The sequence below is a fragment of the Argentina silus genome (genome assembly GCF_951799395.1).
Source record: "Argentina silus genome assembly, chromosome: X".
NCBI classification, from domain to species: domain Eukaryota; kingdom Metazoa; phylum Chordata; class Actinopteri; order Argentiniformes; family Argentinidae; genus Argentina; species Argentina silus.
In genome coordinates this window covers 37,201,984-37,274,072 of record NC_139653.1, presented here as the reverse complement: position 1 = coordinate 37,274,072, position 72,089 = coordinate 37,201,984, and the positions used below count along the sequence as shown (strand labels likewise).

General features: G+C 41.8%; 2 protein-coding genes across 2 annotated transcripts in view; one reads left to right on the top strand and one right to left on the bottom strand.

Annotated features, from left to right (window-relative positions):
• Positions 1 to 16,156: 16,156 nt before the first annotated feature.
• LOC310823471 (E3 ubiquitin-protein ligase NEURL1-like) lies at positions 16,157 to 47,935 on the top strand (the record flags this gene model as incomplete). The annotated part of the gene is made up of 6 exons (XM_083696335.1): positions 16,157 to 16,214; positions 25,941 to 26,188; positions 26,840 to 27,161; positions 40,671 to 41,387; positions 47,287 to 47,490; positions 47,697 to 47,935. The coding sequence occupies exons 1-6, from the start codon at positions 16,181 to 16,183 to the stop codon at positions 47,933 to 47,935; spliced, it is 1,764 nt and encodes a 587-aa protein (XP_083552461.1). The 5' UTR covers positions 16,157 to 16,180.
• Positions 47,936 to 55,707: 7,772 nt separating this feature from the next.
• Positions 55,708 to 72,089, bottom strand: part of LOC310822367 (SH3 and PX domain-containing protein 2A-like) — a gene marked incomplete at its 5' end in the record, with an annotated part of 28,871 nt that continues 12,489 nt past the window's right edge. Inside the window, 7 exons of the mRNA XM_083694706.1 lie at positions 55,708 to 59,349; positions 60,153 to 60,272; positions 60,400 to 60,449; positions 60,647 to 61,002; positions 61,264 to 61,381; positions 63,399 to 63,482; positions 66,202 to 66,315. Of these exons, the coding sequence (XP_083550832.1) occupies positions 57,349 to 59,349; positions 60,153 to 60,272; positions 60,400 to 60,449; positions 60,647 to 61,002; positions 61,264 to 61,381; positions 63,399 to 63,482; positions 66,202 to 66,315 (2,843 nt within the window). The 3' untranslated portion in view covers positions 55,708 to 57,348. The remainder of the gene's footprint in view (positions 59,350 to 60,152; positions 60,273 to 60,399; positions 60,450 to 60,646; positions 61,003 to 61,263; positions 61,382 to 63,398; positions 63,483 to 66,201; positions 66,316 to 72,089) is intronic.

The following is a 72,089-nucleotide window of genomic DNA, read 5'->3' as shown; positions in this document are numbered from 1 at the left end:
CCTTTGTATGTCTTCATAAGAAATATTGCGAGCAAAGAGGCGCGTCTCTCACTCAAAGTACACAATTGCCAAATGTATTATTCTTTTATGTAAAAACATGACGTTTCAGCCATGAAAGTCTGTCAGTTTATGAAATCTTATCATCTAATTAAGCAATAAGACACGAGATGCATTGCTTTATCGTGAATAAAGTCACAGCTGAGGGGTGTTGTTAGGCCCAACACGAAGCGGAGAGCTGGCAACCCATCAGCTGTGACTTTATATTCCCATACCCATAGCTGTGACTAAAGACACAGACCCAAGTGCCTTATTGCCTTTATACAATAACAGTTAGAAAACAAAACAGAATTGTGACAAGAAAAATACTGCCTTAAGTATGTATTTTGTGAAACTGTGGTAGTTTCTACTCTGTGCTCAAAAATATAGTTCTCCAAATTACCACTGTTGTCAAGGTCGCTGTTCTACGACACTTCATCAGCATGGTGGTATGGTGTCATACCGTATCCTATCTAACAGTCCCACCTGCCTTCAATACGGCCAGGGGTCACTCTGTGTGTGTGTGTGTGTGCGTGTGTGTGTGTGTGTGTGTGTGTGTGTGTGTGTGTGTGTGTGTGTGTGTGTGTGCGCGCGTGCGTGCGTGCGTGCGTCTAGCTTGCATACGCATGTGCGTGCATACGTGTGTGCATGTGTGTGCAAACTAATTTGTATTTAGCACTGCACAGTTGCCAAACAGCCTTCACCTTGTTGTCAGGTTTATTTGATTGTGTGTCCCTGCCAATGACGGAACATCCGTTGCTGTCAGGAAAATCAATTGTTTGGAGTAAATTGTCCTTTATCTTCTTATATACTGACTTTGAAAACAGCACTGATTTAGCAACAGGAACTGTATATACAAACTACAATACTGCAAGCTCAATTATATAGTTTGACCTTAAACATTACCTGATCCACTTGTGGATTAAACTCTAGGCCTATGGATCAGTTTCACGGACACAGATAAAGCCTAATCCTGAACTAATTAGTATTTTCAGAAAGAACATATCCATTAAAGATGTTAGATTTAATATGTGTCCAGGAAACCAGATACCTTTCAAAGACACTGCTCACAAGTTGGATGCACTCCATATCAGTTCATCCATATCAGGTCAAACCCAGAAACAAACCCACAACAGCAAGGTTTTAATGAACCACGCATAAAGCACAATCATCTTTGAACCATGCAATAGAGTTTCTCCTGGCCCATACTGTAAACTACTTTCCATCTGACTAAAAAATTGTTAACTATGTCTTTAATCTAATCATGACATCAGCCCCTTCAATGCTATGAGGTCTTGCTACTGTAAATTGCACCATGACCACTGAACTGGTCTATTGCACCATGACCACTGAACTGGTCTATTGCACCATGACCACTGAACTGGTCTATTGCACCATGACCACTGAACTGGTCTATTGCACCATGACCACTGAACTGGTCTATTGCACCATGACCACTGAACTGGTCTATTGCACCATGACCACTGAACTGGTCTATTGCACCATGACCACTGAACTGGTCTATTGCTGTTTTGTTTTCTTCCCAATAGTTCAATGTAAAGATTGGAGAAAACAACACCATGAGCATTTTTCATTGTGTCACAGTTGTGCAACAGCCAAAAACTAAGTGACAGTGTACAATGGTTGTTAGATTATTGTTTTCAAAAAGGCAAACGTTGGATCTCTATAGCAGTTGCGATGTTGGATTGACATTGTTATTTCATGGTTGTTGTTCAGTCAAGTCTCGATTGGAATTAACAGTTTATTAAACCTTGTAATGTGATGGTTATTTTTCAATGTTGACTTAAGATTGTCATTTGATGCTGATCATCTAATGTTGCTACACGTTTGTCCATGGGTTGAAAATGAAAGTTTTCTTAACATTGTTGCTTATTTACGTAAATACAACAATAAATGTCTAGTATTGATGTAACGTAACTTTCCTAACCAAATGGATACTTAGGCAAAATCAGTTTGACCTGTTTTAGGTTTCCCCTCTGTATTTCATTTATCTGAGGAATGGTGTCATTGATATGATGACATGATATTTTTTACATTCAGGATTACATTTTGCATTTCTATTAACCTTCCTCAATTGTTGTGTCCTCACCTGGGATTCAAACTCTTAACCTCTTGCAAGACACTGCATTGCCTTACTTGCTGCACAACTATCTAATGTTGATGGGGTATTTTCTGTTCTATTACATACTCAGGATTTCTTGATGACAAATATGTTACCTTGATAATGTCATTTTACTAATTACTAATGTCACAATGTGTTAATAAACACACACTACTGTACAATACGTCCCAATTGAGTTAAGTACATTTATGATATATGAATGAGGCACCATGTTTGAAATTTCTCCTTAACATTGAAATAATGTTCTGAAATGAGTGATGTTGTTGAAGGTTTTATTTATTAGATGCAGTGCAGCCAATTTTTCCCATGCCTATTTCTCCCTTTGACACCCTTGTTTAGGTACAGATAATCACTTCTGTGTGAGTAACCTTATATGAGTTGAGTTGTTGTAAGTCGCTTTGGATAAAGGCATCTGCTAAATGCCATAAATGTAAATATGAGAGGTGATTACTTAAGTTGATTCTCACAGGATCAGTTGCTCCTATAGCTCAGTGGGCATACGTGATAGAAGTGATAGATAGCATTTACTGTAGGGTTCAACTACTGCTTATGTCCAAATGTGGCCTGTTCAAATGTATTCCAATGGGTGTCTTTCTCCCAGAAAAAACCCCAGAAAGGAACAAGAGAATTACCAATTCTCCCATGCAATGAGTGCTAACCTCAGTGACTAGTAACGTTGTTGAGTATGTGGGAGACTGAGGTTAAAATCCAGTAAAACGTGCATGAATCAAAAAGTGAGTGTAACCCTAACCCTAACCCTTATTATACTTCAATGAATGTAAGGTTGGGCCTCCCCGAGCCCCAACCTCCATGCCTCCCACCTGGACCACCTCAGGCCACAGATCAGCCGTCCCCAGCGCTGAAGAGGAGCCGATGCAGGTGGGCAGGTCCCGTCTGTCCGCAGCAGAGTGCGAGCAATGGTTCCGGGACCAGTGTTGTCTCTACTGCAGGCAGACCGGCCATTACATCCGGGCCTGTCCAACCCGTCCTCGACCTCTGGAGGTAAAAGACATGGCTTACCAGAGAGAGGGGTCCTCTAAGCCATACCACCGTCACCCACTCTGGCACCTCTCCAACCCGGCTCCTACCCACCACCCTCCGATGGAACCAGGAGTCATACAGCCTGGGCGCCCTCCTGGATTCCGGGGCCGATGACAGCCTCATAGATGCCACCCTGGCTAAAGAGGCGGGATTCCCCTGCTCCTCCTGGACATCCCAATTCAGGCTCAGGCTCTGAACAGCCGATCTCTGGGCACCATCACCCACAGCACCATCTCCCTCACTCTCACCCTATCGGGGAACCACAGTGAATCCCTCCGACTCCTCGTCATCCCCGCATCCACGACACCCCTTGTGTTGGGTAGACCCTGGCTGGAGAGACACAACCCCCACATATGCTGGGCCACTGGGAGAATCCTGGGATGGAGCGTGGGGTGTCATGCCAACTGCCTCCACTCCGCCTCCGCTCCACCCGGTCCCCCCAGACCAGTCGCCCCTTCCCCAGACTTGTCCAGTGTGCCCCCCATATACCACCACCTGGCCGAGGTTTTTAGCATCGGCCATCATCCAGGCCTTGGTGAACGACATGCTGCGTGACATGTTGAACGTCTTTGTGGTCGTCTACTTGGACGATATCCTGGTGTTCTCCAGGACAGAGGGGGAGCACCAGCAGCACGTCCAGCTGGTCCTCCAACGACTCTTGGAGAACAGACTCTTTGTGAAGGCCGAGAAGTGCCAGTTCCACGCCGCCTCTGTGGAGTATTTGGGCCACATCGTGGAGAGGGGTCACCTACGGGCAGATGGGAGGAAGATCCAGGTGGTGGTGGAGTGGCCTAAACCCCTGAACCGCTTTCTGGGCTTCGCAGGATTTTACCGGCGGTTCATCCGGGGTTTCAGCCAGGTGGCCGCCCCACTGACCGTCCTCACTTCCACGCTCCGCCCGTACTCCTGGACCACGGAGGTGGAGGCCTCCTTCTCGACCCTGAAGAGTCTGTTCACGGCGGCCCCGGTGCTCATCCACCCCGACCCTACCCGTCAGTTCTTTGTGGAGGTGGATGCTTCTGACACCGGCCTCAGGGCCGTCCTGTCCCAGGTGTCCGCAGAGGACCAGAGACTCCACCCCTGTGCGTACTTCTCCCAGCGGCTGACTCAGGCAGAGAGGAACTATGACGTGGGCAACCGGGAGCTGCTGGCAGTGTATGCGGCCTTGGTGGAGTGGAGACACTGGCTCGAGGGGGCCCAGCAGCCTTTTGTGGTCGACCATAAGAACCTGACCTACATCTGGTCGGCCAAGAGGCTCAACTCCCGCCAGACGCACTGGACCCTCTTCTTCACACGCTTCGAGTTCTCCATCACCTACAAGCCGGGCTCCATGAACACCAAGGCCGACACACTCTACCGCCTGGCCCCGGAGGAGGTGGCTCCGTCAACCCCTGGCACCATCCTTCCCCCCTCCCGAGTGGTTGGCGTTGTCACCTGGGCCATCGACTCCGTGGTCCGGGCGGTCCAGCATACTCACCCTAGCCCTGGAGGCGGACCCCCCGGACGTGTCTTCGTTCCCGCGTCAGCCCGATCCCGAGTCCTGGATTGGGGGCATGGGATCAAGTTCACGTGTCACCCGCGTGTCACCCGGGGAGCCGCACGCTAGCATTCATCCGGAGGCGATTCTGGTGGCCCGCCATGGAGACGGACACCCGGGAGTACGTGGCTGCATGCACCATCTGCGCCCGGAGTAAGGCGTCCCATCAACCCCCGGCCGGACTACTACAACCCCTCCCTATCCCCAGCCGCCCTTGGTCTCACATAGCCCTGGACTTTGTAACCGGTCTTCCTGCCTCCCAGGGTAACACCGTGGTCCTCACCATCGTTGACCGGTTTTCAAAGTCCACCCACTTCATCGCCGTTCCCAAACTCCCCTCCGCTGCTGAGACCGCCGACCCCCTGGTGCTCCACGTTGTCTGTCTCCATGGCATTCCCCAGGACATCGTGTCTGACCGTGGTCCCCAATTCACTTCCCGGGTGTGGCAGGCCTTCTGCAAGGGCATTGGGGCCACGGTCAGCCTCTCCTCCGGGTACCATCCCCAGACCACGGCCAGGCGGAGCAAGCCAACCAGTGCCTGGAGACGGCCCTCTGTTGTGTCTCCTCCCGTCATCCTTCCACCTGGACCCGACATCTGCCCTGGGTGGAGTACGCACACAATACTATGACCAGCAACGCCACCGGAATGTCCCCCTTCAAGTGTTCCCTGGGTTACCAACCCCCCATGTTTCCCAGCCAGGAGGTAGAGGTTGGGGTCCCGTCCACCAGGGCCCACCTCCGCCAGTGTCGGCGGGTCTGGAGGACCGCTCGGTCCGCTTTGGAGAGGGCCACCGAGTGGTCCAGACGCACCGCCAACCGCAGACGCAGACCTGCCCCCACCTACCGTCCTGGTCAACGGGTTTGGCTATGGGCCAAGGACCTCAACCTCCCCTCCACCTTCCGGAAGTTCTCCCCACACTACGTGGGGCCCTTCACTATCGACCAGATCATCAACCCCTCCGCCGTACGTCTCACCCTCCCAAACTCCATGTCCATTCACCCGGTATTCCATGTGTCCCAGCTCAAGCCTCCAGTCTCCAGCCCCCTGTCTCCCACTGTTGAAGCCCCCCCTCCGCCCAGAGTGCTGGATGACGGCAACCCCGTGTGGACCGTGAGGGGTCGCGGGTTCCAGTACCTTGTCGACTGGGAGGGCTACGGACCCGAGGCCCGGAGCTGGGTTCCGGCCTCCCACTTTGCCGACCCCACCCTGCTGTCCGACTTCTACCGGTCCCACCCCGACGCTCCAGGACGGTCGCCCGGTGTCTCCCATAGGGAGGGGGGTACTGTTACGGTTCCCCCTCCCAACCAACCCTCTGGCACCACCTCGAGGCCGCAGCGGTCATCACTGGAGCTACTTCCCAGTCGACAGCACACCTGGACCCGATCCCCAATCAACACACCTGCGACACATCCCCAATCAGCACCCTACATAAACCCTGCCTGATCTTCACTCCAGTGCCAGTACTGTGTCCCACGATACCCCGTCCTCCCTGGTGTTTCCCCTCGTCAACCCTTCCACGGACCTAGCCCCCTCCCCGACTACTGGACCTCCCGGCTTCCCGACCATCTGCTCGTCTGACTACCCGCCTGCCTGCCGAACCCCTGCTCGTCTGACTAACCAACTGCCTGCCGAACCCCCTGCTCGTCCGACTACCCGCCTGCCTGCCGAACCCTGGACCGACCCACAACTACTCTTTTGGATTATCCTTCTCCCCCCTACCCCTTTTTCCCCCTCTATTATTAAATACGCCTTCGGGCTAAACCCCACCATCTCTGAGCGCCATCATTTGGTTCCGCTGATGTTCTAGTGTAACAACAATGTGTCTAAGAATACGCCAGAACAACATTTAAGTGTAAAAGTGGGTACTAATAAAAATGACATTTTTGGGATGTTAACATTATAATGTATTGCACACTTCATGTTTAGACGTCTGGATGACATTTGTTATGAGATCTTGCCTCAATGACACTTTCTGACTGCCTTACTATGATCCTAAAATAACTTGTATGAGAGGGTGTTACCATATCCTACTTCACGTCTGTGCAATGTTTTGGTTTAATGTTGTCACAGTTACCTTCCATCGTCTCTTTATGGTTGGAATAAGAAAGTGAATCAACATACCTTTATACAATGTTTTAATTTATACGTTGCTGCACCATACCATTTTCTGTCATGATATACAAAAAAAGTGTGTTCATGTGCGTCTTTCTTTCTTTCTCTCTCCCTCTGTCTCTCCCTCCCTCCCTCTCTCCCACTCTCTTCCCCAGTGATTTATGATGGAATGGAAAGATCGTAATGTCGTAATTGTGTCCTCTGTGGATGTCACCCGAGCACTCACATACTTCCACGTTGGCAGTAAGAGTAGACACTAATGCCTAGTGCTTCAAAAAGCAGAGATACTTGTGTTTACAGTAAGTAGGCTGTCAGCACATATCTCCTGACATACACACAATTAATCTTTGAAGTCCCCTAAATGGACTTTGAGTGTCATATATACATTCATACAGTGCATAGCCTATACAGTGTATTAGTGGTACTGTATGCTTTGGGGTATATACAGTGTGAAGCACTTCTGCACCTGACCAAGTGACCAGCAGATATCATTATCATAACAAACACCTCACACACAACAATCACCACACCAAACACAAAAACAAATTGTTAGAATTTATATCAATGACCTGTCAAATATCAAGACACCAATTTGAACTATGATTTTGTAATACAAACACCTGGGCAATGCTGATGATTTAAAAGGAGACACATACAGTGCAGTACATCTACTCTAAAGATGAATACATCTTACATTACATTGAAAAATACATGGTGAAGTGTAGCTGTGGTACTAAATTGATGAGAATGTCAAAATATCACATTGTAATGACTTTGGACTTGGCACATGTTGATATTACATAACAGTTATTATATTACCTTGAGTGCAGCTGTTGACACTACTAACACTTCATTCCGGGTGATGCATAAACCAAGCTGTGTTAAGACTCAAATAGCAGCCCTATACTCAACTGTGGTTACTCTTTTCCTATTCCTCAATGGCCCCAAGCAGGCGGTGAATGATGTTCTTTCACACTGAATTACAAATGTGTGTTAATTAACTTTGAATAGGACCATATTACTTTGGATCACAGTGCAAATAAGCCTGCGGCTTGAATTTCATCCTCAATGGTTTTAAATGAATGTAATATCTGTCTTCAAATCAAGCAGCTTTATATGTATCTTTAAATGTCAAACATCTAATCTAACTGCTTATTACTGAGTATCAGCCTCAATCAAACAGTTGTCATTTATGTGGGAGAAGTTACCAATGATTTGTCCATTGCCTCCATTGAATCAGTCACAGACAGTAACTAGTTTGATCCCACCCATCATGAGTTTAATGTGCTCCCTTTCCTCTATAACACTCACATGTGCATTATGAGTTTACCTAAAAGGGCATTATGTACAGTATTAAGCCAGGGCAGATGGGACCACCTTAAGTATTTATTGATTGTAAATGTCACATGTGATTACAAATGTGAAACAACGGTTTGATTCTTTGCTAACATTCGGACGCGTTTGAAGACATTTTGTTTGGAAGTGCTTTACATGCTCTCCACCTGCTGTTGGCATGGTGTTAAAAACAGTTTATAATATTGCTGTAACAAGGGCAGAGGGATTGTAAACAGACTGCTACACTTTACCATGGATTCCCTTACAGTGGTACTCACATATTTGTGGGTTTTCAGGTTAAAGGAGGTTGAGGAGATACTTCACAGTATTACTGTAAGCCTACAGTGTACAGTACAGTATTTGGACCACTTCCCATGGGCATTTGAGAAAAAAACAACGTTGTATTAACATTGGTTTTTGGCTGTATTGTTTTCTCTTGGTTACCGTCAGACCCAGAACAACAGACTGCTCAACTGACACCACCCCAGTATTGCACTGTCTACGGCTGGATTCTGTGTAGATGACAAATAAACTTTTATTTTATTTTATTTTATTTTATTTTATTTTACATCAGTTTAGTTAGTTTTGGACTGTTGCACAACTGTGACACATTATAAAATGCCCATGGAGCTGTCTCCATTCTTGCTGCTAGAAGACTGGTTTTCATTCAAACCTGTCTTTCTCTATCTAGAAAGGTGATACAGTATATACAATGCAATGAATTAATTACTATTATATTATTCATGTATGGTTTATATGAATCTGAATAGATACATTCACATTGATGCATTGAATAAAGGATCATCATGACTGTTGTCACATCATGACGACAGTGGTTATATTGCATTGTATTATAAACATGGAACAAAATGTGCAATCAAATTAAAGTTTGATTAGATTTGACTTCATTTCCCTATTCTATTTAATTCACTTCCTCCTCAGCTGAATAGTTGTAGCTGCTGTATGCAGGAGGGTGTGCTGGTACCATCTGGCTTGTTGTGTTGCGTTAGATGGATGGACTACAGTACTGTAGGTTGAGTGGAAGGGAACATCTGTAGAGAGCAGAACCGCACTGAACGATATTATCTCTGAGGACGTTTCTGACAGTCACATGCTTGGACAGGTTCTCTCAAGAAAAATGACCCAATGTCTCAATTTAAATCTAAACTAAAACTGTTCCTCCTCCTATTTTTTATCCAAATTTTGACCACTTGAAACCTGTACAATGTCAATTACGGTAGCAGAATGAACATGCACTGCATGCAAAAACTGAATTCTCTGAAGAAGATGTGGAAAAAGCCAAAGTGTATACACACCTTTGTGACAAATAGAGTTTGATGTGATCTATGGGAATATATACATTTGAGGGGAAACAGACACAAATATCACTCATATCTGAAATTAATTGTATTAGACTCTCAAATAATATTGGAGCAGGGAATCTTTGAAATGGGCAATCAATCAAAACATTTGTTTAAGATATAATTCAGAGAGAGACTTCTTCTTTGAGGTAGAATTTTTATATTTATGTTGCTCTTAATATGACACCTTGTTCCATTTAAATCACAGACAAAAGTTCAAGGACTATGGGAATATGGGAATTATGGGAACATTCAAAGGAATATGGATTTCATACAAGACATATGGTACACAGACTGCTATGTAAGTACAGGCAAAGTAGCCAATGAACATGAACTGTAATATGTAGCCCTTGAATTGCTTTGACATACATAAAATGAACCCAAATTAATATGACGTCTCAGGGCAGACTGTTAACTATGTGCTTCCTTGTTATCACTTTGACACTGCCTAATCTCACTGCCTAAACACTAGACGCTAGACCAAGAGGTTAAATCTATGGGCTATACGGCGTGGCGTAAAAACCAGTCTTAGCACAAACACGGGCACTCTCTGGGGTCCTGGAGTTGGCATTTAGGGGGTGTGTCTGAAATATTAATGCTACTTTCAAGGCTAGATTTTTCAGCGTACATGATGGCACTTGACCTGCTAATTGTTATAAACACACCTCTATTTACAGCGACTCCACCCACGTGAGCACAGACGAGACAGCACTACAGTGCAGTGGTATTTTCAGCTGTTACCACCGACACAAATTGCCAATATGACTGCATTTAGACTTGCTTCTGTTGTGTGCCGGCTGAAAAGTATTTTATCTGTACGTGATTTGAGCGTGTTAATAATAATAGTCAAATACATTAAAACAAAAATCGACTTTTTATGGCCACAGTTCTATCGTTATTTCCTGCCTCTGAATATATCTGTGAATCTCACTAGCTGCTCAGATAGTACACACACTTGATTCACAGGTTTAAATCCAGCACACTTCGGTCTCCAGGGCTAGAATTGTACACTTCTGCTGTGGTATAGTTCCAATTTGACGGAAGTTTTAACTGAAAAGTCTTTCTGTTGAGTTGGGCCTCGATCTTAATTTTATTGTCTCTCTCTGCTATTTCAATTTTCAAACTCATCCATCCAAGTGACAGGCAAATTTGTGTTTTTGTTGTGATGACCTGATATACTGTATGTTGTTAAAGTGTACAGCACACCCAAATCAATCAAGTGCATAGCCTCCCAGGTGCTGACAGACCCTTTGTGAAACCTCATGGCTGGACATACCGTAAGTGCCCTAACAAATTAACCCCATAGTCCTCACATAGTCCTCACTCTTTCACAGTCCCATTACTGACTCAAGTCTTCAGAGCAAAACATGCTCAATCTAAAAATCAAAACCATATGCTGCTCATGTGCAGTGTACAGTGTACAGTGCAGAACCCCCAAGCGTATAATGAGAGCCATGTTGGAAAAAAATGTTTTATGACAGAGACATTATAAGTCACAGAACATGAGGGCAGTCTACAGAGCCTATACTGTAGCAAGTTATGAAAACAGTGTACACCCATGCAAGGTAGTCACCAGAGGTGTGTTCCAAGTGTTACTGCTCCAGTTGAAAGGGATGTGTTGATATGATGACACAATTTGCCCCAGCCATTCTGAGGAGGAACATGTCAAACGATATCTAGAACCAAAAGGGCTCTCCTGCTTGTCTCTGAACCACTTTTTAGTGCCATGTAGACAATAGTAAATGCACATGAACTGTCATTGACTATATGCCTAGTATTGCTGTGATTACTGTGTATTGACATTTAATTGCAATGTTACTACACAGTTATAGTGCAATATGCTCAAATGTGTTTCTGCGCATGCCTTTGTTAGTGCGTACATTATTTTCTATTCCGTCTGCTAAATGACTGAAATGAAGCTGTAAAATGTAACTGTTTTGAAGAGGTAGGCCCCAGCCTAAGTATGGATTTCAATTCTGAGAGTGTTGTACTTACCCTGTTGTATTTACCCTGTTGTATTTACCCTATTGTATTTACCCTGTTGTATTTCCCCTGTTATATTTCCCCTGTTGTATTTCCCCTGTTGTTTTTACCCTGTTGTATTTACCCTGTTGTATTTACCCTGTTGTATTTACCCTATTGTATTTACCCTGTTGTATTTACCCTGTTGTATTTACCCTGTTGTATTTACCCTGTTGTATTTACCCTATTGTATTTACCCTGTTGTATTTACCCTGTTGTATTTACCCTATTGTATTTACCCTGTTGTATTTCCCCTATTGTATTTCCCCTGTTGTATTTCCCCTGTTGTATTTACCCTGCTGTATTTGTGCTGTACTGTGCATACAAACCCAGTTACTACAGTATCTTGCAGTGTTGACTATCAAATACCCCGATGCTTGTCTTCACTCTAAATGTTTTGACATCGCAACCTAGATATGCCCCCTAGATAGGTCCCAGTTACCTTACAAGGAATGTCTCTATATCCTTGCCCAAAAGACAGAGTAAGGGAGCAATTGTAAGGCACACCCTGGTTACATGTCAACTAGAACTAATTTGGAGGCATTTGCTTGTATTCAAGCAGACAAGATGTTTTTGTAAACTTCAAAATACATTCTGCTGCTGCTGTCAGCAGTAACATAATTAATTAAGACAAGTTAGGCAGTTCTTGAGGCAGCTATACTTGCCCAAACCATAGCACCCTCTCCACCATGTTTCATAGATGAGCTGGTATGCTGTAAATCTTGGGCAGATCCTTTTTTCTCCAAACTTTCCTCTTGCAATCACTCTGGTACATGATAATATTCTATCCACAATTTTTCAGACCTCTGCAGGCTTTTTAGGGCCTTTTTAGCAAACTGTAACCTGACCATCCTTTTTGAGGATAACTAGTGGTTTGCACCTTGCAGTGATGCCTCTGTAGTTTGCTTGTGACGTATTCTGCAGATGGTAGTGTCTGACACATTCACGCCTACCTCCTAAAGAGTGTTCCTGATTTGTGGGACAGTTGTTTTGGGTTTTTTCTTAATAATGATGAGCATTCTTAAGTCATCCATTGTAGAATGGCCTTCCTTGCCCGTTTGCAATCGCTGAGCTCACCAGTGCTTTCTTTCTTTCTTAATGATGTTACATACTGTTGGTTTTGGTAAGTCTAAGGTTTTGGCTATATTTCTATTGACCTTTCTGATATTTCAGCCTCATAATGGCTTCCTTGACTTTCATTGACATCTCTTTGGTCGTCATGTTGACAGACACCAATAGCAGACTCCAAAGACAAATGCAAAGCCTATAATCAATGCTAGACATTGACTTCTTATGCCTGTGCAAATGATGATGACAGAACACACCTGACTAACCAAAAGCACCTGTCAAGCCAATTTGCCAATACTTTTGGTGTCCTGGACTATGTATAAAAAGGGTTGTAATTTCTAAATGGTAAAAACAATCTGAAAAAAGAAAACATTGAATTAAAGCTGGGAATCTGTACTTCAACCTCATAGCAATTGTTTGATTTAAAATCCAAACCATTGGAGTATAGAGCTAAAAGAAGATAAAATGCTTCCTCTTTCCAGTACTTATGGAGGGCACTATAGCTGATATCGGATAGGATGGAGAGAGATGGGTGCCTTAGTCATGAGTCATGTTACAGTCCCTCAGTTCATTAACCTAATCTCTGTTCCAGTGATGATCCACCTCTGTTCTGCATGCTCTGTCTGAACCATGGCACTGCACACCATTGGAGGCCTGCTTAGATGAAGTCTACACTGAGCTAATGAAGCTATTACTGTAGGATCCTTGGTAAGAGAGACAATCCATAGTGCCAAAAAGGTTTAATGTGATTCGACAACTGTAAATTAAATGAGATGTGTGAAAGCTCAAAGAGTGAAGTGATGTACTGTAGTTCAGAAATAATAATAAAAGAAACCATGAAACAAACTTGACTTGAGATGAGAACTTATTTTAGGAACTGCATCTCACTGATAGAAAAAGATAATGGAGAGGATTAACACAGCACTGTACAGTAACTTTCAACCACAGTGTGCTTGAGGATGAACTGTTTTCCTTCCTGCTGTACCCTCCTGACAGCTTGTGACTGTTTCCCTACTGGGACTTGATTTATGTGATGCTTATCAGCAGGGGCATCACTATTATTTTTCAACATGATTTGTCAACTCAGATTTTTCTAATTTAGCTGGTGGGCCCGGGGTGATATTTGACTGTCTCCCTCTGTCGAGGATCATATGATGCTCTTGTGTTGCTTTGTAATGTTTTGCACATGGTCATGGGGCGAGGGTCTAAACCCTTGGCTGAATGGTGTTTTTGTTCGCCGCAAAAGGCCCCTCCTGAACAGGCGCGAGGCTCTCTCAAACAACACTGTCAAGACATCCACGGGAGGCCCCTCGCCAACACACTCCAGCTGGGCAGCTGCTGCCTGTCTCTGGTTAACAAATAGTCTACTATAAGTGAAGGTGACAGTCATTCAGTCAGTCAGTCAATCAGTCAGTCATTGCTGGCAGTGCAGTGTATAAAGTCAAAGGAAAGATGTTACCTAAAATCTATCAGTATATCTAGTTGTGAGTAAAAAGGAAAGATGCAACCTAAATGTTTTCAATTCCTGTTTGCAACTATCACTTTTTGCATTCTCTGTAATGTTGGTGATGCAGCACTCTACACTCTATTTGTGTTTCTTCTTGGATAGCATATGTGGAATGTAATATAATCCATGCCATGTTTGTACCACATCTATTTAATTAGCTATCTCTGTGGCTGTATTGAAATAAAACAGTTGTTATTGACTGACCCAGTACATTTCAAACGCACTCTGATAATAAGCGTATGCTGTGCTTACAGATCACTATAACCTCAGGCATTATCCATCTTGTCTACAACCCCCCTTCTCCTGACATTAGACAATGCTCAATCAGATATTCCAAGCCAAGTGATCAGGTGGCATGTCATAGTGCATTAACAATGGCTGTCATAGCCACCGGGTCTCCTCTGCATATGCAACCATCCTCCAAGGGCTCTGTTTGTTTTTCCCTATTTCACTTCCAATGCCTGAGCCAAGAGGATGTGTTTTGACAGTTTCCTATCAATATCCCTATCAATTCCTATCAATTTCCTATCAATGTAGACGCTGAGGTGACAAGTACAATTCAAAGAGGTGCCCTAGCAGCCCTAACAAGTGGTTCCTTCGCTCTACCAAGGAGACACAAAGAACTTACAAAGAACTCTATTTTCTTTGAGAAAAAATGTTACCAGTAATTTATTTTCTTGAGAGAGACATGGAGGCATATTGAAAATACAAAATATTTCAATGAATTTTACTTTTCACAAATTATGTCAAATTTGTTATGGTTATGCACTGTAGACCTATTAATGCATATCCTACTTGATGGTATTTGGCCCTCTGGTCTACACCACTGTGCTCTGCTGCTGTTTTGGTTTGCTGGCCCAATTTTCCACCACTCCTCTCCAGCACCCCCAAGCCAGTGTGTCTCTGTATGGGCAATGGGCATCGTAGCTGCTCCACTGTCAAGCCTGTCAAAATGCATCAGCATTCATTTTCACATGGGCCTCTCATAAGCAGCAGTATAGAATAGCAAAATCGAAATGTCAGCACCATTTTGAGACATTACCTCGACCAATTGACACAGTGCAAGTGCAACCAAGAACAGAGTTTTGTGTGTAAACTGGGTTCAGATTTGCTGAATCATGGAAACCTGAAAAGCACATTCTCCACATGGTGTCGATTATATAATAATATATGAGTTGGAGGAAAGTGGGGAGACAGGAAGAAATAGTTGAAATTTGAAGTTCAAGTGCTTATAGTGAAATTCCTATTTAATTTTTTGTTTAGGGCAAAATGTAGCTCACTACACTACTACATGTCAAAAAAGTAATTAACTACTGAAAACACTACGTAGATTTGAATTTAGTTAAACTACCAAGCAACTGCAAAATGTAGTGGAATTAAATGTAGTGGAACTTCTCCCCAACACTGATGCTACACTCTATTGACAGACAATGGTCTATCGGTCTCTTGAATTTATTAAATATTTACCTAAGGTTTAATAAAGAAGCCTACAATTAATTAAATGACACAAATGAGTGTACAGGTTGTGTCTATATTTGACTTGGAAAAACACCTGGCCTACATTTCAGACAGAACCCCTCCTCTTCTCATTGCCAATCAATAGAGCATACTAGCCTACCTGTCAGTTTGGGGTGTGTTAGTGTTGTTCTTTGACGATCATCATGGGTGTTTGTCAAAGACCTCCAGTCTTCAAAGGCAGAGAGGGTAATATTTTACTTTCCTCTGCGGTATCGATAGTGTTAATGTTTTTTTGTTGAAGCCCCACCTCCACTTCCACCTTTTATGTTAATTTCAATGTGATCTTGCGGTGCAGGACTGTATCTGCCGCTGTCCAATGTGAATGAGCCTGGCCTGGACACACACTTCAAGTCATGAGTAAACGATGTTGGGACCTCTACCAACGGAGACATCGCAAACGTGAACGTTCCGATATTATGTGGACAGATAAGAAGCGCATGTTTCAGTGAACATTTGATCTGACTAAAACAGAGAAGAGGAGCCCACCTTGCATTTGACCATGGGAGGTCAGATAACGAGAAATACTTTGTACGGTAAGGATCAGTCATAAGGAGGGGGAGGTATTCGATTATCGATTGGATATGTTTTGCAATATGTGCTAAATAATTACTTGCTGATACAAACAGAGAGAGAAAAGGGCATATTGAGCATTATGATTTAGTTGTCAGGGCTATGGACCATTTCAGCCAATGCACAAATTGTAATAGAGACATTTTCTTTTGTGAGAGAATGGTTTGCAAGAGATCAAGTAAGAAAGTGCAGGCGATGTGAACAATTGACTTAGATATAATTAGGCATATTATTTTAACATTGCATTAATTTATAACATTGCAATAATCTGTTGCAGTTTAGGTCAAATCTGGTCAATGGATGAACTTTATATTTGCATTCTGTTCATTTAGAAGATTGATTGATTTAATTTCTTCTAAGATACTTGGTTGAAGGACTCTTAGTTAGGAAATATACCTTATTACTTTTATGTGTGAATACTCAGTAACACTGTACAGTACATTCAATTGATTTCATGCTTGTGTTTTATAACAATGCAATTACCCTACAACACTAGCATGTTGTTAAGAATTAAATAATATCATGCTACTTTGTATACTTTTATTTACTACTGCAGGGGCAAATTAATGTTAAGTGTGACTGAATACTTTGTCCATTGTATCTAGTCAGCAATGAAGACAGTTTGCTAAAAATGCATAAACTGTGTTGATGCATGATGGGATACCTAACCTCCCTTGTCTTTCCTCATAGAGTATTGTCTGTCATTTTACCTCTGCTGACTGTTTACAAACAGTGTGCCTCTCCTTGCCTCTCTGCTGGTGTCCAAAACTTCACAAAACAAACTGCTTTGGCAAAGCTGGCTTAGCAATAGTAATTAATCAATTGCTTAGATTCTAGAATAAATACATCTGGATCTCTTTTACTCTGATTCTAGCTCCAGGGACTACATAGTCTTGTCATCTTATTGTCTTGTTGTCAGGTTGCCTCATAAACTATGATAAACATCACAGCCATATATGGGTTTATGGTTGTTTAACTGACCCTACTTTTTGATTGGTTAGAGAGTTATATCTTGGACATTGAACATAATAATATTTGGACATTGAATGTAATAATAATGTAATGTCTATAATTCTGCACAATACTGGTCTCACAACTTTAACTCTGAATAGGGGCAATGTAACACACTTATCTTGTATGCATAATTAATGGATAATGTACGGATAATTAAAGCTGCCTCCCATAAAATGCATATGCTCCTGGCATACTGTCTGGTGGCTTATTGTCTTCAGTGTTCTATAAATGGATAGGTAGGGACATGCACACAGGAAATATGCCTATCATTATTCGTCTTCCAAATCTGGTTGTGCCTTAGACACAAAATTAGTTTCTAACTTATAGAGGCTTGCCAATGTTAGCTGTCTGAACTAGATCTAGATATTTATTTAGATTTATAGAGAGCGCAATTTCGATCTTCCACCCAATTTCCACCCAAAGTTGTCGGTAGAGGTGTCTGTCTGTAGAAAACCCTCCCCAGAAGATCTTTTCCTCCCTTCTCGAAGTTCTCTAAAGCTGGAACCATTATTTCCAGACATAACGCATTAGGTGGTATGGATGGCTCGAGGTGGATGTAGAACATACACCATTTGGGGTGAACAAACATATAAACACTGAGCAAATACTAAATGTAACAACAAGCAGGGAAAAAGTAAAACTTGTCTTAGGTCAGCGCCACTTTCATCTGTATGTAGGATCCCAGAGATTGCATACTGTATTGTGACAACCAAGCAAACACACATGCCCTGAGCCTTTCTGGATGCTGCCTTTGGGTGCATTTGTCTCATGTTAGAGGGCCTCCAAGTCCTGATATTAATGTCAAGGCACATTAAAGGCCTCTGTCCTGATATTGATGTCAAGCCTGGGAAGAAAAAGGCAGAGAAGCCAGGCAGGAGGCCAGGTGAGAATGCCCAGGGTTTTTGTTTCTGTCTCTGTTCTGTTTGTCCCGACCAATCAATGATGCCAGCAGCCCGCTGTATGCACTGTAAGCCCTGTCCTCACACACACTTATACACACACACAAACACACACACACAAACACATACACACACACACACACACACACACACACACACACACACACACACACACACACACACACACACACACACACACACCGTCCTTTAACCTGCCTGTCTGACATTTGTCATGGCGCCTCTCTTTATCATGGTTGAGCTCTGTTAAATGTTATGGCTGACATCTCTGTCAGGTTGCACGACTCTAAAGACAAGCCTAGCGACCCACAGAACAGGCAAGGGAGTATTGTAGGCACTGGTCTTTATAGAGGGTACAATGTACTGTACTTTATGAACAGTAATGTTTAGTGTATTGAGAAGGGAAAATTAATTACAGTAGACTTTGTCAATAATAGCAATTGGTGGAGGTACTGTACAGTATGTGTACATTTGGTATTTTGAGGTCTTTTGACATTTCTTTTCACCTCAAGCAATTATATGAAAAGTGTTATTTTTTTACTTTCTGGCATGTTCTACTTTAAAACACATGATCCTTTGCTAGGTCAGTGGTTGAGCACAATACAATTTTCTGTTTCCATGTAGACATCACGCATAATGTGACATCATGAATACAATATGGTCCCTGGGTTTGTTATGACTTCATTTGTGTGTTGTTGTACATAGAGAACCATTCAACATTGTTCTGAAGTAGACGAACAGTATATGCAGAACTCAGGGCACCACTGTATTCTTAAGCAAATACAGTACGCTGTATTTTTCTTTTGCCAGTCCACTTGGCAACAGCAATCTAAAAGTGTTTTTGACAATAGGGAAACTAACCCTGTAGGAGTGCTTGACAAAGTCAGTTTGCAGTTTGTTTCCTGATCAAATGTCTGAGTGTGTGCTCGCCGCTCACTGCACAATAACTGAAACTTCTATTATCACATAATGCCTGTAGTCTCAGCCTGTGGTCTCCTGGGTACACTGAAAAGCTTTTAACCCCCAGAGGTCCCTAGCTGATGAGCAATAATAACTTTCAGTTTTTTCCTACGGGTATGTGTCTAGATTTTGAACTGCTTGCTACTTCAGGTGTTGAAGCTCAGACCTTTGGACCTGTTGACCATCTTTACTGGAGTATTCTGTAGCAATGTAGTTCTGTGGGCCTAATTGATATGTATTTATATTAATATGACATTTAGCTGAATGTATTTAATAAAATAATGCTATACTGTACATTAGTAGGCGGTTATTCAATTGACAAGAATAAGTTATTGTTTGGGTTTGATCTCAAAGACATTCTTCCATGACACATTGTCCTTGGGGTTGTTATAAGGCCTTGAAGAGAGATGTGAAACTGTAAATGGGGAAAAGGGAGACAAGGTTGACCAAAGTAACTGTTGATTTAGTGCTCATACAGTGGCTTTGAGCCAACTCACTCCTTTTCAGTATCTTATGATAAGCCAGATGTGAGAAAGGTATATTTTGGTCTCATTAAAATTAAGTTGATGAGAAAGATTTACTACATAGGAGGGAGTGGTTTGTCACCCTTGATGCATTTTGCATTTTCCTTTCATAGTCAACTGAACATAAATTGTGAGTAAGATATTCCCGAGTAGATTTTTTAAAAAGTATTCACTGTTCTGAAAATGTTGATTCATTTTCATGTTTCATATTCAGTCAAATATTCATTTATTTGACAAACAATAGACGTCATGGTTTTGGGAAAAAAAGGCCAGTCTTACATGTCACTTCATTTTACCAACACAGTAACATGCTCAAAACACTGTTAACCATAACAATCTGATTTTGTTCTCTTATAGTCATTCATCCTTGCCTGACTTGGCACTGTATAATGACTTGTTGTTTTTGAAAACACCTGCTTATTCCCCATTCATAAAGACAGTCATACATACTGTACAGTTCTGCCTCCATGCAATCAAATATACATGAGCCACATCGAGAGGCTTAGGGTTTCTAAAGATAGTTTTAACTCCCTGTGCTGAGCCTCATACATCACTACAAGGCACTTTATTTATTTTGCAATCTCCCTAATGAATTATTCAGATGTGTACCTCTTTACCAAAACATGATGTATACTACTTAATACTTACTTCCCCTGTATGACCCTTGAATTCTCCTCCACTGCTGTAACTACTGTAAATAATGTATTGTAAAGTGGGAAAACCAGCTAGTGTAGGATGTGCTGTATCAACTGAAAATGGCTATGTCTCTTCACCATTTTCTGCTGTGCTATAACTACAGTTACATCATTCTAATCATCATAATAACCATCATCATCATCATCATCATCATCATCCTCATTACTGCTCACTGTTACTCTCACAACCTCATTCCTCTGTTATTCAGATATACTGAAGGCTCATGACCAAGTCTGCACCATGTTGGCAGGATTTGGAATAACAGAAAACATTAAGGGTGTTACAGGAGATGACCAATTACTGAAATTACCTCATTTTGTTTGACTTTCTCACATCTGCACTATTCTCTTTGGGTACCAAGAGAGCAATACTTGTCCCTCTATTTTGTCATGCAAGGAGACAATCTAGATGACTAACAGACCCATATTCAATTGGCTGTGCAGTCCTCACTTGAGTTCTGAACTTAGAGCTTTGGTGTTTCTTAAAGGTGTATGTGTAACAGGCGTCATGCTGCTGCAAACAGTATTGCATTCTAAGCTCACACACGTTATTGCCAACAAACGCGACCGTTACCGAAATACCTGATGTTAACCAGCTACACCACCCAAAAGCTGGTAATTCGATGGCGCAGGTTGGGGTATTTCAATTTGAGGATTGAATTTACCATCTCAACTCTGTTACATATAGTATGCACCTATAGTTATAACAATCTTATTGTAGCTATTAGGGATTAACATAGGTATCTGGGACTGTCCCAGATCACTTTTCAAATTTCCAGAATAAATAATATGACAAAATAGCACATTATACAATCCCATGGAAGCCTTTAGCCGACTGTATTTGATTCATTGTGAATGCTCAGACAGTCACAAATATGATGGACCCTTGCAGAATGCACTACATATAATAATAAACTTTATTTATATAGCACCTTTTAAAACAGTGTTACAAGGTGTTTTACAAATGTGCAGATAAAACAGATATGCAAATAAAAAACACAACACATTAAAAAGAATAAGAGCAGCGTCAATCAAAGGCTAGTCTAAAAAAATAGTTGTAAGAGATTTAAAAGAAGATACTGATCTTGCTTGCCTAATATCCTCAGGCAGGTCGTTCCAGAGTCTAGGGGCCCTAAAGGCAAAGGCACGGTCACGTTTTGTCCTCAGTCTAGACTCCGGAACGGACAGAAGTGCCCTGCCTGAGGATCTTAGGTGGCGCTTAGGCTCGTAGGGGATTAAAAGATTAGAAATATAGTCTGATGACAGAACCAGCCGAGCCTTAAAAGTGATCAGTAAAATCTTAAAATCAATTCTAAAACTATCAGGTAACCAGTGTAGGGAGGCTACAATTGGGGTGATATGGTCTCTTTTCCTCATTCTGGTTAAAAGCCTAGCTGCTGCCTTTTGGACTATCTGTAACCGTGAGAGAGACTTTTTACTGAGGGAAGAATAGAGGGGGTTGCAATTTATTTTTATTATTTTTATTTAACTTTTATTTATATAGGAGAAACACACTGAAAACAAGGCCTCTTTTGCAGGTGCACCCTGTCCACTATATTTACACTATTGGAATAATCTGAACGAGATGAGATTAATGCATGGATGACTTTTTCTAGATCGATAAATGACAAGAAAGGCTTTTAGGAAATGCTTCTCAACTGAAAAAAACATGACTGAGTTCAGCATCAAAAATCACCCCTAGGTTTCTAGTTGAAGATTAGACGTCGTCAGACAGACAGCCAATACTGTCCTGTATTGCTGCCATGGAGCTAGGAGGGCCAAATATGGGTACCACAGATTTACTGTCATTCAATTGTAAAAATGTCTGGGATATCCAACCTCTAATATCTTTCAAGCAATCATTAAGAAGAATAAGAAGCTAAACTTGACAAATCTTGTGGTTTAATGGGAAGATACAGTATAACTGGTTGTCATCCGCATAACAGTGAAAGGAAATATTGTGTTTACAGATAATCTGGCCTAGTGGAAGCATGTATAATGAGAATAAAATTGGACCTAAAATGGAGCCTTGTGGCACACCAAAGTTCACTTGAGCTGAGGAAGAGACATTTTCCTAGAGTCTAGACCAACAGAGAACTGTCTGCCTGAGAGGTTTGAGGAGAACCATTTTAACAATATCTATACAATATCTAAGGCGGTTTATTCAAATAGTATGATAAATTGTATCAAAGGCTGCACTAAGATCAATGAGAATTAAAATGGAACACTGACCCGAATCAGCTGCCAAAAGTAGGTCTTTGGATAAAAAGGACAGTTTAGAAATGGGTCTATAATTGTTTAAAACTGATGGGTCCAGACTTGGATTTTTAAGAAGCGGTTGGACAAGAGCATGTTTAAAGTAAGGCGGTACTGAGCCAGTGGCCAGAGAGCTATTAATAATAGACAAAATGCTGGGGCAGACTGTTTCCATTATTTCCTTTAGTAGTCTAGTAGGGACAATATCTATGATACAGGAACAAATTAATCCAGGTTTGCCTCCAATTGATAAGATCAGAGATCTTATTACAGAAGTACTTTTCTCTCGCTTTCTTTACAGAAGCATTCAATTCCTTCATAAGATCCTTCAAACGAATGTGGAAAACGCTTAGTCTACAGGCTTTCCATTGTCTTTCGGCCCTTCTACACTCCCTTTTTAAGGTGCGACTGCTTTCATTTAGCCAAGGAGAGGCCCTGTCCAACCCTTTTTTCTTGGTCTTAAAGGGTGCCACAGCATCAGGGGTTACCTGACACATACTATTACAACTATCAAACAGATCAACAGTCTGATGGGAGTGAACGGGAGCAGCTGAAGATGCAATACTGTTCGAAAAGGCCTCTGGGGATCTACTGGCTGTAAAGGAAGCAAGAGCGAACAGGAATATCCTGCATAGTGGGTGCCGTGGGTAAAATTGCATTTAATAGAATAGCTTTATGGTCAGACATCTGAATATCTTTTGTCTCTACATCATTAATAGTAAGACGAGAGGACATCACTAGGTCAAGGAAGTGACCTTTCATATGTGTGGGATTTCTTACAGACTGAACGAGATCAAATGATTCAATGAGGTTAGTGAAATTTGAGGCCAGTGCATATGAGGGGCAATAAACATAGACATAAAAATCCCCTAATATACAAACTGTCATACTTGGGCATGATGAGGGACAAAAGCTCCCTATTCACTTTTGGAGGTCTGTATACTAAGACACAAAGCGACGGGACAATACTATTGATTGTAAAGCAGAGTGATTCAAACAAGGAGAAGTTACCAAAAGAAATAGGGGAGCATTTGTCCCTCATCATGCCCAAGTATGACGGTTTGTATATTAGGGGATTTTTACTTTTGCCAATGGCCCCTGGTGTGAGCATCGATTATTTTGTCTTATGATGACTGTTGGATACATGATTCACTTACTTAAACAAATGTATTTGTTGTACGTCGCTTTGGATAAAGGCGTCTGCTAAATGCCATAAATGTAAATGTAAATGGACCTTACATTCAGAAGACCAAAATTGATAGTTTTAGTTGAAGTAGTGATAGGCTGTAAAGGCATATAAGATAAAACAACTAAATTATTCATATTGGCTGCAGCAGGTCTGGACAGTAGGTCTGCACCAGGTCTGGACCTTCTTGTTTTTACAGTAGGAAATTATAGTATCAATAGAGAAAATACTAACGGATCCACTGGTATGCACTGTGTCGTTAAAATCATGAATGGGGGACAGTAGATCAGAAGCATTTCCTACCATAAAAACATGTCATTGTCTAAGGGAGCAGACCATATTCTCAGACAACAACCCGGCCTGCCTCCTATTTGGGGCGAGGCTATCCAGCTTGAGCAGGGTAGGCCTCTCCCAGAACAGGTCAACATTTTTGCAAAGGGGACACCGATGGAGGCACAGTAGTCTTTTAGTCATGTGTGGAGGGAAAACAGCCTGAACCATCTCTCGAGACCCCTCTGGTGGGTGGGGAAAGGCCCCGGGATGATGCTGCATCTCCCAGTGTCCAGCAGTGCGGTTAAAAGAGCTTTAAAGTCTGCCTTTAGGCTCTGACTGCCTAGTTCTGATGTCATTGGTGCCCATGTGCATGATGATGTTGTCCACTTTGGAATAGCTGGCCAAGATGCTGGAGAGTTTGTGGTGAATGTCACAGACTCAAGCACTGGGGAAACAGTATACCTTTGAGTGGCCAGATGGAGGGGAAGCTAGACATCTTTGACCATAGAGCTGCCACTGAGAGTGGAGGTGATTGTGTCTGGTAGGAGGAGGGGGCAGAAGTGAGGGGGAGCAGGCTGGGTGGAAGGGTGGGGGGCGGACTGGGTGGAGGTGCTGGAGCAATAAAGTCTGTCACAGATAAAGTCTGTCAAAATTCAGAGTAGAAGATTGGAAGACAAAATTCTATCTTCTCCTGTCCGAGGCTATAGGCTATTTTCTTATCCAGTCCCAAACCCACTGAAACCCAAAATCCTGACTGTCTTGCATGAACATTCCAAACTTTATTCTGTGATGCGTAGGTTGCATTATCAAACCACATCTCTCATCTAAAAGATTTGCCCTACTTCTGTGCACTGTCTCGTAGCCTACTTGCTCCCCATATGAGAACTTCGGTAGAGAGAATGCTTAATGAAGGCCTAAAACAAACAGTATAAGAGTAGACATTTTTAAAACAGAGTTGATCCCTGTTAAGATACCTTGATATTTAAACAATTTCCATTCTTTATCTCCCAGTTATTCATGAGCTGCTAGCAAACTATGCAACTTTGGTCATTTGACTCTTGTTTGACTGCTGTTACAAAATTAGAATGATTCAACAACGCTACTCAGTGTGCTCTGTGCATCCTGACCACACTCTGTGTCACCTGCTGCTGAATTGTGATGAATTAACTAAGGAACATGAGTTTATCAATGGCCTATTTCACAATTCACAACAATGTAATTGATGATCAAAGATAGTTTAGGATAGATAGGCTACTGTATCATTACTAAAGATTAGTTTAATTTGCTCTAAAATGTTCACATCAACAAGGTGGCGCTGCGCCCCTCTTACATTATTTGGGAGAACCCTGGCGTAATAGTAGGCAGTTATCAATATCATTGTTTTAAACTCTTTAAATGTGCACTTTCTTGTGGTATTTGCCAGAGTTCTCTAGATAAATATTTCTTATTCTTAGGATTAAAACTTTGATTGAATTTTCTTCAGGAAAATATTAATATAGATTTTCAGGAAAATATGAATACCTAGCAGCTATGTAGAGAGGTTTAGTTGGTGATGTTGTGTATGCTGCTGATGCATTATAATGTTGATATGATGGTTGCTTCTTGTCTTGTCCATATTACACACAAATGACTGTTCCTCACACAAACCACAGCTCCTTATATCATGCAATTCTGAAAATATACAACATGCTATTAAACAATGTTCAATGTAACAATGTTGTTACAGAAGTAATCAGTGTTACTACACAGGTATAGGGGCCACTTAATGTATGTAATGTATTGTATTCTCTCAATCACTCATTTGTACAGTCCATACATATAATTCAATGGATCTAATTTCCCCATTGTACTTCCTCCTCATCAGATTCCTTGGGTGGGCCTTTCCCTACAACATCCCACCGCTGCCACCACAAGCCTAAGCGCTGCCTGCCCATCCAACAGTGTGGTGGGGGAGGCCTGGCCTCCTTCCCCCTGCTCTTCCACCCCAGTGCCAAAGGCTCCCAGATTGTCATGGACTTGGCCCAGAGGACAGTCAAGAGGCAGGCCAGCTTCTGCAACGCCATCACCTTCAGCAACCGGCCCATTGCTCTGTATGAGCAGGTCCGCCTCAAGGTAGGCTACTGTATGCAGCAGACCATGATCATGAGTGAGGCCTTCAGTGTAGAGGATACTCTCCTTTTCCTATATTTCTCATTCTCTCTCTCTCTCTCTCTCTCTCTCTCTCTCTCTCTTCTCTCTCTCTCTCTGTCTTGCATGCTCTCCTTCTCTCTCCATTATTCCCCTGCTCCTGTGTGGGCTAAAGTAGCTTAGCCAAAGTTTCCACTCCACCTATCAGTCCATCTATGTCTTGAGAGTGAGAGAGCAGGGACAAGCATTACCATGTGGCCGTTCTGTTATCTTACTAGGTGAATGCAGTGTAAATAGGGTTTTTTCATGAGATAGGACAAGAATAGCCAGTCTGCCCATGATAAACAGACATATTGTTGTAGTTGTTGTTGTTGTTGTTGTTGTTGTTTACCATGTCGTTTTTAGCATGCCGTATGGTCAACAGAATGTCTAGGGAAAAAAAATACTAAGTCCCTTCATCATGATTTCAATGAATGAATGAATGCTTTAATTAATAGGGTTTTTTTCAGAGGCAGGTGTAATTGTACATACAATAGTGTGAAGTGAAGTGTAGTGAACAGAACATGTGACACTGCAGTGACATCTTTAGACAAAATATAATTAATGGATCAAACCCATCCACTCTTACTGTTTCAGATCACTAAGAAACAGTGCTGCTGGAGCGGGGCCCTGCGTTTGGGCTTCACATCCAAAGACCCGTCCAGGATCAATCCGGACAACCTTCCCAAGTACGCCTGCCCAGACCTGGTGTCCCAGAATGGCTTCTGGGCCAAGGCCCTGCCTGAGGAGCTGTCCAATGAGGGCAATGTCATCGCCTTCTGGGTGGACAAGAAGGGCCGTGTGTTCTACCGCATCAACGACTCTAGCCCCATGCTGTTCTTTAGCGAGGTCCATGCCTCCGAGCCCCTCTGGGCTCTCATCGATGTCTATGGCCTGACGCGGGGGATCCAGCTCCTGGGTGAGTTGAGCTGGGGGTCAGGGCAGGCTGTGGAACCTCATGGAGGTTTATTCTGATATAGTGTGTCTGGAGATGCTTGTGTGTGATTAGGGCTAAATGGATTTATTGTAAATTCAGTAAATTAACAAAAAAGGAATTTGGAAATTATGCATTACCTTCTATAAGGATTTATTTTGCAACTCATGCAGTAAAATTAGTTTTCATTTAATTCCCTGAATTGATGGTTGTGGGTTGGAAGCCTTTGGTGTTCATTCTGTCTGTCTGGTGTTGTAGTGTAGGTGACTGTGATGTTACGTTTGTACTAGTTGTTCTAGTTTTCCCACACCCCACACCAAAATAGTCCAATGGAAAAAAGATGGCGAGAGATAAGAAAAGTTGCCCAGTTACACAGTTGTTAGTATCAAAGAAATGCCATCACAGGGGAATTCCACAGCGTCTGGAAAACAAAGCACCTATTCTGAAAAGTTAACCGTCCTGTTTGATGAGCCAATTAACAAAACATTTCCCACCCAGTCTTTCAAAGTAGATTTCCTAAATCTTTTTAAATGAACTGCTGAAGGGAGTTTTTGGAGGAAAAAAACATTATACAGTATATGCTATTCTTTTGTTGGTTTCCATCGTTTAACTTGCTTTTATGAGCATGCTCATCAGCTGATAAAGAATTGAAGAGAAGTGCAGTGTCAGGCATATGGAAGTGAAAATAGCCATTTTAATTCTGGAAATTAGTGTCATCTTGAGTAGTATTTTTCCCTATCCTACTGTATGTTTCTGCTGTCAGAGTCAACTCATTGTTGCCAAAGATTTGATTTGTCTCCCGTGGGAAAATTAAAACAAAAATGTAATGGGAGTAAAAAGAAACAAAAACTGTCCAGGTTCCTCAACACTTCCATCTGCAGGGTGCTGTTTCCAAGAATCCTCCTCCCTCTCTCCAAGGACTGGGAGCTGTCATCACTGTTAATAAAAATAGAAGAGGCTTCCATATTGTGTAGATAGTGCCATTTAACCTTATTTCTGGTGGCGCTAGCCGACAGGGAGTCGTGTACTATCTGTTGGTATCCAGCGCCAGAGTGTGACTATCTGGAGTTCAGTGGCCTCGCGGCGAGCTGTGATGACACATGGACACAAAGCTCTTGTTCTTCGACAGACAGACACAGGGAGATGATGTCAGGAAAATGGCACGTTGGAAGCCATTTTCCCAGACGTGACATCCAATAGAATGTCCTCGTTCTCTGGCCCAAGAATGAGTATGTTATAATGGTCATTATGTTCGTATGTGACCATGATGGTTACCATTGGATTTGTCTACTTTATAATTACACATACAGTACGTACATAATCAGACACATATGGTCCCATGGTACCAGACTGAGATGTGATATTGCCTGTAGGGTTTAAAGTGATACACAGTGTGAATATGGCCTGGCCTTAACTGTATGCCTATGGCTTTTCCCCATTATCCATTTCAAATCCACACTAATGTTCTTATAGGTTTTTCTGTAGACTCTCACCTAATTCTCAATGTTTAATGTCCATGTAGATTCTCCCTTACTGTAGAGGTAGGTCACAAGAACAGGCCAACAGTTCCCAATCTTAATTTTTCCTATAAGTGATACAGTACTATCCTGGTTTTCCCATATCCTTACTCTACCCTGGTGCTCAATAGGAAGTCTTAGCCACCATAGGAATAGAATTCATAGAACGGACACTGGCACTCAGTACATGGCAATTTACCTAGTACATTAATTTGAATTAATAGATTTTAATGGAAATGTCCATTCTATCAATTCTCATTCTATGCTAAGGCCCTCAGTCAGCTGAAGGGTCACTCCACTATCAGGCCCCTTCTATAGCCTGAGAACGTCACTAGTCAAGAGCATGGATGGTATATATCAAAGCCCAAGTATTGCCCTGGATGGCAGTTGGCCGCAGTTCAAGAAGCACTTAATCCTTGAAATATGGAGCGGCCACATCAAAGACTGCCCCGGTGAACTGGCACATGTGCTGCAGTTTCCTTTAACAGGGGATGGGGGGTGTGTGTGGGGGGGCACATTTTTATACTTAATGATGCTTACACTAGCGTCTGACATGAACGCTCAGCCAGCTGATAAACTCTGCCAGCTGATGAACAACAAATTTCACCTGTTGTGGGTATCACACGGTCACATCCTATCACCGATCTGTCAGGGAGGGTTTTGTTGGCCAACGGCAGCTGTTTTGGACCAGGAAACCAATGGGAGGAGGTTTTAGTAAACAAGCCGTGCTTTGTTTGTTTGTTGGTCTGGATGATTAAAGAGATGTCTTTGATTTGGTTGTTGAAGTAAACATGGAAAGCAAATGGAACATTAGGGAGAAAAACACTCTTAATGGTAGCATGTACAGCAATGAATTATAGCTTAGAAATCGATTTGCTAACATTTCTTTGACTCGTCCATCTCCCCAAATTTTGACCAGCTCTACATCCAAATCCCTTTTCCATCTCAGTGACTTCAATCTCTTACTCATATATACAACTAATCTTCAAACCCAAATATCACTCTCTGTCAGAGTCCACCAGGAACACAAGTTGAGTCTGAACGTGTAAATGTGGCTGCTCATGTCCTCTCTGTGAATACTCACTAGCTGGTCTACTCTGCCTTGCCCTTCACGTTTGATGGATTGATTTTAAAAGTGTCCCTGATCACATGTCAGAGCAGATCAGTGTAACTACTGTAGTTATTCTGCACCATCCCGCAGGAGACTGCTGCTCAGTGCTAAAAATGAATTTCATATGTATTCTGATGGGACACAGTGATGTAGGATGAAATTGTGAATCACAAAAGCATTTAAGAAATGGGTTTTGTAAATGCAGTATAAAGCAAATGGGGAGCAATTTGGAAATAACGAGTTGGATTATATTTTGTTCAGTTGAGTTTAACATAATTAAACATTATTAACCTTAATATGTTATCCACATTTCTTCAATATCAAACTGTAAATTAGGATTTCATCCAAATGTCATTAGAACTGCATTAGTATAGCCTTGTATGATTCCATGCTATCTTTAACCATTGTTTGTATAATGGCCTGTACCCTGTCTCTCTCCTGTCTCACTCAGATCTCTATATGATCTCTCAGGAGCAGCTCTGTTTCCTCCCTAAGCTGGTCTCAGGGGAGCGTAGCGTAGCATGGTAGCTAGCCACCCATGTGAGGAGTCAAAGGTGAGCAAGAGACTGCTTGAAGGTTGAGATGGTGTTGTAATGAATCTGCCAGAATCAAACAGAGCCTTGGGGGGATGTCCAGACCAGCGATGATGCCCCTGCAATTTAAGAAAGATCACTTACATCACCATGCTCCTACTTCCTACTCATGTAGATATCAATACAGAAAGAGTACTGTAGCATTGGTTGTTGTATGGTATAAACACACTTGTGATGTCTCTGTAGCTCTATGCAAGAGACTACTGTATCACAAGGCCTTTGGAAAGACTGAGAATAGGTTTTTTGTTATACTGAACATTATGTAACATAAAAATGTTTTTGTTCAGCATACACTATTTCTTCATGGTTGATTGCCTTCTCTATTACGTATGTTCCTGCAAGCAATAGTATACATAACCCTGTGCTTTTAGAGGAAAAACAAGAGAGAGCATCTGGGCAAATCCTGGGGAAATTTTCCAAGATGGCCGGGTAGTTGTTTTCAACAGTTGCTTTGCTTATCAGATACTATATTGTATTAAGTGCTGTTGCTGTGAATACGGTGCTGCTGTCCAATTTCCATTTTTTTATTGTAAGGAATATAATATTTCCCTTTATTTTGTGTTTGCCTTGAATTTAGAGCAAACTTTGCTTTTTAGTACATTGTCGATGTTCAAGAGTAACAATCAAGGCATTTAAAAGGACAAGTTCTTTCAAGATCAAGATAAGCTTGCTGTTTTGATTTTTAAGATCCCTGCTGAGAAGCACTTTATGGGAACTGAAACCTAACTCTCACCCTTATGCGATGAATCAGAGAGATGTTGTAATAAAAGCACCCTGGAGATGACGATTCAGATCATATTCCTCACTCTGTTTCTTGGGCTGCAAATGTTGAGAAATCACACAGCTTTATTCAAAGATGAATGGACCATATGCAGGTCGGAAATGAAACCAGAATTCTGCTAAGAAACCTAGGTAACACTTTATTTGGATCGTCTTTACAAGTTTGTTGAGCATCTATAGATGCAGAAATGGTTTAAGACCACTCTCCCATAATCAATAACCTTGCGTAACACCCTGAGAAGATGTGTTAGCTCCCCCACTGAATGCCTAGGCATTAGCTTAGCGAACTTAGGCACATGTCCTTCATGCAGGAGACCTGGGTTTGAATATCGGTCAGTTACAAATTTCAATAAAATTCAGAAACTAAACTATTCTGTTTGTTTATTTGACAAAATCCACAAGATTGCGTGGCATCTAGTGTCTCACAGGTGTGATGGCTTTCTTACAGGCTATATAAGCAGTGTCCTCACCAGCAAATTTGAGGGGGTTCCTCTTATGGATGAGGGACGTTTGGAGTTGAGAGTCTGTTTAGTTCAGTCAGATGATTCACTCTATCACTGATAAGGTGGTAGTGATCCGTGAAGCTATAGTTAGCTAGTACCTTCTTAGACTCTGTCCCTGGAGTTAGTGGAGAGGAATGACTCTTGTCGATGTGTTGCTAACTATGCATGGAACATTAGACATTAATGGTGAACTCTATGTGATAACCTAGTCATATTATGTTGTGCTGTTTTAACAGAACCTTTGCAGTATCTAGCGCAGAACATCACATTAATGCACATACTGTAGGAAGAATGAGAATAGTGTATCAACAAATTAACTTAATTGTGTCAAGGACCAATGCACATAGGCTTAACTCGAGAAACTCAAAGACAATCTTGCTGTCCTTGTCCTTAAATACCATCCCAACAATAGGACATCAGAGACATCGATGGGAGAGGCCGGTTTGCCTATACTATATACATTACAATTGCAAAGGAATTGACAACAGCCGCAATATCCTCAGGACGTCCACCAGGTATGCTCATTCAACTGTAAATAGGTGTTCCGGGCTAAGAGAGGAGGCATTGATCACCATTTACAATGGAAGATCAGACGATCACTGTCTTTGTATCAGTCACATTTAAATACAGTCATGAGAAAAAGTTAGGACACCCCCCAAAATATTAAGTTATTCTCTTAAAAATATGGACATATCAATATGTTATCTTCTTTCTAACAATGTCTATAGATAAAGGGGATGTAATTGAACAAAAAACTATGAAAATGTAACTTTGTAATCATTTATTTAACGAAAAATTAACAATAATGCCAATTCCTACTGAGGAAAAAGTTAGGACACCCTATGCCCTAATAGCTAGTATTGCCCCCCTTGGCTGAAATAACCTCAATTAGACGTTTCTTATAACTGTCTACAGGTCTCTGACATCAATTGGGAGAAAGTTTTTCCCACTCCTCCTTGCAGAATTCTTTCAGCTGTGTGATGTTCGAGGGGTGTCTTGCATGCACAGCCAGTTTCAAATCAATCCACAGCATCTCAATAAGATTAAGATCCGGGCTTTGACTTGACCATTCCAGAACTCTCAATTTATTTTTCTTGAGTCATTCCTTGGTAGATTTACTGGAATGTTTTGGGTCATTGTCATGTTGCATGGTCCACATCTGCTTCAGCTTCAACTTTCGAACAGATGGTCTCACATTTTCCTCAAGCACCCTCTGATACAATACAAAATTCATAGTGGATTCTATGATGGTGAGCTGACCAGGCCCTGCTGCAGAAAAGCAGCCCCAAACCATGACATTTCCACCCCCATGCTTCACAGTTGGTATGAGGTTCTTGTTCTCAAATGCTGTCTTGGTTTTGCGCCAAACATGTCTACTCTTACTGTGCCCAAATAGTTCAACTTTGGATTCATCTGTCCAAAGCACATTGTTCCAGAAGTTCTGGTCTTTCTCTAGGTGTTCTCTGGCAAACTTTAGTCTTGCCCTGATGTTTTTTTTTGACAGCAGGGGTTTCCTCCTTGCACACCTCCCATGTAATGCAAACTTGTTCAGTCTCTTTCTTATGGTGGATGCATGTACTTTGACATCAATTGTGGCAAGAGATACCTGTAGGTCTCGTGATGACATTCTGGGATTGTTGGAGACTTCTTTAAGCATCTTTCGGTCAGCTCTTAGGCTGAACTTGCTTGGGCAGCCTGACCTGGCCATGTTGGTGGTGGTTTTAAATGTTCTCCACTTGTAAATTATTTTCCGGACAGTGGAATGGCCAATTTCGAATAGTTTGGAGATCTTTTTATATCCCTTCCCAGACTCATATGCATCTACAATTTTTCTTCTGAAGGCCTCAGAGAGCTCTTTTGATCTCGCCATGGTGATGCAACTCACTTCAACAATCAAGAGCAAACCAAACTAAATATCTGAGGTTTAAATAGGACAGGCTCCTCCAAAATCCTCTGTAACGATGTTCTAATCATTTGCACCTGATGTGGTGCTCTTTATTATAATTTTAGGCATTTTAAGTGGAACTAAATGTAGGGGTGTCCTAACTTTTTCCTCACAAGAAGATTGCATTTCTATTAATTACATTTTACCAATAATTTTTTAAATAATTTGTTTCAGTTGTATTTGTTTAGTTATATTACCTCAATTTTTCAATATTGTTCAAATGAATATCAAATGTCCATATGTTTGAATATGTTGAAGAAGACAAAGGTTTTCATAGGGTGTCCTAATTTTTTCTCATGACTGTACATTTAAATCACATGGTTGGCGCCACCAAATCTGTCTACAACAGTGAAGCCTACTCATATTGGAGATTTAGAGGTAGCTTTAGTCATACGTATCATCTCTGTCTATTGCATTACCTTATACATCAAGATATGGGTAACAGAACAGTTATTGTAAAAACATTGTAAATGACGATGGAAAGTTTGGACTTGGGATCCAACTCACATGGAAAAAGAATATTGTTCCTACTGTCTGCTGCAAAATTCCACGTGTCCACATATACATATAGACAATGTTTAGTGGATTATCTGAATCAACAGTATTATAGTTTCCTTTGTTATATGTTATGCAGTGCAGTTTGAGTTTTATAGAATTCTGGTGCTTCACCACCTGTAGGCTTTGTAAACACCACTTTTCACTGGCTTTTGACTCAACAATTCAATCTAAAACTCTTTGAAACTTTTGTTTGCAACCTAGATTAATTCTGTAGTTTTTTCTCTATGTATCCTGAGATAATGATATACTGAAAGGTTTGTACTGCAAAAACATGTTTAGGGCTGGCTAGAGACCCTATTGTACATTACTTTCCTTTTCATGGTGTCTATTTCTGCCAGCATTCACACACACACAGAACTCCCTCACTTTTTTTTCATGTCACCATAGATGTTATCTAGGGCTGCACATGGTCTCGATCCACGAATATAAATAGTTTTCAATCAGCAGAGATCAGATATGTGCTATCTGGCCAAAGCAGCAGCCAGTCAGGCCGGCAGGCAGGCAGGCCAGGGCTGGGGTTGGGCTGAGGTTCAAGGGCGACCCAGGTGAACTTAGCTTGTTTCCATAACACATTTTGAAATGAATAATAGTTAAGAGTATGTTTATAATAAAGGCTATAATAAATTAATCTACACATGCATCCCATCTTAAAGGTCCAGTATGTAGCATTTAAGCATTCTAAACGTTTCCTAATGGTTGTAATGACTATGAAGGAAGGACATATTTCAGTTACGCTGTCTTGGTGCTACAAAAGCGCTTTCTAAAAGGGTGTGTCCTACCCAACACTCGGTTTGTATACAAACATGTTGTAACTGACCAGGGGTATTCTAGGGGAGTGGACTCACCGATTTCTCTGGTGGCTGCCTCTTTGAATTGTGTGGGCATGCAGAAACACAGCAGCTAATGTCCGACACTGCAAGTCCATTTCAGGGGGTTATATTATTATTCGGGAGGATGATATAGTTTGGAACTTCGAACTGAATTTGACTGCAATGGCCAGAGGTGGCAGATTTCCAACAGACTCACACCTTGCTCCTTTAAGTATGGACATAATCCGGTGTTTAATTCTGCTGCAGCCAGGTTGTGTACAGAATTGTTGAGTTTTTTGTCCATGTTCCATAGAACATTACTGTAGGTTCCCCTCCCCTCTCTCTCTCTTGCTCTCTTTCTTTCTCTTACTATTTCTCTCTGTCTTTCTCTCTCTCTCTCTTTCTCTATGTAGTAGCTCTCTTTGTATGGTCTTGCTGACCACACTAATACATCATGCAGCACAAATACATCCTTAGTGATTGGCCATTTAAACCTGAATAAAATTGCATTTGGATTTTGTAAGAATATGGGTCCTGCTCCAAGTTTCCCAATTTTGGAAAATTATAAATTTTTCTTAGGGCTCTTTAAGTCACAGTGTCTGTTTGGAAGCAATATTGTTGCCTTTTTAGGATAAGTTAACTTTATCCACACAATGTTGAGGAGTTGGAGAGTGTTTTGTATATGTGTATGTGTTTTGTCCCCAGAATAACAGCCAAGGACATATAATCCTTTATTATGCAAAAATGGCTTAACTGTGAAGAATAGAACAGCCTTCAACAAGGCTCTTCAGCGTCATGACATCACCATTTCAATTATATTAATCATTTTGGGCCTCTGCTGCAATCTCTCGCTTTTCACATGCACACATATCAGATTGGTCGCTCAGTTCCCCAAAGCCATAAAGTCATAATGTAAATTGTAATGGAACCTGTCCGGTTTATATCTGGGGAACTCCACTATAGAAGGGGAAGCCTTAGGAGTAAACCTCTAATCACTTTCAGATGGCCACAGAGCCACCAAAGAGCTGTGTTTGTGCTGAGGTTCCACTGGGGGTTTACCCCGGGTTTCCTTGACTATAACAATAAGATGAGACTGTATTTGAAAAAATGTGTTTGTGATCTGACAGAATCACCCAGAGACCCCACGGTCTCTCCCCCAAAGAAAAATACTCTAGTTCCAGATTCACCACTACGATTACACAGATGACATGTTTACATTTCAGAACTAGTGAGTCAGATGTTGATGTGCATTAAATACATGCCTGAGCATAGGGTACAACTTCAAAGTTCATTTTGCATTCTGAAAAAACTCTTGTATTAGACCACAATATGATCCCAAAGCTGATTTTCTTGCATATTTGCTACATTTTGTCTTGTCATGTCCTTCCTGGTCAAATTATACAAAAGGTTTGTGTAAATGGTCATGAGATGTTTACTAACTGGTAAAGCAGCGCAAATATTAAATGTTCAGAAGTGTTTCTGACCCTGGGGACATTATGCCCTTGTGACAATCAAAAGTGCTGACCCTGCCTCTGTAGGCATGTGTCCCTCAGTGACTCCCATCTTCTTTCCACGAAGGGGGTCCAAATATCGGAAACATTTGGCACTGGACCAGAGAATTCAAATTTGGTCTCTAAAAAACGCTACATATGTATCTCTTGTTACATTTGGCATCTCAGCATCTCAGAGTTCATTCAAACATACAGTTTCCCACTACACATTGATACCTAACCTCTCCAAACACCCACACACACACACACACACACACACACACACACACACACACACCCGTGCTACTATCTCAGCTGGAACATCACTCCTTAAAAGCTCATTGATGTGGATTCTCCCCAGAGCCCTCTCCCTTTTTTCCCTGATAGGCGAAAGCCCCTGTTTTTCCTTTTTGGGACAGACAAAGCTGTGCTCCCCCCCCTCCCCCCTCACACACACACCCCTCCCCTTCTCCCCCAGCCCCTCTTTCTTTGTCATGACAGATGACTTCACTTACTCACCCTGGTCGGAGCATAGGCCCTCTAGCTAGGCATACTTACTGCAAAACCACCATACACACGCACACACGCAAACACACACACACACACACACACACACACACACACACACACACACACACACACACACACACACACACACACACACACACACACACACTCCAGGGAACACTGATCTTGTATAAAGGTTACAGCCACACTCTCACTAAAACCCAAAGAGCCCTCTAATCCAGCCCTGCTATGCCAAGGAATGAATCAGATGCTCTCTGGCCTCTCACAGCTGCACGCCAGTGTCTGAACTGAGGTTGTATAAGACTAAAAGGCAAAGGATACCTGCAAAGATGTCCTAAATTACTGTGAAGGATTCATCATAAAATACCTGCAGTGGACTGTACTGTACAGTGTGTCTTTCCACATATTGCATTTGGGTCCTGCTGAAAATATGCTAAGGCAAATGGAATTGGATTAAGTTATGGCCCGTCTTCAGCTGTTCCATTTGACAGAGAGGGCGAGGCTGTTTGAATTGGCTGAGGAGTATACAATGGGAGAGTGCTCATAATCTGAACATCTTGAAAAGATCCATCAGAATAATCCTCTATTTCGGTGTTAGCAGGTGCTCTCTTTGCAATGAGAGGGAAATAGCCATCAGTGGTGCAGACCTCAATCAATCAAAAAAATCACATTTTATTTGTATAGCACTTTTTATAAAGACAGTTGGCTGGACCTAAGATGCCCAAAAAGGTAGTGAGGAATAAACTCCTCTGAGAAATTGCCACTCTGTATTGAGGCAGCAACATTGCAAAACTATCGTCCCCTCCCTGGCACTCTCGCAACCTACCCCATATCCACAGACTTGATTAGCCTAGCATCCCCCTACTTGAAAAACCCATATAGCCACATCACAGTATAATGGGAGGGAAGTTTACCTGGGGAGTGTTTATTGACTGGAAGAGGATGCCAGTTCTCACACCAAATACAGATTTTTCTCCGTACCAACGTTTCAAATTCCAGCTCTCCTCAACAGCTGGTTTAACTAGCTTATACTCAGTCTCTCAGTCTTTGTAAGTTTCATTTTGTATTTCAGGTGTTTTTACGTCCCCCAAGTGAACTGGTGTGTATTGGATGCTAATTAAGGCTGTTCACCAAAATGGCTGCAGTCATATACTTAATCACTTCAATTGTTTTCCAATGTTGCCGACATTTTCCCTAGCTATTGTAAAACTTAAATGACTTGAACTTCCATGTTCTTTTTTAAATACACATTTTGTGAGAAGATAAAGACTATTATTCCTCATATACGCCCTATTATGAAGCCATTGGAGCGTGGCCAAATGAACCACTATAAAACATTAAACTCAATAAAGTGTTTGTTAGTTAGAGACCACAGTGAATGTCATGTCAGTAAATGCCTTGCTTAATTTTCCGGCACAATAGCTTCAAACAAGCTTCCAGAGGACAAAAGATGCAAGCCAGCACCTGTCTATGTGTGATTGACATTTTAATGAGTGAGGCTGTGAAACACAAGGCACTCCATGTGAGAGGAACCAAGCTCTAAACCCCAGCTATCGCAGGCTTAGTGTCAGCTGTAATAAAAAAAAGCTTTAGCCTCATGCCAAGACAAAAAAGGTTGTTTGTTCCATGGTGTATGTGTGCCATTGGAATAATTTTAAAGTCATATATCAAAGAGTGTGAATGGATTTTGAGCATAGCTACCAAGCCAAAAGGGGGTAGAGAGAGACTGATTTATGACTGGGGTTTGCTGCTAGGGATATAGACTGCTTTGGTAGTTTATTGTGTAAACAGTGTCTGTTGCTCTCTTGCATGCAAACGTGTAAATGTAGATGAAAGCACACACGCACATACAGTATTGTACAGACAGACAGACACACATGCACGCACGCACACACACACACACACACATGAAGCTCCCTAGCTAGTTATGACTTCATGATTTGGTCTTCCCTGGTGTCTCATGTTATTCTATCCTCATCTCCTTTGTAATCAGAGTTCAGAGGAATCAGGAGACTTTGAGGCATCCTGACTTGCACCAAATAACCTCTCATAAAATGTTATGTGTCATCTCTTAGACGAATCCTAGTATAGTAGAAGTGTACATGTTGCAACACGACTTATTGTCATCACTGTTTTTTTGTATTATCTTTACTATCCAGGTTAGTCTCTATACTTCAAAATATATTTTTTCAAGACTTACTGGTCGAAGACAGCAGCAGGACACTGAATATGTGAACTACAGTGACACACAAGTATCTTTACACTCAATCATTCTTGACACAATTGGCTCCCTTGACAAGAGATAAGGCTGCTAATTATAAGACCCTCCTGGTCTGTTTGTGGACACCCTTGACTGACGAAGTAATTAGGGTCATGCAGTTTATCTGTGAAGGGCCGGAGATGTGCTGCCTGTGTGTGATAAAGAGGGGTGATGTGCGGTCGCAAGGCTCTACTTCTCTCTCTCTCCAACACTAAAGGAGGCCGAAGGGAGAATGAAGGAGCTTAGTCCTCATGTCATTCAAGCCCTGGCCAGTGTGCCCCTCCCTCCTTCCCTCCTTCCACTCCTCTCACATGTCCAATGGGGATAATTTTAGCCCATGTTTAGAAGGCCAGGTTAATTTTGGCAGTCTGTCCCTTCCCTAAGCATGCTATAATGCAGATCCATTTGTACCAACCCTGTGCGCCTGGGCTTGGATATAGGCAGGTTTGTTTTCCCTATGCTCTGTGGTGCAGGAGAGGCTATTTACATGTGCATGTCACACAGCAGAAGGATGGAAAGGTGACATTGTTGGCATTTCAGAATGGCTGTCCCTCTCAGTGGCTTGAAAGGCCGGTCTCTTTAACACCCAGACACATATTTTGAATGGTCACACTGGAGATTCAGTACTGTATATATGTTTAAGACACTGTTATTGTGACTATTATATGTTATGTAAAGTTGGGTGACATAATTAGCTTTTTGAAATCTGTTTACATATGCTTTGTTTTGAATACAATGGTATGATGTTTATGATAGCATAATTAGACACCCTAATGTAAAATAGTGATATTCCTGGGGGTAAAAGTGGGTCAAAGTAGTGCAAAGAGACACAATTCCACTTCCTTGTGAGAATGAATAATAAAGTAATCTTTGTCTTGTACTAAATTATAGTATCACTGAAGATCAGCTACAGATCAGCTGTATGAAGGCTGAATGCCTTATTATTGTAGTGTCCTAATGCAGCACAGTTGAAATTATTGCGTGTGTGGTACAGCGGTAGTGGTTTCTCTAGCAGTGGGAACAACTGTAGTGCTCAGAGCACAGCTGAGCTTCATGGTCTTTGTAGTGGGTTCAGCTGAATAGCTCACTCTGTAAATGTTACATAAAGCTGTTATGTCTCTTTTATTGTGATATGACTCTTAACTCATCTATTTCTAAACACACAAACATCAAGTATCTGTGTATCTCTGTACACTACAGTAGAGTACATGTTTCCTAATAATGAGATAGCGATGGTAAAATAATGAAGCAAATAATAAACATGTATCCAAATGTGTCTGTAAAATACAAAGCTATGCACATACAGCATCACATGTTGACCATTTATTGGACTTTATTAGATAATCTGTTTGATCACATGAATGACATATTGGTATTTGTGTTTGTCTCTGTCCCCAAAGACAGTGAGATGGTGCCTCTGGACTGTCTTCGTCCTCGCTCCTTCACAGCTGCCTCCCTACGCCGTGACCCTGATGACCCCCGCCTCTCCATCAGCCTCTGTGACCTCAGCATCCAGCATCAGCAGCAGCAGGAGGAAGACGAGGAGGAGGAAGATGAACAACTTCACCCTCTGAGCTCCTCCACCTCCTCCTGCCCCATCCCCCAGAACTCCCTCAACTCAGCCCAGTGCTCTCTGCTGCCCGCCCTGCTAGACAGCGACAGTGACCTGCACTTTCACGCCCTCCACGGTGCCCACATCAAGGCCCTGGACGAACAGACGGTGGCGAGGTTGGACCACCGCGGTGAGGAGAGGACACTGGTCTTCACCAGCCGCACGCTGCGCTGTGGAGAGACTGTGTTCGTCAAAGTGACCAAGGCCGCTTCGCGCCTCGGCTCGCTCTCCTATGGGGTGACGTCATGTGATCCTGCCAGCCTCCGGCCCAGTGACCTACCCTACAATCCTGAGTCCTTGGTCGACCGCAAAGAATTCTGGGCGGTGTGCAGGGTGACGGCCTTGCAAAGTGGGGACATCCTGGGGTTTGTGGTTAACGCGGAGGGAGAGGTCTTGTTGAGCCAAAATGGCTCCAGTGCGGGGATGCAGGTGTGTGTGGATAACTCCAGACCTCTCTGGATGTTCTTTGGTTTGCACGGAGCTGTCACACAACTCAGGATCTTGGGTGAGTTCACTGCACTGCACTGCACTATGTCTTTGACACTGTTCCAATGTATTCTTAATGTCTTATGATAGTGCCTTTTGTTACAGTTCATGAAATTTAAATGACAACCAACTGCCCCCCTAAAATTTGACATTGAATTTGAAATGATCTTTGATTGATCTTTAATTTGTATTTACTTTGCCATAGTATGGTGATTTGAGGTGTCATAATTGTCACAATTGGTTGTCAAATGTGCCCATTTATATGCGTTATAAGGGGTATTATGGTGACTTCTTCAACTAGCTTACACCTTATGCCTCATTAAACAGAACAAATTAATCAATGTTTTTCAGGAAAACAGCAAGACCTTTAAAAGAGTTCTAAGCTGTCTTTTCGAAGTAGTATTTTTCCATTAAGAAATAACTGCAGTGTCTGATCCTTGAATGACCTGTGGAGGTTGGATTCCGACATGGTGGCCAAGTCATGAAATAGTTTTCCTCTCCCTCAGTTCTGAGCTGCTCTCTGAGCTTTTATCAACTCATATATCTCTCCTGGCATTTACATTCTCCATTTACATTTTGCAAATGAAGGCAAAATGTTCCATATTTTGTTCCATCTTGGTTTCTATGCAGTCATTTGTTTTTCTTTGTTTATTTGATGGAAATCAAATATTCAACAGATGGAATTGTGGTGCTGGATCACACACACACACACACACACACACACACACACACACACACACACACACACACACACACACACACATACACACACACACACAGTCTCAGTCCTTTAAGTCCTCTCAGGTGTAGTCCAACAGATCATGACCAGTCTGTACACTACATGACAAGTCTGTCTGGGTGAGGAAGGGAAAAAACCCTGTCTTGATTGAATCCAGCTTCCGCTGTTTGGCATTGAGATGCCAGTACCATATATCTGGGGCTGGAGCTCTGGGGCTGGGGCTGAGGCTGGAGCTGGGGGGCTGGAGGGCTGGGGCCATGGCTGGGGTTGGTGCCAGTACCATGTATCTGCGGCTGGAGCTGGGGGGCTGGTTTCATGACCACTGTATGATGAACGACCAGAATGATAACATGCCATCAATACTAGCTGACAGGGAAGACGAGGGTGCTGTTGGAAATAGGGAATTAACGACAAGCTGTGGTGGATATAGCTTGTATTTCAATTCACTTGGCTTTCCCGTTATTCTTTGCATGGGGTGGAAAGGTTGGAATTCAGCTTGCAATATGCTGCACGCAGAAATTAGGAATGTCTTGATGTGATTGGAAATGCTTTAAGAAATGACCTTGAAGATGTCGATTTTAAGGATGCAGGAGAAATTATACTTCTCTGTTTTGCCTTAAAGTGAGCTCGTTTGAATTAGAGTGCTGCACTATACTCTCAGACCTTGAGTTCTCTGATGGAGCCTTAGCCTTCTATCTGACCATTTATTATTTGGTCATGAAGTGCCTAATAGAGAATGCAGCTTGTAAGCACAGATGTGTGTGAGTGTTCTGTTTTTTTTTAACAAGGCCCATGGAGGCTGATTATTTGTCATCAGGCCTTGAACACCCTGTTCCCTTTGCTTGGCTTTGTTTTCTCGCCAAAAACTGTTAATGAGAAGGATTGTGTCTCAATCTGTTTGACGAGGCTCCAAACAGAATGTGAAAATGGTCTGAATCTGAAAACTGATTCAAGGCCTTTGGTTGGTTTGGTTATCATCCAACATATATTTTGATAAATACCTTTTGGGAATGTGACTGGACTAATCTGGGCAAATAGGGCCCTCTTCTCCTCCCCTTATCTCCTCTACTCTACTCTCCCCTCCCATCTCCACCTCTTCTCCCCTTCTCTCCCTCCTCCTTCCCTCCCCCCCTCCTCCTTCCCTCTTTCCCTGCCCTCCCTTCCTCTCTTCCCCTGCCCTCCCTTCCTCTCCAATCCTGTCCCCCCCTCACCTCTCCTCCCCCCTTGCCTCTTCTCTCCCTTCCTTCCTTTCCCTCCCCTCCTCTCCTCTCCAGGGCTGAGGTTATTTCTGTGCTGCGTGGGCTCAGAGCAGGCTCAAGCTCAGCTAGCATCATCTATCAGGGGAAGGCTCCACTGGCTGCTTATGAAGCCTTCCATATGCATTATTAAAATGTAATTGCAGCGAGGGCCTCAGACGTAGGGTTTTCCACCCACGCCATACTATCCTAAGAAAGATCCACTCCTCACCTCACCTCTCTCTGCCTTCTGTCTCCCCCTCCCTTCTTCTCACTCCCCCCCGGAGCCTCTAATGGGGGTGTGATTGCTCCTTGTTACCCTCTCCAGCTGCGTGTGACGTTTCTCTCCACCCACGCACTGCCGCCAAATGTTGCCGTGGAAACCTACAGCCTCTTCCAAAGTGCCTCTGTTCTGTGGTTAGGTGTTATCATCAGGGCTGTGAAATTATGCAGATGAGAGTCTGTGGCTTTTACAGCACATGGTCATTTAGGCTGTGTTTTCTTATGCATATCTTTGTTTGACTATTTTGCCTCAGTGTTTTTAAGTTTAGTTCCCAAAGCACACTAAGTGTGTGTGTGTGTGTGTGTGTGTGTGTGTGTGTGTGTGTGTGTGTGTGTGTGTGTGTGTGTGTGTGTGCATGCGTGCGTGCGTGCGTGTGTGCATGCATGTGTACGCATGCATGCATGCTTCAGTGTTTGCATCTGCATGAGTGTGTATCCTGTGTGTTTATGTATGTTTTAGCGTGGCTAAATGCAGTAAATCTGTGAAATACTGACACTATAAAAAAGTTTCAAATTGCGGTGTGGCAAAAGATCTTTCCAAATGATGAGTACGTGGTGAAAGCCACTGTGCATACTAGGCTACACGACCACAGTGGATTTATCTGCATTCACACAGACACACACAGACACATACACACACACACACACACACACACACACACACACACACACACACACTCCGAGTCTGCATACTCCAACACATTCAGATGCTGGCCATTCCAGAAAGGCTTTATGAATAGATATTAAGGGTATCTGATCTCCTATTAGAGGTGACCAGGATGTTCACTAACAGCTGCCCAGTCACCTACAGTATAGGTCATGTGAAGTGGCAAATGATCTGTGGTGGTTGTATGATGCAGGCTATTGTTACAAACAAACATATCTAGTAATATCTAATAAATCTAGTACATTGATGTTTAATTCTAACGTACCATGTCACAAAGCTCAAATCAATCTCCCGTTCCACCACATCCCAAAGGTGCTCTATTGGATCTGGTGACTGTGGAGGCCATTGTCATGTTCAAGAAACCAGTTTGAGATGATTTGAGCTTTGTGACATGGAAGTAGCCATCAGAAGATGGGTACACTGTGGTCATAAAGGGATGGAAATGGTCAGCAACAATACTCACGTAGGCTGTGGCATTTAAACGATGCTCAATTGGTACTAAGGGGCCCAAAGTGTGCCAAGAAAATATTCCCCACACCATTACACCACCACCACCAGCCCGAACCGTTGATACAAGGCAGGATGGATCCATGCTTTCATGTTGTTTACAGCAAATTCTGACCCTACCATCTGAATATCGCAGCAGAAATTGAGACTCATCAGACCAGGCAACGTTTTTCCAATTTTCTATTGTCCAATTTTGGTGAGCATGTGTGAATTGTAGCCTCAGTTTCCTGTTCTTAGCTGACAGGAGTGGCACCCGGTGTGGTCTTCTGCTGCTGTAGCCTATCTGCTTCAAGGTTCGACATGTTGTGTGTTCAGAGATTGTCTTCTGCATACCTTGGTTGTAACGAGTGGTTATTTGAGTTACTGTTGCCTTTCTATCATCTCGAACCAGTCTGGCCATTCTCTTCTGACCTCTGGCATTTTCGCCCAGAGAACTGCCGCTCACTGGATATTTGCTCTTTTTCGGACCATTCTCTGTAAACCCTAGAGATGGTTGTGCGTGAAAATCTCAGTAGATCAGCAGTTTCTGAAATACTCAGACCAGCCCGTCTGGCACCACCAACTATGCCACGTTCAAAGTCACTTAAATCACCTTTCTTCCCCATTCTAATGCTCGGTTTGAACTTCAGCAGGTCATCTTGACCATGTCTACATGCCTAAATGCATTGAGTTGCTGCCATGTGATTGGCTGATTAGATATTTGTGTTAAAGAGCAGTTGAACAGGTGTACCTAATAAAGTGGCCGGTGAGTGTATATTGTGTATGTATGTGTATGTAGTCTACTGTATGCTTCTTTGTCTCTGTAGTATGTGTTTCAACCAGGGCGTGCAGTCATTGACCTACCTATCATGTTTTTTTTCCATGCTGCAAAACATTTAGACTCTGACCTAGTTATGAACACTATTATTTACAGTAGTCATAAATGGTAACACAGTTTTTGAACACAAACATTATCTTGTTCTATTTGCCCCCTGTGATTTCCCAGTATTTCAAGTCAGTCTCTGAACACAACCTGGGCACCATATGAACCAATGTTTGCAGATGCAAACAAGGGTTGTTTATGTAGATTGAAACTGAGACTCCACCAGTTAGGGTGGTCCAACTCCAACATGAGAGACTGGACCTCCAAGGGAGCAGAGAGGGGCACATTAAGGCTCTATTCCAATTAGGTCCTGTTCAGTTGTGTGCACCAGATTGTATACATTCTTGTCATAGCAATAGGGTTTATAAGAATGTGTTTCAAAATGTCTTCTAACAAATGTTCAAGATTTCTATGTGTGAGGCACAGCTGTTTGTAGTTCTTTTAATATTAGGGAGGGAAGGCAAAGAACTTTGGCATTTCAGTTGGCATTGGGATAGAGGTATACAGAAAAAAGTTTGATATTAAGGTTAGTATGTGTACCACTGCATACAGCATTATATCACTGACACATAAGAGATTTATTGTGTCATGCAATTGGCAGTGTAAAGGCTGTGTGACAACTGATGATGTAATAACACTGGATAATGTCATAACTTTTGCATTTATAATGTAATAAAACCGGAAAATGTAAATACTTAACGGATAATGTAATAAACGTGTTAAACAGAAAATGGAATAACTTTATTACATTGTCCTGTAGTTATTACATTATCTGGTGAGTAAAAGCTTGTTGGGTGAATAATGTAATAACTTACCAAAATCATTGTCTTTACATTTTTGCTTCGGGCCCCATAATAGCTTGAGGCAGCTCTGGTATTACTTGTGAGTTGCCAGTAAAAGCAATAATTTCAATGTTCATGCCATGCTAATAGTGCCTAGTTGGCAAGCTCTGAAAACAGTAAACTACACCAGTCTTATCCAGTCAACCAGTACAACCCTGGTTCTGGAGAACTGAGTGCAGGCTTAGTTGTCACTCCACGCTGCAGCAAGATCACACATTTTGTTGCCCATATTTCATATTAGTGTGCTCTCTGTACACTAGCTCTCCTGTATTTAACTAAAGACAAACTTAACTTCATAAGTTGACATTTCTGAAACAAGTTGACGTTTTGCAATTTTCAGCATTTTATTGGTTATTATTAGGTTTAAGGAAGTTTTAAGGCCAAGGTTAGTGTAAGGGCTACTTTTGGAATGTTAATGTGATTATATGGAACTTTTGACCTATGGAGGAGCTCTTAAGCTAGGTGGGTTTCCTAACTAGACAGGGGCACACCTTCCCACACCCATGAGCAAAAGGACTGTGCGGTCCAATGAGATAAGAAATCGATGTGTGCAGTACAGTACCTTACATGCTCCTGACTCACTAACAGACACCCACACACACAAGCTGTAGACACACATGTCATCCGCAGTAAGCTATCCCCGTTTGTGTGTGTGTGTGTGTGTGTGTGTGTGTGTGTGTGTGTGTGTGTGCGTGCATGCGTGTGTGCGTCAGTTATATTTGAATGTGATTTCTATCTACAGTGTAGTACTGAGTGTTTTATGACAGTGTTCTTCTCCCCCCAGGCTCATCTCTGCATGCGGACCCTCGGGGGCCCTCCTTCCCCAGCTCCCCGTCCTGCACCCCTAACACCCCCACCCTACTGTACAGTGGCAGCTCTGAGCCCAACCTCAACACCAACCTCAACTCCAACCTCAACACTAACCTGAACATCAGTCTCAACACCAGTCTGAACACCAGCTATCATGCAGCCTACAGCAGCTCTACAGGTTTGTCTCCTCTCTCTCTCTCTCCCTCAGGCTTTGAGCAGCTATCAAGTTTTGCCATCTCTACCCTTACCCTCAACCCACTCTACCCTTTCATACATTTAGTGTTAGAAATGAGTACTCATACTGTATACTGCATTGCTTTTCCATATATCCTTTTCCATATCCATTGATCCATAACTAATACCTGATTCCACTGTGTCTCACAGGTACAACCCCTAGCTCCCCTTTCTCCAGCCACCCAGAATCCCCCACCTTTCCTTCATGCTCCTGGAGTGATGAATGTACCATCTGCTACGAGAACGTGGTGGATACAGTGTTGTACGCCTGCGGACACATGTGTCTCTGTTACGCCTGTGGACTCAAACTCAAAAAGATGGCCAACGCCTGCTGCCCCATCTGTAGGAGGACAATCAAAGACATTATAAAGACCTACCGCAGCACGTAGGATCCAGGCTTGGCTTGTCCATCTGTCTCATCTACTTCTCAGCTAGCTAGGAAGTTTGTCAAAGACTATCAAATACATTTTAAAGACCTACAGCAGCATGCAGACTTGGCCTGCCCATCTGTCTGTCTCACTCATCGTAGGGTTTGTCAAATACTATGAATGACATCATAAAGATTGACAGCCCGCAGCACTAAGACCTGAGTTGCCTGTCCTACTCAACCATGGCTCAGTTATGTCTTGTCTGCAGTAGGTTGTCTTATCATTCAGGAGGACCATCAATGACATACTGTAGAGACACTTCATGATCTAGACAGAACTGACCTCAAGGATTCTATTATGACCCAGCTATGAAAATCATCATATAGACCATTAAATTCATCATAAAGACACTGTGGGTGCAGGTAGCACTGTTCTCCAGTATCCTACTGCAGGACCAGCTACTGTAACTGTATGCAGCTCCTCATCCACCATGGAGGTGGTCTTATCTAAGGGGATCTAGTTCACATGCTACAGAACAATAATCGTCCTCCCACTGCTGATAGCATCACTGCTAGGCTGTTTCAGAGACGTGAGTCGTGAAAGAAGCAGGGGAAACCATCTATCCATGGTTTTATGAGCACCACGACCAGACCAGACGCATCTCAACGCTCAGAGTGTTGCACATAGAAATATTTTGTTTAGAACCAACATGCAGACTGGAGAATTTGTGTGAAAATCTATACAAAACATTTATATCTCTGGCACTCTGAATGTTTCTGCACGGTTGGATAAGCCACTCTGGACGCAGTGACTCATGAACGAATAGTCAGACAGTTCTTTGTTTGTTTGTTTGGAAAGAGAATAAAGGGAAAGTGATGATGCTGGTGGATAGGGCTGAATATAGAATGCCCTCATAAGCTATCAGGGTTGTTGTAATGGGAGAAAGAGTCATGTCTGGGAATAACAAGGAGAATATTCGGATAGTGGATAATATATATAATTTTCATAATGACATAAATGTGTTGTTTGTATTGTTACACATTGCAACTGATTACCAATAGTCAACTACTAGTAACTGTGTTGTGCTCACTGGGCTCTTGCTTTATGAATACCCCTCTACAAGCCTTCTCTACCAAGTCCTATAGATACTGTAAGTTAGATTAGGTGGAGTAAAGAATGTGCGAATGGAGTCACCCAAGAAGGTGTACAGTAAAGTAAAGTACAGTGAAGGAGCTTGTAAATTGATGTGGAGAGAGAGAGGATGTTCTATATGCTGTACTGAGAAAGACGAAGAACAGCGAAGAAGCACCCTGATTGCTCCGCACAACATTCAGCGCAAAGAAACTGTTTGTTCAGACACACCAGAGCTACTGTATATCAAAACTGTCTGAGGGCTCGTAAATTGTGGGCTCTGTTTTGTAGCTTCCTGACACACTTCTCACCTACTATGTCTGATTGGTTATTTTATGGGTTCATGGGGAAGAAGCACCCAAATAAAGTAGGTCAGTTATGACAATGTGTTCATTGAGGTGTATTAAACATAACTTATTTCTTTGCTTAGTTGTAACTTGTAAATGATGTCCATCAATATTGGTATAGTAAAGGAAAGATGAGGATGGGATATCAGTTTCATGAGAAAACCCTTGTGCAGTGTGATCTAGCTAGCTTGGTATTGTTGCAAAGTATGTGAGCTTTAGTCCTGCGTTTCTATAGTGACTGCTGCTTTCTGTCTTTTAAGCAAATGTTTAAGAGGACATTTTCATATTACAGTAATACAGAATATTACAGGTGATCACAGGAAAAAACAACCTTTCAAAACTTATTTTGAATATCTTGAATAGTGTTTTGGTTCATGGTGTCAAAATTGGTCATTTCATCATTATATTATCAGGAACTGATTGAAAGAACTACATTAGTTTGACAATTACAGTATATGAGAGTATGTATTCGTGTGTGCCTTTTAGACAGGAGTTCGGACATTTGCCATTTGCAGCGCTGTGGAAAAGAATGTTCAGACAGTCAGATGGATAGATATTAATTCAGGTGCATTCAGTATACTGTATATTCCAATTTACTGTAGTCTAATGGGTTTGATCTCAGAAGCTTATTATAAAGGCTTTGGCCTAAACACACACCCCATCTATTGATGCAAAATGATGATGTTTAATTTTACAGCCAACATTTTAGCATGCTTAATATCACTGGATGAAGTTATGCAGTGCTGTTGATATAAACTGTCTGAATAACTCCAGCCCCCTCAGTCACTGTGTTGCTTAATACTGGAATTTTATTACTCAAGAAGTGGTACACCTTCACTTTTCTACTGGTTCAGTTCTTCTGACCAAATTAGTCCAGGCAGAGACAAGAAATTCTGAGACATTTTGACGGAGAAAAGGAATGATGATCATGATGATAATTATGATGATAATAATTTGCTGTACAATATGATAATTATTTATTTTATTATAATGAATTATCACTGTGTTTTTGATGTCAGATGTAATGTGTAAAGGTTTTGTTAATTATGTGATTTTACCACTGAGGTAAAAAGATACAAAAGGAGAAAAGAAGTCAAGCCTCTCCTTCGGGATTGGAAGGACATCACCTCTTTGCAAATTACTTTTTATCTGTCACTGAAAGAGGTTAATATTATCGTATTATATACAGTGAACAGAAGGGGATAAGTAGTCAATAACATCATATCTTAACGCCCATGTTATTCCTTTATTAGTTGTAGTTCTTCTCCCACTTTGAGTTCACGCAAGGTGTCATTGCAACATGTGTTGTGGTGCTGACATGCAAAGTGGCATTATACTGAAAATCCCTCCATCCTTTTAATTTGTACTTGTTACCTACAGTATAAGCCTAAACATAACATGGGACCAAATATAAGACAGGCTAGAGGTTGTTGTGCTTTTAAAGCTTAATTCAGGTCATTGTCTTCTTTTTGATTTCTTATCATTTGTCAAAAATGGCCATCAGTTGTATTTGATATGAGTTTTTGAATTGCAAAATGATGTTCACTGTGTGAGTCATATGGACGTGACTTTCAATAAAGTTTTAAGAGGTGTTTAAAACTATATACTCTGCTTGGAACTACTTTCTTCCTAAATAATAATAATAAGAAAGAAAGAATTTTGTAGCAAAACACTTTATCCACCATTTCCAAAAATGTACTTGCTCTTCTATAAAATGATTGCTGTCATGACATAAAAATCCTTTATGATACATTTGAAAGGTTAAGCTATGACAAGTTATTTGCTAACATATTAATCATATTCTTGTAGTTGTAATCAATCTTGATTTTGACGTGTAATGATACATATCCAAAACATTTTGCAAATGGATATAGCATTTTGGAATGAAACCCTATATTTACCTACAATGTCATAAACTTAACATAAGCCGTCATGTCATAAGCTTAAACATAAGTCGTCATAACTAGTTCTGTCAGTTGACAACTGACTAGTCATGGTTATTACTGTTGCAGTGATTTAGGTTGGCTGGTCAGCAAGTAGACAAACTAGATACTATTAGATTAGATTAGATTAGATTAGATTAGAATTACTTTATTTCATGTATTACTTTTGTGGTGTCAGACACATACAGGGAATAATAATCAGCAAATGCAGTATAAGCACATAAACAAAAAACACTAGAGTATATTACAATATACAAAATACATAGATAATTACATTTACATCAACCAACTACAATGAAGTGCATACTGTAGGCCTAAATGGTAACAATGCTGCCCTTCTCATTCACTAGCCTTATAGAGACCTCTCTTGGTCCTCATGGGCAGAGACTGTATCCTCCAACTTGATGGTAGGAAGGTGTACTGGTCAAAAAGTGGATAGGTTCGGTCTAATATTATACCCTTGCTCCTGTTGTGGACCCAATCTGTGAGGTTTGAGGCTTCACTGCTCTCCTGCCACTCACTGTCACCATTTTCTCCAGCCGACTCTAGCTTATGATGGTGAGAGAACCAAACCAGGATGTTGTGGTGAGTGTTATTATGGACTCTATGAAGCACTGGTAGAAGGCCTGCAGGACTGATGAATTGGTATCCAGCCTCCTCAGTTTGTGAGTCGTGACTGCAGAATCATGACTGCCATTTAGAGATGACAGCATTACAGTGCTCTACAAAGAGATGCAACATAACCATATCAGAGTGTTGGTTCTGTAAATGCTGATCAAATCGGAGGTCTTGACTCTATGTTATGTGTTGAACTTGCTCTTGCTTTTCAATATAAAACAATCAAGAAAATGCTCCAAGAACACTCTATACAGAAACACAGTGCCCTGCGTATGTTCTAGGATAGTGAAGCTATGCTAGGCCCTGAATGTATAAAAAGTGTTTATTTCTAAATGGTGAAACCAATATGTACACAAATACCCTCAAATAAAAGCTGATAATCTCAACTTTAACCTCATAGTAATTGTTCGATTTCAAATTCAAACTTTTGGAGTATAGAACCAAAAGAAGACAAAATGCTTGACTTTTCCATTACTTATGCAAGGCACTGTATTTCACATGCTTAATACTCAACAGGCTCACTCTACACAGTAGTATTCATCTCTGCATGGGAAAAACAAATCTAGGGTGCTATAGTAAACAGCTATAACTCACACAGAGACTGTTTAGAGCAGAGGCATGTAGACCTGGCCAAGGTGAACATCATCTGTTATTTACTACCTAGCTAACCAGCTAGGCTGCGGCTGGATAACATGAAGTGTTTTATACTACAGGCCAAAACGCATTGATACAGGCTCTGACGGCTGGACATGAAACAGGCAGCGGTGGTCATTGCTCATTGCCAACATTTCTCAGAAGTGGGGGGAGATACACAGCCTTGGTGTGTAAAAATGACACTAATACAGTCTCACTGATATGTACACACAGACTTTCCACTCAGACCTCTCAGTGAACCTCGGCTTCGTTCAAACTGCTGATTAAGAGGTGTAGGAGATATTTGAAGTGTATTCTTGACATCTCTTTTTAAGTTAACAGTTGTTGTTGAAGGAAATGGGGTTGAATGGGCATTATAATATCATATTGAATTGGTTTACTATCAAACCATAACAAACACTCACCGAGGTAGAGTGCCTGTGGTTCAGTGAAGAGGTCCTAGAGTTGAAAGGACTCTTTCCAAGGAGGTAGGCCTACAGTAGTCTACACAAGTATATTTCTATTGATGTACAGTATGTATGTGAAGCTACTGTTATCCAACAAAAAACACATTGATCAGTCTCACTTCAAAAGTAACTAATATCTACATTTCTAAATTCCTGACCTAAATCACCAGTACAGGCTAGCCTACTCTCAATATAGAGATTAAGTAGTCACTACAGTGAAGTTTAGACCAAGCTGTTCTGGGGTGCTTATACTGCCACCCTGAGGACAACTGTAACACTAAGCAAGGTTCAGGCAAGTCTTTATTGTAGGGAGTTTCCAACACAGGAAGAATGTTGAAAACTGAGTGGTAGTCTCTGTGGGACTGAGTGTGGCACATGTTCTACTGTACCCCTGCTGTGTAATATAGTACCCTGGATGTATTTCTGACAGGATGAGTCATGTACTTTCATGCAATGCTAAAACAGACGCCATGAGATCCATAGCCATGAAACATTTATTGTCAACAGAGGAAAAACAATGTTATTATTAACACCACATATACACAGTTTAAATCGCAAGACGTTAACTCTCAAACTACCAGCAGGGGTCTTGCCAGACTCCAGGTGGTACTTTGAGGATGTAAAATAAATAAATATATATGTCATAAAAATATTTTTCAAGTGATTTTAAAGATTTGGGGTATGTGAAATCTTGGGCCCTATTGAGGGCCCTTGGACCCCATTTAGGGCTTGTTTTGCTCTCATTGGTTTTTATCTTATAAACTATTAACATGTGTCAATTGTAAAATCTTTTTTGGGCAAAACAAATCATTTTCTGTTGTTATAGAAAAAGAAAAAAATACTTATTACTTTTTGAAAGATGGTGGCTTTTTAAAAAAAAATGTTTTCTGTATTGGGCTTTGGCCCCTGCACATCCAATTTGACCTTGACTTTACAATACAAACCAGTAACAGGACATTTGAGGAATTTGACTATTTGAACACACACACATATCTTTGTATTAATAAAACCATTGAGGATGACACAATGAAGTCAAACTTACTTTCATTTCTGTTCTCTGAAACATGTGGTTTCACTTTAGGTAAATAAGCACTACTACCTAAAGATATGGCTGTCTTCATACTTCATACAACTCAGAACAAAGAGACAACAATTATCTGACCTTGGTTGGTTTTGGTATTTATAGGAGAGTTTGAGATTGCGTTTTCAGAATTTGCCATGGCCATTAACATGTACTCTTTCTTCTTTCCTTCCTCACCTACATTGGCTGTGCAGTATACATTTACAGTATACATTTTCTCTTCATACAATAAACACAACTTTTTCCTTATAATGCCACATCTGCAATTACACACACATCCTTTGCATACACTCATACCATTGGCCCATCACACAGTATACTCAGACACTCTAAATCTAACTCTTGGAAAAATGTGTACATTTCACTGTGAATTCAGTTGTGGCCACACACACACACGAGTCAGTGCATGCACGTGCACGCACGCACACACACACACACACACACACACACACACACACACACACACACACACACTTAACAGATTAGACAGACAGACAGACAGCCATAAATCACTGCTAAACTGGGGAGCCTAGTCTGAGGTTCTCAGTGGAAGCATTGGCCCAAGGGAAGAACATATTTCACATCTGCAAATTTTGTGCAGAAAAGCCCCCAAGTTGTTAATATTGTTACATCAGCATGCCATACTGTCTGCCATACAGTAGGGACCTCCAATGGGAACACACACTACTGTGTAAATCAGTCAACCAAAGTGAGTTTATTGCCATTCTATTACTGTAAGAAAGTCAATCCTAAATGTGCAGGGTCATGTTTGAACTTCAAATGAAATTAACTACTATATCTTTCAGCAGAATTAATGAAACCACATGTAAGAATGACATATCATCTCAGTTATTGGATAGAAAGGCCAGAATAGTGACAGAAAGATAAATAGTAAACACAATTTGACAATGATTACCACTACTAGTTGGATGTATATGACTATTCACAATTAAAAAAAGGAGAGATGAGACTGGTCTTGATTCTGAATATCAGAAGAGCATCAATGTCTGTGATATAAATAAATGCAATTTTGATGTGCTTTAAAATATACCATATTTGACAACTGTAAGTCTACAAAGGTAAAGCATAATTGTTGTTCCATTCTTGGCACTTGATTCAATGGAGAAAGGTTTATAATAGCTTCTTCTCTAAATAGGTAGTTGTATTGCACATGCGTTTGATACCATTCCTCATTCCATTACATGCATTACAATTAGCTCATCCTCTGATTTCTACCTCCACCATCCTCCACTAGTAAGCGCTCACATTACCGCCAACTTAATTAACATGAATACGAACAGTGATGATGTAGTAACACACATGCATCACAAGAGGGTGGTCTTGAGCAGATTCTAGTAGAAGTCTCTCTTGGCTTCCATACATCTGGATGATCAATAGATTATCATTTCTAGCACAGTAAGACATATTTCATCTTTACCATGAATAAACACTTTAAAAATATGAAGGCATCTTGTATCAATATTGAGATGTCCCATATGTGAAACATACAGCAGAAATAAGAATGAGTCATTTTCTAATATACTATAATATAAGACTGCACTTTTGAAAGGAATTAAGCATTTATTCAGAAAGAATAGGCACTTGATTCATCATTATTGTTCACAAATTATCACAAAACAAAGATTTTCTATACCAGTCATCATAAATAACTTTTCTGCAATGTAGCAGGTCCTAGAGCTAATGTAAAATATACTGTCCAGCAGAAATTTTAAAGGCCATGTGTTAACAATGCAGAGACCACTCATTAGAAACACATTTCAGCAGTCTTGAATACCAACAATAAGCATTCCAGTTCTATAAAGATTAATTGTATTTTGTATGCTAAGGCTAACAACTTTACAAATGTCATGTAAAATGACCTACAGATTAAAATGCCAATATTGAATTCAGTTTTCAGTACCAGAGGGAATATTGTATTCCCCTTAAGAATTAATGTTTAGGGAAGTTCAAGTGAAGATGAGATGAGATGGTTTTCAAGGCCATTGCATTGCCTCAGTTGCATATCCTCTTCCTGTCATTTATTTTGTTTCCTGTCATCAATTCCCTCATTTGCTATCAAAACAAGGGATAAATGGAAGTGCATGTGCAGCTAATTTCTAATACAATACAACCTTTTTACAACCTGGACACAGTGAAAGTTTGAGTGCATATGATGAAAACGGTCTGCAAACTTATTCAAAAGCACTAAACAAATCTTTACCTTCTGGTATTAATCTTTTATTTGCTTCTAAATAAATATAATTGGTCATTGAAGCCAGGGGAAAGGAAAATGTAACAAGTGATACGAAATTTCAAAAATTAACAAAAAGAGGGAAGAGATTCAAGAGAGTATAAAAATAGCCCAATCCATGCTTACCGTTTTAACAAGAACAGAATGGGATCGCTTCTATGAGGAGGTGGGAAATACATTACATGTCAAAGACATGAGAGACAGTACAAACTGTAGGGTCATTAGGGAAATCATTCAGAACGATGACAATAATACATTTCAAATGACTTATAGTAACAAGCTGACTGACAACACATATAATTATTTACCAAACAAGTTGATGTAAAAATACAAAAAAGGTTTTATGAAACAAGGTAAAATATTAAGCTTTAGATCAAGACTTAATAACATGCAAAATACATTATACAGATGACATTTTACAAGTTACAAGAAGCTCTTTTTCAACATACAAAGCATTAAAGGAAAATGTAGGCCTGTGTGTATAACATGTCCAAGGCATTGTAGCAACATTTTAAACATGCAAAAAGCCTTAAAAGGAGATAATCATATGAAACTTCAAAGAGTAAAATATTTGGACTGGTTAACTTATTTTTAACACTGTCAATGTTAAATGGCCATTAGCAGTGATATACTGTAGCACCACTCATTGGTACTCACCAAGTCCCAGAATTGATTCCAACAAAGAAGTATGTTTCAGGTTGTTGTATCAAATGAAACATATTTGCTGAATTCTTCATTTGAATTTACTGGTATGGAACTCTTTTGCTGCTTTTGTAATCAAACATGGTCAAAAGCATCAGTTCATGATAAAATCCTTTATGAAAATCACACATTGATGTATTACCTTTCTTTCCTCTTGACTTTTGTCCTTCTTTTTATAAAAAAAGAAAAGTGTCCTCTTTCAATTCACACTCTTCCCATTCTCTCTGATCATTGATCAATGCACTGAACGTTAGCACAGTACTAGTTCTTTCTCTCTAAGTAATTTGAGGGAACCCACCCTTTCCTGGGTCTACCACTGTCCAGAACCTGGCAGTACCACCATCCGTTGGGGTTCCTCTCTAGAACCTCGAGACTCGTTCCCTCAGGGAACCCCATGGTCTCCTCATCACCATGGTAATCTGCTATGGAAACATACAACTCTCTGAGGTTGTTGTGAATGATGTGGGGTTTCTCAATGGGTTTGGGTTTTGTTGTGGAAACGGGGAGACCGCACCTCTGAGCAGAACCACGGCTTAGGGACTCTGCGCTGCCCGTACCTGATCTGTTGCTATTGGACATCGGTGCGTTACTATTTGGCGCCGGGGCTCGCGGCGCCGTGCCAAAGGAGGCATTACGGCGCACAGAGGGGCAGGAGCGTGGGTGGTCTGTGGAGTTGAGCGACTCGTTCCTCTGCAGGGATCCAACCAGGCTCGGTGCATCCATGATGGGTGCTGATATGAAGACAGACTGAGGTCGGACCACCTGCTGCTGTTTAGGACAATTTTTCTGCTTCAGAGAGCAGTTGAAAAGACCCATGGGTTTGGAGAGGCCTCCCGGAGGCTTGGAGGGGATGGGTGGGGTGATCCTGCTCTTCAGGTTCTGGTTGATGTCGTTCAGGGCTTGGACCCTCTGTTCGTTCTTCTCCAGGCTGTTGGACTTGCTCAGGCTGCCCGCTTTAGTTGGGGTCCCGTCGGACTCAGACCCGGCTGCATCGTCCCTGCCAGTGGTCTGCCTGACAGGCTCCAGGTAGAAGGTAGGCGCCCAGCCCTCTGTTTGGCCCCAGCGCACATACCACCAGCCGCTCTCCTGCTTCTCCAGAACTTCCACCTCCACCCCTGCAGGGAAGCTCAGCTCAGAGTCCTGCAGCCTCTCATAGGCATCGGTGGTGCGGTAGAGACTACAGCCCTCTAGGTCCTCAGAATCCCCCCCACGGCTGCCTTTAGAGTAGATGGAGGAAAGGTCAGAGGTGCTGTGGGAGGAGACCGAGTCCTCTGAGGAGATGATGGAAGCAGTCTCTGAGTCCTCCCCTCCTCTGGAAGAGGCCTTGGTGCCATTCTTCAGCTGCCCTGTAGGCCTCAGTTGTCTCCTCAGAGTACTGATGTCCATCTTCTCTGCACTGGAAGCTTTAGCCAGCTGGGGCTTCGGCCTGACTATGGGTTTAGGTTTGGTGGAGGACTTATTGGAGTCCATCTTGTCGTCTGCTTTATCCTTCTTGGGTCTAGACTGGTTTGAGAGGTCTGAGGTGGATTCTGTGGAGGTGGTTTTGGGGCTGGACGGCCCTACCTCTGCCTTGGTTGGAGACTGGCTCACATTAAGGAACAGCTGGTTCTTCTTCACCAATCTCTTTCCCCTCGACGTGGAGTGTGAGTTTGCAGCCCTGGTGGTTTCAACCTGGGCACTTGTCTTAGGGGAGTCAGAGTCTCCACTGGACTGTGTATCGGGAGTCCCTCTGTAAGACCTGAAGTTGTCGTTCTCATAGATACACTCCTCCTCTACCTCCCCCTCCTCCTCCTCCTGGGCTACATATTCAGAGGACTCAACACAGCCCATCTTGAAGGAGGCGCTGTGGAGAGAGGAGGCAGGAGAGGGCTTGGAGGACGGATGAGAGCTCTTCTCCCAGGAGCATGCGTCCTCATTCTTCCCATCCACAGAGGAGCCGTCTCCCCTCAGGAACTCAAACTCTGACTCCAGGTCTAGGTCTCCAATGGCGGGAATGTCGTATTCCGGCTCCTCATACACAGGCTTCCCAGGGGACCCAGGAGACTCTGGGGCCTCGGACCCGGGGTTGCTGGGGGGCGCAGCTTCCTCTGAGTCCTGCTTCTTTACTGGCGGGGCCGGAGGTGGAACTTTGGGGCGGCTCAGAGTACTGGTTCGACGGTTGAGGTTGGGCTTCTTTCGTTTATCAATGTAAGAGCAGGGAGCCCAGCCCTCCTTCTCCCCAATCTGGACATACCACCAGCCTCCTGAGTTCTTCTCAATGACCTAAAGGAGAGGATAGAGATAGAGAGAAACAGAGAGACATCATGAGCCTCAAAATCTAAAAGGTTGGAACATTTATTCAATAATGACAATTAGCCCAAAACAAAACTGAGAATTGTTACAAAACAAAACTGAGAATTGTGACAAGAAAACAATTATTAAATTGTTAATTATTAAAAGTATTTATTTTGTGAAAAATTGTAGTGGTTTCTGCCCTGCACTCAGTAATACAGTTCTCAAAACGATCACTGTTACACAGTAAAGTGATAAAAGTGTTTGCGTAAGGATTACTGCAACTTACGGTAAACAGGTAAAACGCATCATAGCTGTTACTTAATTGCTTCAAACCCCTCTTGCCCAATGACAATGCTTGTAAAATATGTTATTACTGACTGATTTTAGTGTTATTACTTATTCTTTCAGATATAAATGTGAAGTAGCAAGAAAGCCAGTGTGCTCGATTTTTTTCCTTTTCAAAGTTTACTTATTTACTTTGAGCACTTGGAGCAAACTAAGGTGTGCAAACTTTTATCAAACATTGTTATTACTAATAACACTGAAATTAGTTAGTAAAAACATTGTATTAACTTGCTGTCACAAAGATCAGTTTGTGTCACACATGGAATAAGGACCGATACTCAACTCCATTACTTGGCAATTACAAAGCAAAAGCATGTTGTTACTAGAGTAGTTACACTGTAACATGTTGTTACTAGAGTAGTTACACTGTAACATGTTGTTACTAGAGTAGTTACACTGTAACTACACAGTAAGAGCAACTTTAATGTAAAGCATTGAAAGCTTACGTCAGCTTTCTGCCCTCCATTAAAACTGATCCCATCTGATATGCAGGACTGGAACTCTGCAATGGTGTAGTACTCAGCTTCAACTGTAGGGGGCTCTGGTGGGGAGGGCATGTGAAATCCCTGGGATGGAAAAAATGTTGCAGTATCATGAATACTGTAGAGTTGATACTGTTAAATAAAACCAAAAATAACAAACAAATATCTATTGCATAGTTAAACTCAAACTAAGGACTCATTGTACACTGACCAGAGTTGCATCTCTTCGAGGAGGAGGTTTTTGCCTGAGGATTGGGGAGCCTAAATATAAGAGTGAGATTACAATTATATTGGACAACATGATACAGCACATTTTTGCAATTCAATCAAGTACATATGTCAAGGGCCAATATAGCGTTATAATGATAAATTCCATAAATGTACACCTCACAAACCTCCATCTGTACCGTAATGAACCATTGTACTATCAAATGACCTCTCACAGTAACAACTCTTACCAATCTCAACTCTATGGGGAGCGATACGGGCTATGGCTGGAGAGGGGGGCTCTGCTTTGCCCTTTCCCTCCAGCAGAGCGGCGCCAGAGCTGTAGTCGGTGCAGGGTATGGGGAGGCTAATCTGCCTCTTGATCATGGGGCTCTCCTTGATCATGGGGCTCTCCTCAGGCTGGGGGTGTCCGTCCACTTGTACATCCTTCTCACTCAGAGCCTTCTTGTTGAGGAGGTTGCTGATCTCCATGATGTTGCCAATGATCTCCACAGGCCCTGTCACTACTGTCTTCTTACGGGGGGAGAGGTCATCCTTCACCTTCTTCAGGTAGGAGGCTGGAGCCCAGCCCTCCTTATTTTGGTACCTAGGAGGGAGAGAGAGGGAGAGAGAGAGAGAGAGAAAGAGAGAGAGACAGAGATGAGATGAGAAGCCAAGAAGAGCCATGAAAGACAGTGAGTGTCTTGATCATTTGGGTCCTCGTGAGCTGTGACCACACACTCTTGAAGCCCAAGTATGCACATACAGTATATGCACAAAAAAAGGCACATACTGCATATGCTTATAAAATGTAAGATTAGTTTGTTCTATTTGTATCACATTGATATCAGAGACACCAGGTCCTTACCTAATGAACCACCAGCCCTCTAGGTTCTTCTGGATGACCTCTACGATGGCCCCTTTCTCAAAGGCGATCTCATCCTTACCTTCACTGGTGTAGGGCTGTACCGTGACATACTTCTCCTCTGGCGGGACAGAGGGGCGTGGAAAAACAGAGACTCGCGTTCAGATTCAATATTACCACAATTCAATAACAAGACATTATTAATAGAAATGAAAAAATCATGTCAACATGTTTTATAGGAGGTAGGTAATAGGAATAAAGGCAATGCAACTTCAGGGAAAGAGAAACAAAGAAAGGAAGGTCCACACAGCTCTGTAGTTGATGACACCTCTCTGTGTGTCTTTTCCTGAAGTGATTCCCACAAGAATACAGTATGGTTTGCTACGGTATCAAAGGCCTCAAAATTAAGTCATAATATAATCATGTCATTCACTACATAAAAACCTGCATCAACTGACAATTACCTTAATTTGATGTCATGAAAGTTGATCAAAGTTGATAAGGTGTACATATATGGGAGAAGACAGTAAATTCAGAACTTCTGTACTCCTCAAAATAAATCACATTGGGAAAAAATCCTAAGGACATAGAATGGACTGGTGACATTATGGAGGTCAACCCTGAGATCTCAGCACATGATAGAGAACAGAGATGCCATCTTGATTCATGACTTCCCAGAAGGCCAGAGGGCACGCTCAGAGTCAGTACGTCCTGTTATTACAGAGCAGACGTCTCATCACACCATAAAACACATTCAGGGGGAGGAGTGGGAGGAGGAGGAGGAGGAGAGGGTTGCCTACCATAGTACAGAGAGGAGTAGGCATGTCCTGTCTGCATGCTAAGTTCATTTGAATACTTCAGGAATTATTGGATTCCAATCTCATAAATCTCTCTTTCCTCAGCCCCTATTGAGAGGGGATATACAGTAGGCTATACCCCTGAATAGGTAGACAATCCTCTTACTTGCAAATACTATAAATAGGCCAATGCACTGTACAGCCATGTGTTCATAGAACAGAAAATTACATTTCCTGAATCCCTACCCCTTCCTCTCCTCCAAAGACCTCTGGGACTTCCGGTCTCTCTATTTTAAGGGCTGGTAGAAGAGTCGCTGCAGGAGCAAACCTGTTCCTTATGTTTCCCTCCACTTCCCTAAGCCCAAACTCAACTGCGGGGGAAACTCTGAATCAGATATTATGTTAACCACAACATGCATCGCCTGCATAACTTTTATAAACTATTTTCCTGCAGTCAGCGTTTATTTCCCCTCTTTTTTGTCACAGCAAGATTTAGGATTTAGTTCCTGCAGTGGAAAAAGCTTTTTTCTAATCCAAAGGACGTTCATTTAAGGGACAGGTTTGCCAAGCACAATCCTTCGGCTGGACTCAAATAGCCCTATCCACACTCCACTGTCAGAGGTCCAACTGCATCCCCAGTCAAAAAGAACTTGGACCAGGAGAGAGGAACGTGTAAAAGCACAAACACTTCACTTTTTAGTCTCTTCTCCAACTAAGAGATGAATAAAAGTCTTTATTGGCCACGTCCATCAGCAGACCTGGTTGCTCTCAACACCACAGCTTGATAAATGTCTGGGTTTTCAGCACACTCTTTAGAAAAGTACATCCATGTACATGTTTCATTTGCTCATAAAAAGCCCCAAAAAGTAGGAAAATATTACATGTGGCCTACCAACGTCTATTACTCCACAGGTTTAGATAAAAGGGTAACTTTTTCTGTAATTCAGAAAAGATTGGTATGGCACGTTTATTATAATAAGCCGCTTAAATGGTTCATGATATAAAACTGCAATAAATGTTGCTGCCTTCACCTTTGTTTTTGAGACTGATTTGAAAGGCTCAATGATGTCCAGATACTGGGAAACAACAAAAAAATCAGTTTGAAATCTGCCTTAGCACTGAGAGGAAAAACTTTTAGTAAATGTAAGTTAGTAGTTACCGACTGTCAGTCAAGTTGATGGCATTTCACTGGAGGGTGACACAGTAAACAATAGTGTAGACATTAGGAGCAGGACAAGGTAAGAGAAGAGACAGGGCAGGAGAGGGAACTGGCAGGACAATGGAATGCAGAGGATAGAGGGTTGAGAGATGAATGGAGGAGCCGGGCCCGTCTCTGTTCACCTCGGCTCTGTTGCCTGCTGACCACGCCCCCCAATGTCCACCTACGGTCCAGTCTCTTCAGATGGGCCTTACGCCTCTTAGTGACTGATAGACACACATGGAGACCAGACAGACACAAGTAAACATACACACACACACACAAACAAACATGGGAACATGAAAGGCAAGCACAGCAAACATCACACACAACATGGCTCCAACTCAAAGACCATTATTAGTTGGTTAGATGGATGACATAAAAACAACATCAACAACACATGGTCATGGAGGACGGTGTGATGATTAGTGAATGAATGTTACACAGGAAACGTAAAAACAAGGCTATATTCTCTGTGGCTTGTAATTGTCAGCATGGTTTTCCCATCCTGGAAAACCAGGAGCATCTGGGACACACAAGGCAGCTTTAGGGAATGCCATCCCAATTAAGAGACCAGCTGAATTCCTCTGGCACGACTTCTGTGCCACAACAGGTCTTAAACAATTGTTCATGTTTTTGTTAGTTAGAATCCAGGAGATGGGAATGATTAAGACCTATAGAGTGATCTTTCACCTTGTGCCAACACTATAAATGGCAGAGAGCTAACTGTACATAACGTGTCTAATTTAAGAGAAAAATTCCGCTGCCTAAAATCAAAAACACCCATCGCAATCTAAGAAATGGGCGATACAGAACTCAAAGTTTGAGAGATACACTGGGAGCAGGATGACAAAACTGAAACCACAAAGTTGTGTTTTTAAAGACCCCTATTCGCCCACTAAATGTCCCCTTACCTAATTCCACAATGGAAGTAGACACAGAGAATGATATACTGTACTGTAGGCCTACAGGCAATGATTCAATAGCTATCATACAAACCACTTAAAAAGAATAACCAAGTACGAAATACGACCATCCCAAGGAGTTAAACTCCCAAGTGCCAGTCAATGATGTGACGACACTCGACAGTGAGGGGGAGAGGTTCACAATTGTAACTGTCTAAGCATTGAAGTGTCTACAGTACGTATTCAGCTTTGAAAGCAATATCAACCCTTATTACACTACAGAGCCAAACTGAGCTGAGCTGTACTGGGCTGGCCTGGTTACACATCCACCATAGTTACAGAAACATTTACAGAGTACTGTTTCAGTCCCTACCTAAAAACAACTTGTACAACAAATAGAAATGCATTGTGTATGCAGCCCTAGGGAGGAAAAATCCCTTTGAGATGCTGTGTAACTATAGGACTAGTGAGCCAAATATAGTGCATGTTACAGTATGTGCAGTTTTCTCTCTCCTTTAGTCAGGAGATATACAATGCCAGAGGGAGTATTGGTCCCATTGTTTGGGAGGAGAAACGCAGTACAGTAAATGCTGTGTTGGCCAGAGTGTTGGAAAATCTGAATGTTTGGAACTGTAAGATGCAACTAAATAATTTCTGTGATTAACAGTTTTGCACTCTCCAAACTACAGCACATTAGATTAGAAGTTTATTAGATTAGGTTCAACTTTATTGTCATTGTGCAGAGTACAAGTACAGAGACAACGAAATGCAGTTAGTGTCTAACCAGAAGTGCAAAAAAAGCAGAAAAGTGCAGTGTGAACAATATACACAGGTAGTGCAGTATATGAGCAGTATAAGTAGTGCAGTATAAGTATAAGTAGTGCAGTATAAGCAGTATATGTATTAACAGTAACATTATTAGCAGAATAAATATAGAATGCAGTATGAACAGTATAAGCAGCATATGAGCTGTATAAGAAGTGCAGTATAAGCAGTATATATGTATTAACAGTAACATTAACAGTACATGAAAGAACCCCTGCAGGTATGGCTTCATGTTTACTGTAAAACAGTGATTTAATACATTAGGTTGTGATATTTTCCAAAGGTATAAGTAATAAATAAAATAATATTTGAACTCTGTTTATGTCTGAGTGTAAGAGAGTGGAGAGTGTAATGCCAATGCATAAAGGCAAACATTGAGAGTGTCTGGACTGTGACAAGCTTGAACTGCAGCTCGATGACTCTGTCGCCCGCACTGACTATGTCACTGGGGAAGGAAAATAAATGACTACATGACTCAATCCCATCTTTATGTCAGCATCGTCCTTAGGCCTACAGTGTGACTCTCTTATTAAGGTTAGTTTCTTGTCAATGCTTTGGAATCCAATAATGCTAGAATTATAGAAGCACACAAACACTCTACAGACCAACATTCATCAAACTCTCCAAGTGTGATACTCTAAAATTTAGAGTCTAAATAAAATTACATGTTTTATCTCAGGGCTGGAATAATTAACGTCAGACATGATTACACTTGCAAGAGTGTCTCTAACAAAATAACCACCCGGTTCAATCCTTACTGTTAACCAAAACACAAATCTCTTTCATTACCGGTAGTTCACTTCACTTTCCAAAACTCCAAGGAGGTCACCTCTTCTAGTACTGCATTACATGGCATCTCTATCTACACAGTGCTGTAGTGTAGGCTACAGTACAGTACGTCACTCAGGGCACCTCAGCCCACCGTTGTGGCTTCTGCCTTGGCAACCCTCCATCTAGGTATTTACCCAGGACTGAATCTGTGACTTGTTCAGGGGAGTACTTACGGGGGCAGGAGCACAGAGGGGGTTGTTCACACCGCTGGGGCGTCAGACCTTAGCGTCTTACGGTGGTGGGTCTAGGTTGGGCCTCCAGAGATGGAAGGGAGTGTGTGTGTGTGTGTGTGTGTGTGTGTGTGTGTGTGTGTGTGTGTGTGTGTGTGTGTGTGTGTGTGTGTGTGTGTGTATGTGTGCATGCGTGTGTGCCGTGGACGTCTTACCTTCCCCAGACCGGGAGGCGCCCAGCTCCAGGTCATCTCGTGTGCCACTGTGGGAGTTCAAATAGGTGGCAGGGACCCAGCCCTGCTCCTCGGCTGTGCTGACGAACCACCAGCCTGGATGGATAAAAGAGAGCAGGGTTATTAGAGGTATTGTAAGACAAAGTGAGGTTATGTAGAGCATGGTAAAGTGAGGCGAGGTGAGGTTATGTATGGTGTTGTATGGTATGGTAAGGGTATGGTATGATAAGGAAAATCATGGTACTATGGTATTATAGGCCTATACTTTATGTGTGGGCAGGTGTGGTGTGGTGTGGTGAAATGTGGTTTGGTCTGGTATGGCATGGTAGTAAGGTTGTAAAGTAAGGGAAGAGAAAGGAAGGCTCAAGGTACAGACAATTGGAGAAAGAAAATCCTCATTGGAAATATTGAGCAACTCCTCAACATTAGGCAATGCCTGAAATGAGAATGAGATGAACTTGAGTTTAGTATAGAACAATTTATTGGGGACTGTCGATGTGACTAGTACAGAATATTTCAATACGGTTTATATTCCAAACAGATAGATGATTATTTGAGGAGTGTTTTACATCCATCTCAAGAATAATGTCTATTATGTTTTACAAGCTCTGATTAGAACCAGTTTTTCTTGGATGATTAGGTGGCAGGGAGACACATGGACTTGTATCTGTGGCCAATAAGGGTCTACAGAACATGACTAAGGCCAATGATATCATTGGGAAGATTGCCTGGCTTTGGCTGTCCCTGATGATGACTTATCAGTATCAATCATGATTAAGATGGGTGGAACATTACTGGCAGAGTAGCTGAAACCTCCATTAACTCCTTATTTGATTTGATTTAAATTCTTGGGATACAACACCATTAGTTTGTCGACTGGGTTCCTTTTTTTAAACATTGTAAAGTAAATTTGTTTGCCTCATGAGTCATTTAATGCATGACTTGGGCACATCCGAGTCTATTTCTGAGTCACATGGTCACCCACATAGTGAAACAATACACATGCCACTGCTCTGAGTGCTTTACTGGCTACAGCACATAACCAAAAGCCTTTCTCTCTGCCAAGTCCAGCACTGCCACGCTGCCACGTAGGTGACTCAACACCTTCTCTCCATCACCTCTCTCCTGAGGGGCCACGGCTGTACTTTGCAGGAGGCTGAAGCGACAGAAAACCTCCTCTCTGATGTGGCACTCCGCTCCACGTAAGCACTCTTTGTTTGTTGTGGTAACCAGAATCCAATATGGCCGCTGACAACTCTTAAAGAACATGTGAGTGGAGTAAGTGTTCCATGCACATTCATTGTCTGCCGCTCGAAGCTCTAGTGTCAAACGTATGCACTTAGCTCAACAATAACTACAGAATATGACATATCTAGTCGCATTTGTATATACTGTACTGTATAAATAAGAAACACACTCAGATAGACAATCAGGTTATTAATTGTAAATTAACTAGTATGAGAGTACATTGCTCTACACTGAATTGCATTGGAGGAGTAGCACGGCTAAAGAGCACACAGTGTGTTAGGCTATAATTAAACTGAACAGTTTCACATGTCTGATAGGAGTGTGTAACCTCATCATGGAACCCTAAGGGACCATCCTCCTCAACCATACCAAACATTTGACATCATGTCATCACGTCATTATCTATGATGCAATTCCTGTCTGCACAATCAGGATTCATCAACCGCAGACAGATAGCAATTGTTTTTGAGCCTCTAACCTGAGGCAATTTTCTGTAATTATTATGTGATAGACAATGACGTTTTTTGAATTTGAACTGAATTTGAATTGAATTAAGGGCCTCTTGGTTAACCAGGGGTTTATGATGAGAACCACAGCAATTAGAGGGAGATGATCACATGACAATTCTCAGACAAGTTTCCAAGCAAATACACACAACAGGGTATAGTATGTCAGAGGTGCAGACATTCTATAATTGTTTGCAAAGGTCCTGGATCAATGCAGTACAAATGTATAGAGAAAAGTTTCACTGCAAAACATTGTGCCCATGTACAGTAGGGAGATGCTGGCTAATGTGTTGTAAAGTTGGTTCAAAAACAGAACAGACAGAGGTATCAATCTGAAAGAAGAGTTATTTACCTATGTATGCCCAATCTAATATACTGTATCATATACAAGCACAATTTCCAATTGAAAGGTCAGTATACTCCACACATGCTTGAGCTGCAGTTTTACTTGACATTGAGTTTGTGTGGGTCAAAAGAGAACGCCTTGCTGTTCAGTTCTGGCCTTGCGACTCCATGTTGGCCCAGACTCAAGGCCCTAACAAGCCATGTAATGTGCTCAATCTTTACACCAGAGCTGTGGCTTCAGAAAAACCCCACACCAATAAATTATACCCAGAACTAAGAGCTCAAAGAAATAAAACGTGTCTCCAGCACTTAGGATGGAAGTCCCTAAAATATAGATATTTTCATCCCACTTGTTTATTGGGGAGTTGCAAGCTTGTGCAATATACTGGCATGCAAATTCTGGTAATAGGAAATAGTGGTGATTTGAAGTGTTTCACAGTATTGTGACACTAATAGTCACATTATAATGATTTTGAATTTAGTACTTAGTTTATAAGGTTCATAATAACTTTGAGGATCTTCATATGAATCTTTCATCCTCTCGGTCAACTTTGGTATGAAGAAAATAAGTAGGAAAAAAAGGCAAAAACCATTAGCAGTTCATTTCGCATTATTTTGTTGATGTCGACAAATTGCAGAGGAGCCACGTTTGCAGCAAGGACCAAGATAAACTATTCAGGTGACAATAACCATCACATTGGCATCTGTTACCTTGGCAATGGTGAACTGTTTCTGTCACTAGTCAGAAATAGTTTAAAACCCCTCATATCAAATTCTCAAATTCATATTGGCTTGCTATTAGGGAAAAATTCCATTTGCACCCTTCGCACACTGGCAGCTGTAGAAATCAAAGCAAATATGGGACAAAGGTGAAGGAATGTGTTACCTTACAGTAATTGAAAACACTTTGCTAGACGTCTGTATATACAGTACAGAAAATAAACACTGTCACTTTAAGAAGTTTGAGTAAATGTACGCTGTTATTGATGGCTAGGCCTGCATCGACTGTATTTCTCAACCCAGTTCCCCTATGACAGGTGCTTAGGCTGAGTTCACTCAACCTCAAAAGAGGCAATAAAAGTCTGTTTTAAAACACACGCCCACTACACAAGTGCTGATTTCCTGGCCAAGTCAAGTTTATATCACACAGGTGCAAACCTGTAACATGAACTTTTTTCAGACAGAACCTGCCACTTGTCATTCATTAGATGGATTTCTATAGTACCCAAAGACCTACTTTGTGTTAATCAGCAAAAAGGTTTAATTTTTTTTTAAAGCAAATACAAGACATTTTGGCTAAATTCCATTATGCAGAAACACATTAGTGTAGTTATGTAAGGTGAATCACAACCAATAGTTACCAGAAATGTTTTGGGATGAAAAGGTATAAAAAGCTGAAACCTTAGTCATGTAGCTGGTGAAAGGGGTAATGGACAATAGTGGAATTTGTGGGTGGGTGTGTGGGTGTGTGGGTGTGTGTGTGCCTGTGTGCATGCATACATGCGTGTGTGCGGCCGGGCGTGCGTGTATGTGTGTGTGTGTGTGTGTCTGTGTGTGTGTGTGTGTGTGTGTGTGTGTGTGTGTGTGTGATCTGATCCACTGACCAGCAGGACCAGGGTCAGTCCTAAAGCATAGAGAGCGTGGAGAGAAATACGACCACACCTGCATCTTTATCTGTGTCTGTCTATCTACCGTATGTCTCTCGTATCTATCTATATAATCCATGTCTGTGTCTCTGTTACTCTGATCCATCTGTGTTTCTATCTGCATATCTGCACTGCTGAGGATATAATGGATAAAGCACATACTGTATGTTTCTCTTCGATATGGTACTTCCCTTCTACTAGCTTTTCAGGGCTATACTGTAGGAAGCATCGATTGCAAACTGTTCAATGACTAGATGCAGTACTTTACACATATTGTTATTCTAAGACAGAGCAGTGTTAAGGAGCCTATTGCTCTCTCTTTTAGGCTGGTGGTTGAACCCACAGACCTCTGTTGGCGGTCTCTATTACACCACCGAAACAATAGCTTTGTAACCACCAACACCAACCACAAATGTCACAACTTCACAGCAAAACCCTCTATGGTTTGCCTTGACAACACTGTTGTTTGTACTACAAGGAACCCATCAAAAAACAACATGACAAGAAAATCAATGGTACAGTACAGTGCAAGTTTATGTTCAACATAAAACCAGAGGAACAAACACTGGATGTATTGAAATAAATAATTGCCAGGTATTTTAACCCATTTTAAGGCTTAACCTAACTTTTAAACAAAATGCCACATCAGTCTCATTTACACAGCTTGAGAGAACAATAACAAAAAAACTCTCTTTTGTATGGTTTACAAAGAAAATGAATAATAAAAAACAATGATGACTATGTAAGCCATCTGTGTGTTGTAATTTGGCTGTGGGGGAGGATATTCCTGAAAGGAGAAAGTAGAGCTAGTCAACAGATGTTTGGCCCAGATCTTAAAATGATAGGGCTATAGTCATACCCCCATTTGCCTGACGTTATTTCTCTGTGAGAGGAGGGAGAGGAACCCATTGCAGAGGGCCTGAGTGCTATCTGTCTCCCATGTCCAGTGCCTGCTGTCTGGGAACACTAACAGGTTAAACACAAATCTGCTTTTTTACAATAATGAACTACAGATCCACTGCTCTGACAGTAATGGGACTTTTAGATGTTACTATTCTAAATGTTCATATCTAAGCAACTTTTAATCAGTATTAAAACAAATCTGACATTTTCAATGACATGTTGGAGTTGGAAATATATGATGGTGTGTGATTTAAGCATTGAATGCGCTACCAACTCTAAGTCATTAGCAACACCATCCTGAACTCAACATCCTGGGGAATCAACTCTGCTATGTATGCCAATTAACCATGTTTTCATGTGAACAACACATTGCTATGGTGAACTAAAGCCTCATGTATCACAGCAAACAAATCCGATCAGATTTGTCAGATACTATGCAGCAAACAGTTGACATTGACCAATCTTCTTGTGTTATGGGGTCAGTCGGTGAAATAGTACAGTAACTTATTCTGCAGATTATAACCTTAGCTTTAGCATGGCAGGCATTTCTCTGGGCTTGAGATGGTGTGGAATGCTGTGCCTCAGCACAACTGCAGTTATCTGATAGCACTGTGAAGCCTTGCAGGGGAAAACCCCACTCCTTTCCAGCTTCTGTATGTATTAACACTGTGTCTAGTATCAAAGAGGGGGGAAATATAACAAATACAATACGCTCATTTCCAGTTTTCATAAAACACCAGGGCCAATTACCCTTGGGGGATCTGTTGCAAACACACACAAATGATACAAAACGACTTTCAAGAACTAATGTTGACAACCAGTCTAAAGCTAACAATCCTGCTACAATCTGAGCTCTACACACTGACACTACAGACGAAACATATGAGACGCAGTCAACCTTGAGTCCCTTATAACCCACCTGCCACCCCCTTAAAATGTGATATAACTTTTAACAGTCATTCTGAAGTGAAAGGCTACAGTACAGCAAGCCTGAGAGGCAGAAAGATCTGAGCTGCCCTTTCTCTCCGACACAGACAGAAATTCTTGGAGTTCATTTGGCAAATTACAATTCAGAAAGAGCTGATCTAGACCTGAAGCAGAACCAAGGTAAACCCACACCAGCCAGAAGAGATTCAGGGTGATATTATCTGGGTTAGCCTGGGCAAGGCTAGCCTAGTGCTGCCCTTGAGGTGTGAATACCTACAACAGGTGCTGACAAATT